General features: G+C 44.9%; 8 protein-coding genes and 1 pseudogene across 8 annotated transcripts in view; 6 read left to right on the forward strand and 3 right to left on the reverse strand.

The window, feature by feature from the left end:
• Window positions 1–414: 414 nt before the first annotated feature.
• Window positions 415–5,258, forward strand: LOC127753274 (uncharacterized). Its single transcript, XM_052278755.1, has 15 exons — window positions 415–745; window positions 1,014–1,135; window positions 1,234–1,322; window positions 1,414–1,449; window positions 1,840–1,939; window positions 2,096–2,138; window positions 2,217–2,311; window positions 2,614–2,672; window positions 2,750–3,249; window positions 3,327–3,408; window positions 3,500–4,065; window positions 4,156–4,291; window positions 4,386–4,448; window positions 4,578–4,808; window positions 4,918–5,258. Exons 1-15 carry the CDS (start codon window positions 534–536, stop codon window positions 5,110–5,112), a joined length of 2,529 nt encoding a protein of 842 aa, XP_052134715.1. The 5' UTR covers window positions 415–533; the 3' UTR covers window positions 5,113–5,258.
• Window positions 5,259–5,361: 103 nt separating this feature from the next.
• LOC127753283 (polygalacturonase-like) lies at window positions 5,362–7,518 on the reverse strand. Its single transcript, XM_052278767.1, has 3 exons — window positions 7,015–7,518; window positions 6,371–6,901; window positions 5,362–5,815 (listed from the first exon to the last, which is right to left on the reverse strand). The coding sequence occupies exons 1-3, from the start codon at window positions 7,516–7,518 to the stop codon at window positions 5,594–5,596; spliced, it is 1,257 nt and encodes a 418-aa protein (XP_052134727.1). The 3' UTR covers window positions 5,362–5,593.
• A 6,583-nt stretch (window positions 7,519–14,101) lies between these two features.
• On the forward strand, window positions 14,102–15,704 carry LOC127768313 (uncharacterized). The gene is made up of 2 exons (XM_052293871.1): window positions 14,102–15,341; window positions 15,448–15,704. The coding sequence occupies exons 1-2, from the start codon at window positions 14,552–14,554 to the stop codon at window positions 15,504–15,506; spliced, it is 849 nt and encodes a 282-aa protein (XP_052149831.1). The 5' UTR covers window positions 14,102–14,551; the 3' UTR covers window positions 15,507–15,704.
• Window positions 15,705–18,648: 2,944 nt separating this feature from the next.
• Window positions 18,649–19,258, forward strand: LOC127781367 (uncharacterized; annotated as a pseudogene).
• A 3,735-nt stretch (window positions 19,259–22,993) lies between these two features.
• LOC127777869 (neutral ceramidase) lies at window positions 22,994–33,454 on the reverse strand. The gene is made up of 10 exons (XM_052304489.1): window positions 33,050–33,454; window positions 31,863–32,272; window positions 30,828–31,036; window positions 29,740–30,108; window positions 29,386–29,641; window positions 29,027–29,297; window positions 28,826–28,951; window positions 28,269–28,332; window positions 27,973–28,139; window positions 22,994–23,804 (listed from the first exon to the last, which is right to left on the reverse strand). Exons 2-10 carry the CDS (start codon window positions 32,207–32,209, stop codon window positions 23,256–23,258), a joined length of 2,358 nt encoding a protein of 785 aa, XP_052160449.1. The 5' UTR covers window positions 32,210–32,272; window positions 33,050–33,454; the 3' UTR covers window positions 22,994–23,255.
• A 9,114-nt stretch (window positions 33,455–42,568) lies between these two features.
• Window positions 42,569–43,648, forward strand: LOC127760078 (late embryogenesis abundant protein Lea14-A-like). Its single transcript, XM_052284288.1, has 2 exons — window positions 42,569–42,951; window positions 43,076–43,648. Exons 1-2 carry the CDS (start codon window positions 42,662–42,664, stop codon window positions 43,326–43,328), a joined length of 543 nt encoding a protein of 180 aa, XP_052140248.1. The 5' UTR covers window positions 42,569–42,661; the 3' UTR covers window positions 43,329–43,648.
• Window positions 43,649–47,906: 4,258 nt separating this feature from the next.
• On the forward strand, window positions 47,907–53,096 carry LOC127754322 (protein SGT1 homolog). The gene is made up of 10 exons (XM_052279806.1): window positions 47,907–48,174; window positions 50,179–50,248; window positions 50,336–50,460; window positions 50,683–50,821; window positions 51,070–51,166; window positions 51,249–51,314; window positions 51,622–51,760; window positions 52,339–52,421; window positions 52,518–52,622; window positions 52,742–53,096. Exons 1-10 carry the CDS (start codon window positions 48,003–48,005, stop codon window positions 52,847–52,849), a joined length of 1,104 nt encoding a protein of 367 aa, XP_052135766.1. The 5' UTR covers window positions 47,907–48,002; the 3' UTR covers window positions 52,850–53,096.
• A 2,126-nt stretch (window positions 53,097–55,222) lies between these two features.
• LOC127770388 (WRKY transcription factor 22-like) lies at window positions 55,223–57,157 on the reverse strand. Its single transcript, XM_052296089.1, has 3 exons — window positions 56,574–57,157; window positions 56,325–56,447; window positions 55,223–55,901 (listed from the first exon to the last, which is right to left on the reverse strand). The coding sequence occupies exons 1-3, from the start codon at window positions 57,038–57,040 to the stop codon at window positions 55,445–55,447; spliced, it is 1,047 nt and encodes a 348-aa protein (XP_052152049.1). The 5' UTR covers window positions 57,041–57,157; the 3' UTR covers window positions 55,223–55,444.
• Window positions 57,158–68,549: 11,392 nt separating this feature from the next.
• The window catches only part of LOC127756792 (kinesin-like protein KIN-13B), a 4,362-nt gene continuing 3,577 nt past the window's right edge, over window positions 68,550–69,334 (forward strand). Inside the window, exons 1-2 of the mRNA XM_052282168.1 lie at window positions 68,550–68,743; window positions 68,857–69,036. Coding sequence (XP_052138128.1) covers window positions 68,651–68,743; window positions 68,857–69,036 — 273 coding nt within the window. The 5' untranslated portion in view covers window positions 68,550–68,650. The remainder of the gene's footprint in view (window positions 68,744–68,856; window positions 69,037–69,334) is intronic.

Consider the following 69,334-nt stretch of genomic DNA (forward strand, 5'->3'; position numbering starts at 1 on the left):
AGTTACAAGGCGGAGAAAAAAAGGTGCTACTTTTACCCTAGTGATGAAAGGAGAATTTTACATAGACTTGAGTTTTACACATAGACCAAGTCTATCTAGTATAGCGAAATAATAGAAATAAACAATAGGAATCGGCCACTCGATCCGCGACAACGAGATTCCGCCGCCGAGAGGTGTTTGTGCACCGGAAATTTCACCCCTCTTTTTTTCGGGCCAAATCCGCGTCGGCATCGGCATCCGCGAGGCGTCCCAATCCCAATCGGCACCACCCCCTCCTGCCCCGTGACGCCGCCGTGCCCCGTGCCGTGGGCTCGCTCGGCTCGATCCTGGCCGCGACGCGACGGGACCGACCCGAACTCTCTCCAACCCTCCTCTCTATAAATACCGCCCCTCCGTGTCTGTGCCGTTCGATCGCACCCGTACCGAATCCGCGCCCCTGAAAGTTTTGCATGCCGCTGTCGAAGTCGGCTTCCGCGTAGGTGTGGTCGTCGTGTCGGCGGCGGCGGCGGCGGGAGGAGGAACGAGGAGGACACATGGAGCACGGGAGCATCATCGCGTCGGCCGTGGGGGTGGGCGTCGGGGTGGGGGTCGGCATCGGCCTCGTCTCGTCGCGGCTGACCGGGTTGGCGACTGGCGGCGGCGGCGGCGGCGCCACGGCGGCGGAGGTGGAGGCGGAGCTGCGGTGTCTGGTGGTGGACGGCCGCGACGTCGGCGTCTCCTTCGACGACTTCCCGTACTACCTCAGGTTCGTCCCGTCGTCGATGCGAATCCTCAGAGCCAAAAACCCCCCAATCCAATGTGGGAGAAGGAAAAAAAAAACCAAACCTTTTTTTTCCCTTATTTTGACCGGTAGCTTTATCGATTAGTTTATGACTTTGCTGGTATATTTCGGGTAGGATCACATGATTTAATTACTGATCCCATGGATACGCGTTGCGTCGTCAGTAGAAATCAATGCGGTGTTTGGTGAAGGGCGGCTAATTGAGCATGTGTTTCCCATGGTTTTCTTGCAGCGAGCAGTCGAAGCTGGCCCTCACCAGCACGGCGTTCGTGCATCTGAGCCCGACGATCCTGCCCAATCACATCCGCGTCCTCTCCGCGTCCAGCCGCACCATACTGCTCTGCGGCCCATCAGGTTCGCCCTCCGCTTCCTGAACCGCAATGTGCGTTGTTCGTTTTCGCCAAAAGCGCGATCTTTTTTTTTTTCTCACAGCCGCTGTTTCTCTGTTGCAGAGGCGTACCTTCAGTCGCTCGCGAAGGCTCTCGCAAACCAGTTCAGTGCTCGCCTGATGCTGCTCGATGTCATCGACTTCGCGTGCAAGGTCAGTTAGATGCAATTTGAGAAATTTTAGCTTTGTTGTCGCCCTGGCCTCTTATGATCCTAAACTGTTCTTTTCCCGATTGCCATTGCAGCTCCATCATAAGTACGGCGGTCCAAGCAATACACAGGTCTGTATCCTATTTCTGCCTTCTTGTTCTAGGTGGTAACTGGTAGTTCCATCTTGTATAGCACATTTGGTTGATATACCAAGCGACATGGGAAATTCAGGATTTTCTTTTCTGTTTATCAGTTTGGCCTTTTTTTTTCCTTCATGAGTCAAATCGGTACTTTTCTTTAGATTATGGAATAGTGTTTTACGATTCCGGCCTCTGCACAACTTAAACGGGGTACTTGAGGAGGATAGAACCTAGTCTACTCTGTCCACACTGAACAATTTAGCTAGTAGAGTTGCTGAATGTGCAGTTTTTTTCGAACAGGAGCATTCGTTACAATTTTGTGAAGTGGCGTGGATTTGTCTGATGATTTACCTAATCAATTCTGATATGTTCATAACACAGACCCGTGAGAGATCCATGACAGAGGCAGCCTTCGATAGAGTGTCTAGTTTGGTTGGAGCTTTCAATCTGTTTCGCAAGAAGGAAGAACCAACTGGAACAGGTACCCTGTTTCTTCCTGTTGTGCACTCACCGTTTCTTTGCCTGTTTACTTTCTGCAATGCTTTATCCTTCTTTCTCTCAATCATGATTTTGAAGCGATGCCCATGCTCCAACTTTTCTGATGTTCTGACTGTGTCTTCATGAAACACTAATGTAGGACCATTGAGCCGTGAAACAGGCATCCTTGATCTCAGGACTAGGTAATATCTCTGCCTGGATATGCAACTAGAGGTATTAGATATTGATTTTCTGAGCATTTTATGCTATTGCTTTTGCAGCACTTGTTGTCCTCATAACACACCTTCAGTACGGGTTCAGTTATCCTTGGTACCTCCCGAGAAGGACCATGATCCCGAATCTTCTAAATACCTTGGTGAGTGAAATCCATTTTTTTATGCTCTCTTGTTTATTTATGCCCCAATTGCACATGTGCACATTAGATGTATAATGCATATGTTGCCAGCTTCAACTAGTTTCAGACAACCCAACATCCTCATTTACCTGTATATTCAAATGTGCCTGCCCATGAGGGTTCCTCCAACTGAAATCTGCAGTTATCCTAACCTGCCTAGTTTTTAGCTATCTGTAGATCACCCTCTCTTTTGCATTTGAAGTACAGTGCAATATGAGTCATAATTTGAAACCACGAGTCTTACAGTCCCTCTTCTGATGCAGCATCAGTTAAACCATGCTGGAGTTTGAATGAGAAGGTTCTCATACAATCCCTTTACAAGGTAACTCAGTTATTCAGCAGTATAGTCCAAATTTACGTGCCCTATTTGTACAAGCTGATATTGGATGGCTTTTGCAGATTATAGTTTCTGCTTCTGAAATCAGTCCAGTCATTCTTTACATAAGGGATGTTGATGACTTGCTTGGAAGTTCAGAAAAAGCATACTGTATGTTTCAGAAAATGTTGAAAAAACTATCTGGACGGGTAATCGTGATTGGTTCACAATTCCTCGATGATGATGAGGATAGAGAAGATATTGAAGAATCTGTGTGTGCTCTTTTCCCTTGTATTCTGGAGACAAAGCCTCCCAAAGACAAGGCCCTTCTTGAGAAATGGAAGACCCAGATGGAGGAAGATTCGAATAATAACAATAATCAAGTCGTTCAAAACTACATCGCGGAAGTGCTCGCAGAAAACAATCTTGAGTGTGAAGATTTGAGCTCGATCAATGCAGATGATGATTGTAAAATCATTGTGGCTTACTTAGAAGAAATTATAACCCCAGCTGTCTCTTACCATCTGATGAATGACAAGAACCCTAAATACAGAAACGGGAATCTTGTCATATCTTCGGAGAGGTTAGCTAAATTTACTTTGAGTTTGAGGTGGTCCATTGTTGCTTTATCTCGCTTTTGCTAACATGGCACTTTCACAGCTTATCCCATGGATTACGCATATTCCAAGAGAGCAACGACCTTGGGAAAGATACAGTGGAAGCAAAGGATGAGACAGAGATGGTAATACATTGTTTCAACTACAATAAGTTATAATTAAGTAATTTTCCTAGTTTAATTACATGTTTAAAATTTTGCTATTCTTAACTTACAGGTCGTTCCAGACAATGAGTATGAAAAGAAGATCCGACCAACGGTTATACCAGCCAATGAAATAGGAGTGACATTTGATGACATTGGAGCACTGGCTGATATCAAAGAATGCCTTCACGAGCTTGTCATGCTTCCTCTTCAACGACCTGATTTCTTCAAAGGTGGTCTCTTGAAGCCATGCAAGGGCGTTCTGCTGTTTGGGCCACCTGGTACGGGGAAAACAATGCTCGCCAAGGCCCTAGCAAACGCAGCAGGAGCTAGCTTCTTGAACATCTCTATGGCTAGTATGACATCAAAATGGTACGGGGAGTCTGAGAAGTGCATCCAAGCCTTATTCAGCCTTGCTGCTAAACTTGCACCAGCAATCATTTTCATCGATGAGGTAGACAGCATGCTAGGGAAACGAGATAACCATAGCGAAAATGAGGCATCCCGCAGAGTAAAAAATGAGTTCATGGCTCACTGGGATGGACTCTTGTCTAAGTCCAATGAAAGGATATTAGTCCTTGCTGCGACGAACAGGCCCTTTGACCTTGATGATGCGGTGATAAGGAGATTTGAGCACAGGTATGTTTCGTTTATGTGTATCTAAACTTCTATTTGATTAAATTCAGCTTCTCTAGATGAGTTTTTTTATGAGTCATTTGTGTTAAATAGAATCATGGTCGGCCTCCCAACGTTGGAGAGTAGAGAGCTGATTCTGAAGACATTGTTGTCGAAAGAGACGGTTGAAAATATTGATTTCAAGGAGCTTGCCAAAATGACTGAAGGATACACCAGCAGTGACTTGAAGGTCTGTACACTGCTTTTGGACTTTTGGTATTATAAAGAAGATTTATTCAGTCGTCACTCTCTGAAATATTAAATCTGTACTTTTTTTTCTTCAGAATATTTGCGTGACGGCAGCTTATCATCCTGTCAGAGAGCTACTTCAGAAAGAAAAGAACAAGGTAAGACCCAAGAGGAACGGATAACTATAATTTAACTTTTCCCTGATGAAACCTGCAAACTCCATTACCGGGTGCTTGATAAAGCGAATCATCATCTCACAGTGACTAATGGCAATTTTGATTCTCCAGGTCAAGAAGGAAACTGCACCAGAAACGAAGCAAGAACCAAAAGAAAAGACCAAAATTCAAGAAAACGGGACAAAAAGTTCGGATAGTAAGACTGAAAAGGACAAGCTTGACAACAAGGAAGGTAAGAAAGACAAGCCTGCTGACAAGAAAGATAAATCAGACAAAGGCGATGCTGGAGAGACTACCCTGAGACCGCTAAACATGGAGGACTTGAGAAAGGCAAAGGATGAAGTAAGTCACTGACGGATTCTTCATGATACACACGCAATGTACTTATCTTAGCTATCCTTTTCACAGCAAGAACATATTGCTAAGCTGTTGCGCATTGAACACTATGCAGGTCGCCGCTAGCTTCGCTAGCGAAGGCGTTGTGATGAATCAGATCAAGGAATGGAATGAGCTCTACGGCAAAGGCGGGTCGAGGAAGCGGGAGCAACTGACATACTTCTTGTACGTAGTGAAGAATTCATTACTTGTATATACATTTGTAGTGTTTGTGGTTGGCATCTGGCCCCCGGATGACTGGATGTACTGAAGCAGAGAAGAACATAAGGAAAAAAGAGGCATTTAGGAGTAGTAGTCGTCAGACCCGATAATTTGATTGTCATTCCCTAGTTGATTTATTGAATAATAATGCTGAACCTTCTTGATTCGGGAATACAATTGGTCGATTACTGATTAGAGCTGGAATCGTTGAAGTTTCTTAATAGAGATTTGCTCCGGTCCAACAAAAAGTACCTCGAGGTACAGGAACTCACGGTACCAAATTATTTCCGATCGTTGGATCTAGCACTGTGAGTTACCGGACTACCGGTACGTCGAGGTACTTTTTATTGGACCGAATCAAATATCTTGTTAATATCACTAATTCACTATACTATCCGTTTTTTGTTGGACCGAATCAAACATCTTGTTAATATCACTAATTCACTATACTATCCGTTGTATCTTCGTCCATGTGTAAATAGTGAGTACTCGGTTTACAAGAATTGTTTCTCCAATTTGGCGGTAAAGCGTTACAGGCAACTGGGAGGCATGAGGACACCGGAGGCCGTGCCGTCGGCGTGTTGGCAGGTCGCCTCCGCCGGCTTGCCGCCGTCGAACGTGAGCTTGATGTCCTGCAGGCCGAGCCCGCTGCAGGGTTTGCTCGCGCTGCAGTCGAACTTGACCGCCACTTGCGACGCCGACGAACCCTGGATGTCGGTGTACGTCACCCCGCTGATCTGCACGTCGGAGCTCTGCAAGAAAAAAAACAACTCATGCCCTTGTTTAGTTCCCACACAAAAATTTTATATTCTGTCACAACGAACGTTTAAACACCTGTATGAAATATTAAATATAGGCTAAAAATAACTAATTACACAGATTGCGATTAATTTACGAGACGATTCTTTTAAACCTAATTGCTCTATGATTTGAGAATATGGTGCTACAATTAACATTTGCTAATGATAAATTAATTAGGCTTAATAAATTCGTTTCACGGTTTACTGTTGGATTCTGTAATTAGTTCTTTTATACTAGCCCGAACATCCTATGTGACATCCTATATAATTTTGTTTTATATTTTTTTAGAGAAGGGTATTTTTTACCCGGCCTCTACATCCAACTGATATATACGGCCATTGAAATAGAGAACTTAGCCCCGCAAACAACCCAATCTGAAATTCGCTCCATAGGAGATTTGAACTCAGGACCTTGGGTACTACTCAGATGTGACATCCTATATAATAACTCCTCATTAGACGCGACGGCGATGGGATACGATGTGTTGGCGGCGGCGCGTACGGTACCTGATGGGGGCAGCCTTGGCCGCCGTCGTTGGGGCAGTAGCTCTGGTCGATGATGATGGGGTTGCTCACGTCGCGCATGAGCGCGTGCTCGAAGACGACGCCGCGCACGTACGCCCCCGAGCGCGCCGCCCGCCCCCACGTCTTGATCCGCAGCCCGTTCTCCGTGCCCACGAACGCCGCGCCGCTCACCGTCACGTTCTCCACCCCGCCCTCCTCGCTCTCCTTCCCCAGGCTCCCGATGCTTATGCCGTGGCCGGGGCCGCAGCTGACGTGCTCGACGCGGAGGTTGGAGGTGCCGGGGCCGACGGAGATGCAGTCGTCGCCGGTCTGGATGCTGGCGCCGGTGATGGTGACCGCGGACGACGACTGCACGTGGATGCCGTCCGTGTTGGGGCTGCTCCCGGGCGCCACGATCCGGGCGTCCTGCACCGCCACGCCCTCGCACCCGTCGATCACGACGTGGTACAGCTCGCTGTTCACCGACTTGACCCCGCTTATCACCACGTCCCTCGAGTTCAGCACCTTCATCGACTGCACGCCACGCACCACGTCGACATCAACACACGTCGGTTTAACACAAAAATGGTTTTTTAAGTTTCCGTGCGATTAAGCTCATCAGTACACTGTGCACTGTATGTACGTACTGTTGCGCCGTCCGGGCAGCCGCCGTGGCCGGCCGCCTTGCACGCCCACAGCGACTCGCCGCGGCCGTCGAGGGTGCCGCCGGACACGGTGAGGCCGTCGACGTGGTCGAACACAATCCACTCCCCGCCAGAGCTGGCACTGCCGGTGTAACCGGACGGTGCGACCAGCGTGCCGTCGATCTGGACCGTCATCCTGCCGCCGGAACACGGGCCAGCGAAGGCCGAGTGGCTGACAAAGAACTCGCCGTCTGGCACGTACACGGTGGCCGGCTCCGGCGACCGGCATGCGGCGGACCAGGCGGACGCCAATGCCCTGGACGCGTCCGTCCGGCCGTCAGGTCTCGCGTCGTAACTCTCGACGTTGTACACTGCTGCTCCTGCAGCTGCAGCCGACAGATGCATGCAACACAAGAGCAACAAGACAACACGGGAGACGCTGCACCGAGCCATGCGTGAAAACACCACTAAATTATCACTTATCGGATCGCTGCTAGCTACTGACATATTTCGCTTCGCTGCATCACGCCATTTATAGAGCTCGAGGTGCAACTGAATGTGAACTGTGCGTGCTAGGTTGCGGTGCGTGTCAACTGTCACGTAACGGATTTCCCCAGAATCCTGGCGAGATTGCAGTAACGAAGTCCAAAGTCGCAGCCACTAGCTCCCATCGCGAACGTGACACCATGTTACTACTAGCTAGCCGGGGCGGTTTGCGGCGAAGTCGGCATGTGGTAGTGTTGGTCAGGAGATTGCTTGCGGCAGTCGGGCTCGATCCATGCAGTGCAGCCGAAACCTGGGCTTGACTGGCGGCTGCAACTCACATGCGTGGCTGGCCCTGGCCTGATGAGTTCAGGAGAACGGGAGGAGTAGCATCGCGTTAGCAGATAGAGATTTGGGCGTGTCGTCGCGTTGATGCAGGGGACAAGAGGCGAGAAACAGGGTGGAATGTAGCGAAGCTTCAAATTCCCATCCACGTCCCGGACGTATGCGCTGATGAAGTGATGATTGATGATCAGCAACCGGGAAATATGGCAAGTTTGGAACTCTACTTGTGGTATGTGTGTGTGGACGTATCGCTGGGGAGTCATGCCGGGGGTTGTTTCACGGAGAAGCAAGGCGCAGCGGCATCTCGTCACTCGTGCGGGGGAGTTTAATAAACGGAATTGCTATTCCTAATAAAACTGCAGGACTAGGCGGCCGCACCAATAGCCAAATGGATTAGGAAATTACTAGGATCATTTTGGGAGGTGACGTAGTGATGTGCAACTGCCTCTGAGCTCAGTCGCCCGGATTGGGGAAGAATATAGGGGAGATGGGATTGAGGGTAGACTGGGGGAAATTATTCTAAATTCTCGAGAGGATATTCGCTCGTTGTTTGTATATCACTTAAACAATTATGAAAAAATTTGAAAAAAAATTAAGTAGGCGTACTGATATGTGATATATCTTCACAAACATGCAACTTAAAATTCAACTTCTACATGTTGTAACGAAAAAAATAAATTAAATAACAACTAGTTAACGTATATTAATAGTCAAATTTGTTTTTTTAATATGTAGAAATTGAATTTTAAGTTACATGTTGGTATAGTAATATATCACATGTTAATACATCTTAATTTATTGTGTAAATTACACCCACCGTATAATAACTTGGCATGTGGGTGCGATAAAGTGCAAGAACTTGAGATTTGAACGTCCGAGTGCAACAACTTGACAAATGGATGCGTTCTAGTACAAAAACTTGACAATTTAGTATTTTTGTGCATCAACTTGGCTAAACATATGCTAGGTGAGTTTTCTTTACGATGTCAATATGCCATTACATAGCAATCCTACGGATATTACTTTATCATATTGAATTTAATCTTTAAGAATTATACCGCACATCTAATTACCTTTAAGAATTTCTGTTTCCTTCGCCTTTCCAAATCTCAATTGAAATATAATAATTAGATGTTTAATTCACTTTTAGTCATTAGTTATGAGGATAAAAAATATGAATGTGTTTATACAAATCCACGCTAGTATATCGTCAAAATAAGTACTTAAAAATTGAATATGTATAAAAAAAGTGCTCCAAATAATTAAGTTGTCGCATAACTTCTTAATTTATTATATCAAAATTGCACCTATCTTGCAAGTTGCTGTATTTTATGCGATCACTTATAAAAACTCTTATACTAAATTGCACATACGTGCCAAGTTATTACATTAGAACGCTTATTTCTCAAGTTCTTGCATCAAATTGCACACCCACCTGACAATTGATGCACCGTGGTGCAATTTACTCTAATTTATTTTTAAATTTTTTTATAACTATTTAAGTGATATACAAACAACGAAAAACGTTACTTTGAGAGCTTAAAATCCGCTATCGGTAGACTGGTTGGAAAAAGAAAGATGTTAGAGCAAAGAACACTACTGAACAATCAGAGTTACCGTTTTGAACTGTGGACTTGTGGAGTGGTAAAACTTGTTGCTACCACACCAAAATAGTGGCACTTTGCAGCAGTGAGCAAAAATAATAGCCCAACGAAAAGATGCAACTTATGGGCTTTTATACAGTTGCGTGCACTGAATAAGTTCACTTGCCGTCCCTCAATTTTACACCGAGTTTGTTTGATATCCCTAATTCACAATATAAGAAATCTTCACCACTAAACTATACAAAACCATGCAATTTAGGTCCCATAGCAGTATAGATGTCTGGTTTCGCTGATGTGACATCCTAGTCAGAAAAAAAAAAGTATGTGGGACTCACATGTAAGTGAGAGAAAATGATGTGGGCCCAAGTCTATTCTTTTTTTTTTCTTTCTTCTCCTTTTCTTCTCTCCTTGCTTCTGTTCTCGGCCGGCGGCGGATGGGGGAGGCGGAGTCCTCCTGCGGTTGCCACGGGGGAGGAGGCCCCCGCCGCCGCCGCGGAGGAGGAGACCGCAGCGCCTGGCTGTGCCAGCGGGAGAGGGCGAAAGAGGAGGACGGCAAGCCGTTTGCCGCCGAGTCACAGCCCTCCGCCGTCGATGACGCGTCTGAGGACTCGCCCTCCGCCTCTGCTCCTATGGCGTAGGGGCCTCGGCGAACGCCGTGGCGGAGGTGGTGGCATCATGGTCGGGGAAGCATGGGTGCCGCGAGTGCGGCGGCAAGATGAGGATGTTGATGAAGCCCCTCACGGCGGCCGGCTGCGCTGGCGGGAGAGGGGGAAGAGGAGGCCTGCGAGCCGGTTGCCACCGAGTCGCAGCCGCACGTGGGCAAGAACACAACGCCGCACCCCGCCGACGACGACACGTCCGACGGCCCCTAGAACACGCGGCTCGGGCGGTCACAGGGCGGGTGGCCGACGCGAGCACGGACAGCTTGGCGTCCCTTGCCCTCCGCCTCTGCTCCTGTGGCGTGGGGGCCTTGGTGGACGCCGTGGCGGAGGCGGCGGCATTGTGGTCGACCTCCGAAGAGGTTGCTGTGGAAAGGTCCCTCCATGGCGGAGACACACGGTGGTGGGAGGCGCATCACGCGCGGCATAGACGGGAAGGGAGAGGGACGTCACCAGAAGAGCAGGAGGAGGAGGGTCGACAACCCCGCCGGCCCTTGCGACCGGGTGATAGACAAACTGAGGGAGGGAGAGGTGGTGGTGTGGAGGCGGGGATGGCTTGTTGGAGGGGAGACTGTGGTGGCTAGAGTCGCTGAGGTCGGAGTCGGGGCAGCTCCCGGGGGCACCAACAGCGGCAGCAGATAGCGCCGGGTGGCCGTTGCTACTGGCCCACTTGAGCGGCCGGCGAACGGAAGGTTTGGGAAGAAAAGAGAAGGAATAAGAGGGCGGCTGACATGTGGGTCCCATATACATTTTTTTTTCTGACTAGGATGCCATGCCAGCGAAACCGGACATCTATAGTGCTATAGGACCTAAATTGCACGGTTTTGTATAGTTTCCGGATGACGATTTCTGGTATTAAGGATTAGGGATGTCAAACAAACTCGGTGTAAAGTTGAGGGACGGCAGGTGAACTTATTCCTGGCGTGCAACGAGTGTGTCCATTATGGGCTTTTTATACAGGGCCGCAGAAAAGTGTACATAAGCCCAACACTCGCGGTTGGACCTCAAGATATCTAACAAACAGGGGACCTTTCCCCTTGGCGCCCAACCTGATCAAACTCCGAGGGCCGTTCATGGAATCAGAACTGAAGTACTGAAGTTTTGCGGGGAAAAGTACTGAACTGAAGTTAATGAGGTCATGTTTAGTTGACACCAAACTTCCCCCAAACTCCTAACTTTCCATCACATCACATCACATCTAAAACTTGCATACTCACATAAACTTCTAACTTTTTTTCCAAACTACCAATTTTCCCCAAATTTTTCCTTAATTTCAAGAACTAAACACAGCGAAAGTTGGAATATGGAATCCAATGGTGGATAAATCCACAAGCGAAAATGATAAATTCTGTAGCGAAGAAGATACATGAACCCGAAGACGTCGTGATGCTGAAACCTCAAAGCCTGTACTGCCCAGTCTACTGAACTGAAACCCTGTTCAGTTGTCCACTGACTTGTAGACTTCAGTGCACAAATACAACACCAGTACAGCACGCGTCTGACTGGATTGCAAGACTCATAAACCGAAATTTTGCCCTTCGTGTGGACTGGCCAACGTCAGCAAGAGCACTAAGTCCAGCTCCAAAATACATAAGAGAACAATTGTTGGAGTTGCTTAATCCCAACTATTCTGCGGGTCCAACGGATACAGTAGTCAGCAGTAATAGTTCATGGCTTCATGGGATTGTGAAGACGTTTCTTTCTTCTCTGGTTCGGGAGGTGGTAGGAACTTAGGATCCTTGTACGATGGTCACCGTTTGGAGCAGGACCCGCAATATTGTCACTTGCCATTATCGTTGCCTTTGACTGAACAGGTTCAGTCAGGCGATCGCAGGATGACCTTGACTCGTCGAAGCAAAACTTCCGGATGCAGCTTCCCGGAATTAAGCACACATTCTATGTGAGTAGTAGACTGCAATAGTTTGGGTAGTTTTGTAGAGGATAGATGTAAGGTTAAATTATAAAGGACATACTTTATCTGTAATCGTATACATGCAATTTCCAATTTCCAATTAGGGCCAAAGTAAAACTTTTCCTTGGTAAAACATCGTATACATGCAATCATTTGAATCGTTACTCTGATATGTTAAGAAAACATTGATGTTGTGTGTTTATTTTCTGTGTTATGTGAACTCCTTGCGTTGAAATTTTCTTCTGGACTTCACTCTGCAAATAGCCATAGACAAACCCCTTTTCAGTTCCTCACGTTTTTCCTTTCACATTCAAAACAGGATTGGCAGGAATTCAGGAACTAATGTTACACAGTATGAATGACGGGATTTACTGCTAGTATCACCCATTCACCATGTAAGAACCTTTTGGTGGACTGTGGATGACGAGCTTTTGAACCATCAATATTTCATCTGAACTTGGTCCTTTGATCTAGTATTTATTGCTCTGCTTTGCAGTCCAGGGAAATGATCCATCAGAATTCAGACGTGGTACGTGCCGTTGGCGCTGCTGTTCCTGCAGTACTCGGCTTTAAGAAACAGAAATTTATGAAACTCTGTTCAAACTTTTGTGGTAGTCTCGCCGACGCATTCTCTGAACTCTCATGGACAGACGGGCAAACACTTGTTCGAGATCTGCAGGAAAGAAAGGGTAAGACGCTTTAAGCCTTTTATGCTCTGAATCGATGATGAGACTAGTTAGTCAAGCACATGCACACCATTGGATCCATTTTGGATTATTTTTCTTGTAAGCACACTTCACTGATTATAACTCTGCTGCTTCTATTTCGAATGGCGACATGTGTTCTCGCACGGGCAGGTCTCCTGACCTGACCTACCTGGCACAGGGTGCCAAAATCTAGCTCTGAAAGTCATCGTCCATGATCCATCACGTCACATCTTTCTTGAGAAAACGGCAAATGTAGCGGCCATTAACACGGAATGGTAGAGCTTAAATAAATCTGGCAAAAGCATTTTCAGATAACAGTATAAATGTACTGCAACTCCAGTATATAGTACACTATGGTAACAGTTTACAGAATCTATTCGTCACATATGACAAGTGCAGGCCATTCTCAAGACTGGTCCGGTCAAGCCGAATAATGGCGGTTTTTGACCTGAAACTACTGTAGATGGGTTGGACCAGACGAGGAGAGGGAAGAGTAGAAGACGAAGACCACCGGTGAAAAAGGCTGTGAAAACAGTGAAAGCTCGCGCCATGGAGTTGGACTCATCGAGTGCTGCTGCTGCCTCTGCTGCAGCTACTAGCTGCAACGGCGCTGCACTGCATTGCACTTGAGCGACGCTGTTGTTCACAGCCGTCAGTTCCCATCTGGCAGCTCCCTTCCCTTGCTGCCCACACTCCACAGTCTCTTTGAAAGCAAAGCTAGCTAGTGGATGGTTTTTGCAGACTTTTGTGAAGCTTCTGTTAGTGAGGCCATGAAATTTTTTTGGCTCAGGAATGAATGATTCCTGATTTCATGTTTCTTTTCCCAGGCTTGGTGTTCATCGAATAGTCCCAGGGGCTGGGCACCATGATTGTCAGCATGACAGTATGTAAGTGCCCCTGGAGAGGGTAATATGCTGTTTTCATTTGTACGGGAGAGTAGTTGACATTAGTCATTAGTATCGATCATGAAGTGATGAGTTATAACCATCAGCTGTTCTCTGAAAAGGAAAATTCATCTTGTGCGAGAGAAGCTCAGAAATGTTGACAGGAGAGCGCCCGTGACTGATTGGACACGTGCACGAAGATACTAGTAGTACATAGAAGTATTATTCACTCTGCTTAATTTGTTGGTAATAAGTTGTTAGCGCTCACTATACTTTACATAGACACTAGGCACAACAACGTCATTAACAACGCGAAAATGGTACGGGGTAGCCATCCTTCTGGATATCGGGTTGGTAAGCAAGAGACAAAAGTAAAAATCCGGAATTCTTGACGAAACCTACCCACCGATACTACCACTAATTCACAGATTTCAGGGCAACAGCGCGCCCGCACGCACGCACGCCGGCGACACCACGGAGCCGAGCGGCATCGCGCTCGAAACTGGCCGCTACTGCCACGCACCGCGCCGCGCGCGCGCACGCACGCTCCCCTTGCCATCCACGGCCCGTGCGGCGCACGCCAACAACCACGGCAACGCAACGGCCGCGCCACGCCACGCCACGCCACGCGACCCACACCGCGCCGAGCCACCCAACCCAAGTGGCCTGGCGAAACCGCGAAACGCCGCGGATGCCATCGGCTTCAACACTTCGCACCGCAAACACCGCCGAAACATGGAAAAACTCCCCAAGAAAACCCAGTAGGGCCTTTCTTAAATCTCGCGCACGTCCTCCACCGCCGCTGCGGCCTTTGCCGCTCCCGTTTAAAAGCGAGCCACCGCCCCGCCTCCTGCCTCCCCCCACCAACACCACTACCCCTCCACATCTCCCACTAATAACACCGACCTGACGAGCACCACCGTCCCGAACACCAGCAGCTGCGCACATGAAGGTCCTACGGCTGCTCGCGGCGCGGCGGTTCCGGCGCCGCGCGGTGTCCACGATCACGGCGACGGCGCCGGCCACGCCGTGCGGTGGCGGCGGCTGGTATGGCGAGGACGAGGGCCCGTTCTTTGACCTCGACCTGTCGTGCTGCTCGGCCTCGGCGCCGGCGTCGAGCGCCGAGTCGGGGTCCGAGTCGGAGGACTACTCGTCGTGCGCCGGCGAGTCAGACTTCGTCATCTCGCTGCAGCGGAGCCGCTCCGCGTCGCCGTCGTACGAGGAGCGGGTCTTCTACGTTGGCGGCGGTAGTGGGTGGGCGCGCGCGGCGGCGGCGGCGGCGCCCGCGCACCTCAAGTTCTGCGCGTCCGAGCCGAGCGACGCCGCCTCGCGGTACGGCTCCGGCAGGCGCGGCAAGCTGCGCACGCTCAGCTTCGGGTCCGCCAAGGCCGCGTTCTACGGCGGCCGCGCCAGCTTCTCCAGGAGCTCCAACAGCGCGCGCTCGGCCAGGCTCTTCTCCGCGTTCGGCTACGGCTCGCCGGACCAGGGGGACGAGGCCAACAGGAGGACGCCCTCGCGGGACGTGATCAGGCGGTACCTCAGCAAGATCTCGAGGCAACTGCGCCGGGTAGCCCCCAGCGCCGGCGCGGACCTCCGGCTACGGAAGAGCCGGTCGGCGTCCGCGGCGCAGACGGCGGCGTGCCAGTCGCCGCCGCCTCGCCGCGACGACTCGCTCCTCGAGCAGCAGGACGGCATCGCGAGCGCCATCGCGCACTGCAAGGAGTCGCTCCACCGTGGTACGCGCCCCGCGCCACATTGTCACTTGTGATCCTCCATTTCGTGATCTCGTCTCGAAGTGCACTGAATCCTGACGCCCCGTGTTCATTCACTTGCGTCGTGCAGCGTCCGTGTCAGAGTTCGACTCGCCATTGCTGCGGTCACGGAGCGATCCACGAAGCTAGCTGTACCAATTGGCTTCGAATTCTCTCGACGAAGCAGAGGCCTCCGAAGAAGCTTCGCGCTGAATTTCGCGGAGGAAGGCGAGATGAAGAAAAAAAAGAAGAAGACGAGGGAACCTTCAAGTACGAATTGCTTGTTAAAAGCCTCAAGAAAAGAAAACGCGGTGGTTCAGCGAGCGAGAGAATTCTCTTTTATTAACCTTTCTTCTTCTTTGGTGCGAGTGAGTGAGTTGAGTTCGTTCTTTTGTGTAGTTTTAGGCGCGGGGAAAGAGCTCCTTTTAGGCTCCTTTAGCCACTCCCCTCCTCACGTACAAGCGTGGAGTTGTCAGCTCTGTATGTCACTTGTTGTTACTCCTCTTTTTCATATTTTGTTACTCGCAACACGACCTGTAATTAGGCGCTTGAAATCCACTGCATTCTTCTCTCTGACTCGATCGAACCGTGTCCCACATGCCCGTTTTCTCAGAACATGACCAGTTATCTCAGAAACATGATACGATACACCAAAATGTAGCATTGCAAGATGTGTTTAGGAGGAAGCAGGGGCCTATGAAGCACTGATACGGCAAAGCAGGCGCGTGTCTGTGTCCGACATGCGATCGGATACGGACACGTATCGGACACGGCCGGATACGTGTCCGGGACGTATCGGTATTTATCTTGATTTTAAAATAAATAAAATAATTCCTGATACGTTTCCGATACGTTCTGATACGGTCCCGATACGTTTAACCCTAATATTCCGCCGGTACCAAAACCCGCGCGCGCGTGGGGAGCATATCCACCCAGCCTGCGTCGCCTCTCAACTCTCACTCTCGCCTCTCTTCCCCAACGCTCCAGCGCCGCCGCCGCCCCATCAGCCATTGCCGCCGACGGGCTGCACCGGCGCCGCCACGCTGCTCTCCACCTCCGACGCTGGCCCAACACTGTCACCACCAACGCCCCTCACGCGCTCCAGTGCCGTCGCTACTGCCGGGCTGCCTCGTCAACCGTCGCCGCCGCCGAGCTACGCCGGCGCCGCGCACTGGGCTGCGCCTCGCCGCCTCCTACTGTGACGTCGGCACAACACTGTCGTCGCCGATCTGTTTTCCTGTTCGTTCCCTTGTTGAGGTGAATAATAAATCCCCTCTTTTAGCATTCTATGCACTGCAGCAGAGCAATTCTGCAATGCTCTTCTTATTTCTTTTAGAGTTTTAGTGGATCTGCAAGAATGCAATGCCCTTCATCTTTTCTTAGTATAAGTACTATCTTTTTTTTTGTTAGATCCCATGGATTATCGAACTGGAAGCTCAAGTGCTAGTGCTAGTGCATCTAGCCATCCTAGTGGTAGTCCGGCTCCTAATTCTGCTACTGATTTATCAAGAGGAACTAGTGGTCCAGCAAGGGCAAGCAACCTCTTGAATGCTTGCCGTGTGATTCCTCCCAATGACAATGAAAACAAGCCATTGTGGAGGTATGTTGAGTTAATGGAGAAAACAGGTAAAGGCCAGGGAGGGAATGTAAGGTTTAGATGCAGGCTTTGTGGTAATATTATGCATGGGAGCTACTCAAGAGTTAAAGCACATCTCTTGAAGGTGGGATCTAATGGTGTAGCTCCTTGTCCAAAGGTAACAATCGATGTTCTTAGTCAACTTCACGATGAAATGGCTAGAGCTGTAGTAGTTGCTGAAAGGAACTTGCCTAAGGACATCCCACTGCCAGCAGAGGGCGCGAGTAGGGGGAAGAGAAGGGCTGTTTCAGTTATTGAGTCTAGCTTCAATTCAGATACTCGTTCCAACCTTGATGCTTTGATTGCGAGAATGTTCTACATAGCAGGTTAGACTAGAGTTTAGTACGTTTTATTAACTCATACATTCTCATATTTGTGTTAAAAATGTGACTAATATTTGGACATTTGGTTTGGTCTGTAGGCATTCCTTTCAATGTTGCAAGAAACCCATATTTCAGGAAGGCTTTTATGTTTGCTTGCAACAATGCGCTTGGGGGCTATTCCACTCCAAGTTACAACAAGCTACGAACTACTCTTCTTGTTCAAGAGAAGACACATGTTGAGCGGTTGTTAAATCCCCTTAAGTCGACATGGCCTGTAAAAGGTGTGAGCATTGTGTCCGATGGGTGGTCTGATGCTCAAAGGCGTCCACTCTTGAATTTTCTAGCAGTGACAGAAGATGGGCCAATGTTTTTAAGAGCAATCAACACTGAAGGAGAAATTAAGAGGAAGGAATATATTGCTGAGAAGATGATTGCAGTCATTGAGGATGTTGGACCAAAGAATGTGGTATAGGTTATCACTGACAATGCAGCTAATTGCAGGGCTGCTGGGTTGATAGTTGAACAGAGGTACAGCCACATTTTTTGGACGCCGTGTGTTGTCCATACCTTGAACCTGGCCTTGAAGAACATATGTGCAGCCAAGAGTTCAAGTGGGGATGCTTATGAAGAATTTCAGTGGATCACTGAGGTAGCAGCAGATGCTTCTTTCATAAAAAACTTCATCATGAACCACTCAATGAGGCTCTCCATGTTCAATGAGTTCAGTAAGCTAAAATTTCTTGCCATTGCTGATACAAGATTTGCTTCTACCATTGTAATGTTAAAGAGGTTCCGTGCTATCAAAGAATCTCTAATCTTGATGGTAGTGAGTGAAAAATGGAATTCTTATAGGGAAGACAATCAAGTTCAAGCACAGCAAGTCAAAGAGAAGGTTCTAAATGATGTGTGGTGGGATAAGGTGCAGTATATCCTAGATTTCACTGATCCTATCTATTCCATGATTCGTGCAGCTGACACCGACAAACCTTGCCTCCATTTGGTTTATGAGATGTGGGATTCAATGATAGATAAGGTGAAAAAAATAGTTTATCGTCATGAAGGGAAAGAACTAGATGAGCATTCCTCCTTTTTCTTTCATGTGCAAGAGATCTTGTACTCTCGATGGGCAAAAAGTAATACCCCCTTGCATTGCTTGGCACACTCACTGAACCCCAAGTAATGTTCTGCTTCTACTTTTAAATGTTTGTTTCCATAATTTGTAGTCGTTGTTAGCCTATTAATTGTTTTTATAAAATGTAGGTACTACTGCGAAAGCTGGTTGGCTGAGGTTCCAACCCGTGAAGCTCCTCACATGGATGCAGAAATTTCAGAAATGAGAAACAAATGCTTCAGAAGGTATTTTGCTGGTGATGAATTAAGGAAGATCAAGCAGCAGTTTGCAGATTTCTCGCTGTTTGGAAATGGGTTTAATTCCTTTGACTCAATCGAGGATAGAGCTCATTTGGATGCAAAGCAATGGTGGGGAATTTATGGTAACTCTACCCCTGAGTTAAAAAAGTTGGCGCTAAAATTACTTGGACAACCAACATCATCATCTTGTGCTGAAAGAAATTGGAGCACCTATGGTTTGATCCATAATTCAATGAGAAACAAGTTCTGTTCCTTCTCTTACTTAGTAAATTTCTTGTATGTTTGAAATGCATGGAACTGATCAGTGACTACAATTGCTTTATTGTAAGCTAAACCCTGGACGTGCTGAAGATTTGGTGTTTGTGCACCAGAATTTGCGTCTTCTTTCCAGGAAATCTGAAGAGTGTGGGATGTTGGAGGAGACAGCTTTGAGATGTTCGAGGGTGGTGCTGATTTTCTTCAAGAAGCTGCTCTTTCACTTGATGAGCCTGGCCTTGAGAGGGTGCTAGAAGATCTTGGTGCATTGGATCTGTCTGCTGATGCTGGACCTTCAGCCACTTCAGTTACCATGATTGATACAAGCAGCAATTAAATTGATCTACCTATCTAGTTATTATTGAATTGAACTTAGAGTCCTGAACAAGTCTATCGGTCTATCCTAATTATTCTATTTGTGGCTGTGAACTTGTTATTTATAAACTAGTTGTGTGCCCGTGCCCTGTGGGCTGGATGTGAACTTCTATGGTCATTGCGAGTTTGGATGTACCGTTGAACTATTAATTTGTGGTTTATGCACTATTTGTGGTCTAGCACTTATTCACAATCTATTTTTGCCCTGTTCAATTTACTACTTTTCTGTATTTTTAATTTTTTTATATATATATTAGCGTATCCCCGTATCCTCAATTTTTGGAAAATGTCGTATCCCCGTGTCGCCGTGTCGTGTATCCGTGTCCGTATCCCCGTATCGGGGTAACATAGGCAGGGGCGGCCATGATCAGGACGGTGGCGAGAGACGATACGTACGATTTGTGGGCTGTGTGGGGGTGGGTGGGCATTTGGGCGGGACAAAGATCTGCGCATGATTCGCTCCTCTCGAGCCGCGCCGCGAGAGCCCATTTCTTTCGGCTTTGTTTATCCCCAGCACGCACTGCCGTTCCACGGCAACTCGCTGCAGCCTTTCTCTTTCCTCTTCTTTTGCTGCTCTGCCGCTGCTGTTCCTCCCGTTTTACCACTACCAGTTTACTGTGCAACCACACTACTGCTAGTTACCGCCCCTCCCATCACCTTCAGTACCTTCTCATCTGAGTTCACCTGTGTGCGAGGCAGCAAAGGTGAGAAAAAAAGGCCACGAGAATGGCCCAAAGCTTTGACGACGCCCAGAGAGAGATAGAGCATTGTTTAGTCTGACCTTTGCTTGGCTTTAGGACTTTAATCTCGTTCGGGTTAGGAAAGCCATGGCATAACTAACGCAAAAGCTTGGCAAAAGCTACGCTGATAACGTGAGTTACGCCGTGCATCGTCGTCGTCAGCATTAGCAGCGAATCCGAGGAGGCCTAGCGTGCATCTAATGTGGGGGCCATGGCCATGATGCCCAATGGAAAAAAAATTGTCTCTAATCTTATATTCTGCGAAAGGAGGCTTCTTTTGTTCTTGGCTGGCCTTTGTACTGATGACAAAACTGCATCCCCCTCTCTGCAGAAACTTGCGGGTGCAATGATGAAACGCGATGTGCAGGATTTCGCGGATCTTGACTGCTTGGAGAGGAGGGGAGAGATGCTTCGTTTGCGGTAGATAGATAGGGCCTTCATTGTGCTTGTGCATAGCAGTAGTAGTCTGAACTTCAGTAGAGTTGGGGCAAGGCAATCGATTCAGTCTTCCTAGTGAGCATAGAGTTGGGCTATCATGACAAATGGCATATGCAACTGAGATTGCTACTACGGACACTCATTCACAATCGTGCGCTATTTGAGCAGCAACGGGAAATGGTTTGTTTTAGTAGTTTAGTAGTAGTACTCGTACTGCTTTGGATCATAGCAACACACATCTTTCCCATGAAAAAAATATGAGTTCTTCAGATTGTGGATATCTAGCTTAATTATGTGACTGCACCACGTTTGCTACCTTTGGATTTGGATGCATGAATCCCGTTTTGCTCGTTCTCGACAGGAGCCGTAAGACACGATGGTTTAGAGAGATTTTAATTAGAGGGAGATCTATCACCTCTTCACCTTGTTGCAGAACAACAAGCAGCCTCCTTGGATATGCCTCTTGCTGTTGCCTGAACTATTCGGGTTCTTTTTTTAGATAACGAACTGTTTGGGTTCTACGTTTTCTGTTCATGTTTTGAGGGTCCAGAGGTGCATGAACACATGTCACATCGGGCAAGAACATCACTATTCGGTTTCGTGGTTCTAGGGTATCAAACGTGCCTCTAAATCACGGACAAGGATGGGACCGAGATGATAAGGGGATCTAGTATTCCCAATGCCAAGAAATTGCACACAGGTTCTTTGGAGTGAGATTACATGGCGCCTTCCTACACTGTATGGCTTGCAAAGGCAGCAACCGTACATATGCTCTCCACATGGAAGAACAAGAAGCAGCATTTCACCTTCGGCCTAGGAAAAGGAACATATTTTTTAGTTCTTTTCTTTTTTATGCTTTTGCTTTCCCAAAGTGTCTTCTAATTTTTTTTCCATGGTTCCTTTGGCAGAGGCTACTCTTTACTCTTTCAAGAGGTAAACATGAACGCTTTACAGTGCTATAGTTTTTGTCCTTTGCAAGGGGTCAACTGCTGGACTCAAATTCCTTGAATGTTGGTCAGTTGGTCACAGCCGATGCATTACCGAGTTACCGACCATAAAATTGTATTGTATGAATTTTTTTGGTTGTGTAAGATACGGTTTCCTCGCTAGACAGAAGTGTAGGATGGCATTGCTAGTCAAATGATCCTAGTAAAGGATAACACGAAGGCTCTGGGAAATTTGTACTTACATCTTGTTTAGAGCAAGTTTAATAGTATAGTCAACTACTAGCTCTAATTTATCTATAGCCAATTTAATAGCTCATTCATACAATAGTTACATACTACACTATTAATATCTGGTCCTACCTGTCATACACACTGTGTCTTGGAGTCTATGCTACAGCTGGCTACAAATCTATAACCCGCTGCCCTTTTATCTCCTCATTTATCAGCTTAAAATATATTTGCAGCTGGCTTATAGCCTGCTATTGTACCTGCTCTTAGTCGTTGCATAATGAAGAATGATTGCCGTTCCAGTGGACCATGCTGAATTAGTCTTGTTTAGAACTGAAAGGATGGAATATGATTTCATTTTTAGTCCTACCAACACATCTCCTTTCTCATAAAAAAAATGTCTTCGTATTCCTTTTTGACATAGTTCGTTGACATCAGTGCATTGCTAGTTTGCTGGCTTGCCGCCTCTTCGAGTGTGAAATGATAAAGGTATGCTAGGCTTCACGGAGATGAAGTTTGCCAAGACGATAATTCATAAAGGCTGTGTTTAAATCTAGGGGTAAAAATTTTTATCATGTCACATCAGATATACGGACATACATTTAAAGTATTAAACATAGTCTAATAACAAAACAAATTGGAGAATCCGCCTGGACAAATTTATTATTAAACCTAATAAATCCGTTATTAGCAAATATTTACTGTAGCACCACATTGTTAAATCATGAAGCAATTAGGCTTAAAAGATTCGTCTCGCAATTTACACAGTCTGTGTAATTAGTTTTTTTTCTATATTTAATACTTCATGCATGTATCAAACATTTGATGATACATTCGATTGACAAGGTAAAAAAACTTGTCAGGGATCTGTAAACAGGCCCCAAGTAACTGGCCCATAGCCCGTAACGAAAGCTTTCATGAGCCCATCCAATCTGTAGACCTGTGCCGTGTGCAGCTCCACGCACAACTTTGCACGGACCGTTCTGATGATTAGACAGAGTTCAGTTCAGAGAAATATATGTATATTTCCCATTCTTAGTTCATGCACTGGGACAGCAGTTTCACACTTTCATAAGATTGAACAGTGTTATTACCCTCAATTACATGTAAATAAGAACCAGATAAGCCCTATGGATATAATGGCAGGGTTTCCATGTATGAAGTCAGTGTAAAAAAAATTGCACTCAATCACCGCCAATTGTAACTCCCTCTGATAAAGTAGATCTGTATCAGTTTAAGGATGTTCTATAAAAACCACGCATATATCAATCCACAACAGATCGGGGATGCGTATAGAAAGGAAGATCAATGGATGCAAGATCTCTTGGCCAAAATCCCACGGGAAATCACAAGAAGCATGCATGTTTACATAAAAAGAGCACCTATGTACATTCTGTATATTTCCCATTCTTAGTTCATGCACTGGGACAGCAGTTTCACACTTTCATAAGATTGAACAGTGTTATTACCCTCAAATACAAGTAAATAAGAAGCAGATAAGCCCTATGGATATAATGGCAGGGTTTCCATGTATGAAGTTGGTGCTGTAAACCTTCATAAGCCATAAAAAGCTCAAGGTGTATCAACTAACGCACCGCGAAAGCACGAGAGGTTCCTGTAAAATGCCTGACCGAACCAAACATTGGTTTGGAGGCACCAAAATGCCTCAATCTGTAAACACCAGCAGCAGCGTCTTCAGGAACTGTCCACTCTAGAGTTGCAAAACTTCTTGAACTCAATCTTGCGGGCCTTGACCACTTGAAACGCAATGACCAATCATCATCATCGTAGACAGGAACCCAATTATTGTTACCATCTAGCTTCTCGACGAGTGCAAAGGTACCATCCGTAAGAAGGTCATTCCTTGGGCATGCTGAATAAAATGTAGCATTCACAGTACTACCCTTGTTGAATGTTGAGTTACCAGGAACATCCGAGCTGACATCCCCAAACTTGACACCAAGAGGAGTTGAGTCAAAAACAACACCAGGAAGTAGTCCAATTTGCTTGTCCAACATATCAGGAGGTTGGAAATTTGTTGGGACCTCTTTGTTTGCAATCATGGCCATAGCAAGTTTCTGAAATTCTTGGATATAGGCACTCAAGGTGTGGGGACCATACAACGTTGATGCTCCCTGTGAAAAAGGTATTCATTTGAACGAATGATTCATGAGACAACATGTATCCAAAATTCATTCAAGCGATCCTACAGTACACTATGTATCCATAATTCATTCAAGCGATCCTACAGTACACTATCTGCCAGAAGGATTATGAAAATTTTGGGTAAAACAAAAATTGCATATTCAGCTTCAGAACATCAATAACTGCCAACTGATATAATTGTCCAGAGTCTAATATATAAAAAAGTTACATAATTTTTACCCTTTTTCTGGCACCAAACAGAACAGATCGCCTTAAGAAACTTCATATATTGCACCATAAGGGGCATGATCAAGATATGATAATTTAAGTGCCGACATGCAAACAAGCAGTAGAGTACCTGACAGGCTGACACATAGGCCTATCTATCTATCTATCTATTATATTATTAAAACAGCTTTGAAAGGAGGCACTACGTTTGTTGTGGGGGCTAAAAATTCCCACATTAATCGGAGAAAAAAAAAGTAGAGTCCAAGTAGAAGTACAATATAAAAATAGCTGAAATTCGGAATTAAAAATAAGCAATATTGGAAGAAGTTTCCATATAAGAACCCAATACGAAATTAATCAAAATTCGAAATAAAAATAAAATAAAATCCAAAATTAGAAAAGAAAAGGAGAGTCCAAGTAGAAATACGATTTAAAAATAGCAGATATTCGGAATTAAAAATAAGGAATATTGAAATAAGTTTCCATATAAGAACCCAATACGAGATTAATCAAAATTCGAAATAAAAATAAAATAAAATCCAAAATTAGAAAAGGAAATGAGAGTCCAAGTAGGAATACAATTCAAAAATAGCTGAAATTCGGAATTAAAAAGTAAGGAATATTAAAATAAGAATCCATATAAGAACCCAATACGAGATTAATCAAAATTCAGAATAAAAATAAATAAATCCGAAATTAGCAAAAGAAAATAAAAGAAGAGTTCAAGTAGGAATACAATTTAAAATAGCTGAAATTCGGAATTAAAAATAAGCAATATTGAAAGAAAAATCGATATAAGAACCCAATACGAGATTAATTAAAATTTAGAATAAAAATAAAATAATATCCAAAATCAGAAAAACTAAAAGAGAGTTCAAGTAGGAATACAATTTTGAAACAACTGAAATTGAAAATAAAAAATAAGAATATTAAAAGAACACACTACGATATTAATTAAAATTTGAAAAAATAAATTCTGAAATTAGAAAAAGAAAAATAAGATTTCAATTAGGAATACAATTTATAAATAACTAAAATTTGTGATAAAAATAAAGACTATTGAAAGAAAAGACCATCTAAAACACATGACGAGATAAATTAAGTAACTAGACTATAAAGGAGTAGAGTGGTGGCGGTTGATACGACATATAAAAACTATTAATAAAACACCAAATAGAATCCTAATGACGATTAAAAGGAGGGACGATAAGCAGGCCGTGAAGCAGACGAGCAAGGCGGTTGCCGGGACTTCTAGAAAGTAAAAAAAAATAAACCCCATTGATAAGCATATTCAATTTTTAAAATCTCAATGACAATAAAAAGGAGAAGCATCGGACGAGGTGTATAGGAGTATAGTTGCAGAGCCGCCGACGGTTGACGGGACTTCTAGAAAATAAAAAATGAATTCCAACGATAGCTATGTTCGATTTTTAGAATCACAATGACCATAAATAGTAGACGGCGGACGGGCCATAGAGGAGCATAGTGGCATCGTTTGATGAGACTTCTAAAAATTATAAAAAATGAAACCCAACAAGACAATAAACTCTAAAAACTACAAGATCCAATTTTTAAAGGTTCGGAATTTCTAAAAAGTAAAAAAATAACGATAATCATGTTCGATTTTAAAATCTCAATGACAATAAAGAAGGGAGGCAGCAGGCGAGCCGTAGAGAAGTACAATGGCAAAGTCGTTGATGGTTTGGCGGGACTTTTAAAAAGTAAAAATGAAGCCAAACGATAATTTTGTTCGATTTTTAAAATCTCAATGACAATAAAGAAAAGAGACAATGGACAGGCCATAGAGGAGTATAATGGCAACGTTTGACGGGACATCTAGAAATTATAAAAACAAAACCCAACGTGACAATAAACTCTAAAAACTATAAGATCCAATTTTTAAAGGTTCTAAGGAGAATGATTAGAAATAGTGGTAGATCGAGCAAGCAAATAAAGAAGGAAATGACATAATGGGTAGCAACTGGTGTGACTTTTAAAAAACTATATAATTAAAAACACGACGATGATAAGATTTGGTCTTTCAAAGTCTTAAGACAATGAGATAGCTATTTAATAAATTTTAATTAAAATCATACTAAAAATATATGATTTTATTTGGGTGCTAGCCGCGCAATTGCGCGGGCCACCTAGCTAGTTATATTATTAAGACAGCTCGAAAAGAAGGCACCACGTTCGCTGTGGAGGCTAGAAATTCCCACATTAATCGGAGAAAAAGAAAAAAAAGAGTCCAAGTAGAAATACAATCTGAAAAATAACTGAAATTCGGAATTAAAAATAAGCAATATTGAAAGAGGAGTCCATATAAGAACCCAATACGTGATTAATTAAAATTCAGAATAATAAATAAATAAATTGCTGAAATTATAAGAAAAGAAAAAAGAGAGTTCGAGTAGGAATACAAATTTAAAATTACTAAATAGATTTACTGTACAAAAGATAATCATATCAATCTAATTATGGATCATACCATCTGTACTAGGGAGTCCTTGTCCGTTTAGAAAAATCAATTGCAGAACTGTACAGTATAGTATAGAGTTCTAAACCAACATACATTCCCGCACATATATAGGGTGGAGATACCAAGCCAGCATGCTTAGGCTGCAGCAGCAGAAAAATAATACAGTGCCCTCATTTCATACAAGTCCATATATAAGAACCCAATACGAGATTAATTAAAATTTAAAATAAAAAATAAAACAAAATCCGAAATTAGAAATAAGAAAATAAAAGAAGAGTTCAACTTGGAATGCAATTTAAAAGTAACTGAAATTCGTAATAAAAAATAAAGACTATTTAAAGAATACACCATCTAGAATACATAACGAGATTAATTAAAATTCCAAATAATTAATAAAATAAATTCTGAAAATAGAGTAAAACAACTAGGAATATAATTTATAAATAAAATCTATCGGAACGAAAAATATGGAAATTTCAAAAAAAATCATCTAGAACACAACGATGATAAATGATAATAAATATCGAAGAAGTAACAGGGTTGTAAAGGAGTAGAGTGGTGACAGTTGATGAGACATCTAAGAACTATTAACAAAACCCCATATAGAATCCCAATGACAATTAAAAGGAGTGACGACGGACATGCCGTTAAGCAGAATGGTCACGACGGTTGGTGGGATTTCAAAAAATTAAAAAATAAACCTCAATGATAATCACATTCGATTTTAAAATCTCAAATATAATAAAGAGTAGGAAGAAGCGGGCGAGCCGTAGAGGAGTACAAACGGTTTGGTGGGACTCTAGAAAGTAAAAATTGAACTCAAACGATAATTATGTTCGATTTTTAAAATCCCAATGACAATAAAGAGAGGAAGCAGCAGATGGGCCGTAGAGAAGTATATTGGCAGCTTTTAACGGGACTTCTTAAAATAAAAAAATGAAACCCAATGAGACAATAAACTCAAAAAAACTATAAGATCCAATTTTTAAAGGTTAAAAGGAGAATGAATATAAGCCATGGTAGATCGAACAAGCAAATAAAGAAAGGGTGACAAAAAAAGTAAGGGGTAACAACTGATGTGACTTTTATAAAAGTTACAACATTAGAAATACGGGGATGATATGGTTTGGTCTTTCAAAGTCTTAAGACAATGAAATATCTATTGAATAAATTATAAGTAAAATCATATTAAAAATAGATAATTTTGTATGGGTGCCAGCCGCGCAATTGCGCGGGCCATCCAGCTAGTTGTTCTAAGGCTTCTAGTTGAGCAGGGACATATGTAAGCATGGCAGATTAAGTACAAACTGAACGTAGCAAAGAAGCTAAATTAATAAACACACCACATGCACATAGATAGCTATAAATGAATTGGTCTATGAGATGAGTCTATTTTGCCTGATTCAATACTGTTGTCAATGTATAGACCAGATGGCCAAGTTTATACACACCTCATATCTTTGGATCTGGTATTCTTCAAAAGTTGTAATGTACTGAGAGTAGCTGTTTGTTAGCCCCGCAAGAACAACATGAATATTTTTATCAAATTCACTGTTTCCACTTGTAAGAACAGTTTTCACAGCATCACGTAGACGCCTGCCAGCCATTGTTGTGAATTCTGTACCCAAACATGACAGTAATTATTGTACCGTGAGTATCAGATAACATATTACAATCCACTGGAATAAGACATCATATGCACTTTTAGCTTGGTAGAAATTCTAGGGGCGAGGAGTTGGGAATATACCTCCAGGAACACACAAGATAACCAGCTGACCAATTCTAATCATTTGAACTGGAAGTATTGCAGGCTGCATAAAACTACAGAAGTCAGTACAGGACCAGCAAACAGATTTTTTTTTTTTTTTTGTAAATTCACTAAGTAGTTTAATTGTAGATTTTGCTTCTGAGTCCACATGTCATGGAGCTCACTCATGACTGGGTTTGGAAGTGACAACTCATTTGATGTCATTGCTTTGCCTCTAGCACAACAAATCATGCTGGTCATAAATATCATGATACTGGCTATGGTTTAAGCTTTGAAACTATCTGAATATTCCAGAAAAGGTCAAACAAACCGAATCATTGAATTAGAGCATTTGCCAGTCATCAGTGTTACTAAGAATTATATGTTATATCAGTACCTGCAGTACTGATTTCATGCAGCAACATTTGCTCTATAATAATGGCCACCTTCGACCTTTGCTATCAAAACTCAAAGAGTAAATGAACTAGGTGTTTCAAATATAAAGGTACCACATGTGCCTGCCTACTATTATTAAAAGAGAGAGAGAGAAGCCATACCGCCCAATCATATGGTTCCTTCATTTCACCAGTGTCTAGCAATATTGGTTTTGGAGAATGACATTCAACTTGGTCCTTCCCTGGTGTCTTTAACAAGTTCCTTACTAACTTCCAGAAAGGGTTTCCCTGGTAAGAGATATATAAACCAGTGAGTAGCATGTTACCCAAATTTTGAAGCTACTATGTATTGACATGCTAAACCTTGACATCTCCTTGTCTGAAATCAAAAGCTCCAGGGCCATCTGTGGTTCCAGCAGCAAAAGCAAAACCCATTGCTGCTGGGCATGTTTTCACGGTCTGCTGACCGCCTGCACTTGTAGAAACTTTAACTTCAAGTTTTGAGAAATCTAAATAAGTGTGCCTATAGTCAATTTTGCCTTGTATTTCTTCAGAAGCTGAATCAAAGAGATCTCTAGCCTTTAGAAATTGCCTATTCCCAATAACACGGGTACTTTCAAACTCATCAGGGTATCTGCAAAGCAGCAAAGAAGAACCTCATTTATAACAGTTTCTAGCAGATGTACAGGAAGGTTATTAAACTTTTCAGGCATGGTGGATACCCTGGGCCTCGTCCATAGCAAAGTTCATTTTTCCCATTACATGTGCTGTGATTGAAGTCACAGGGAAGATTGGTGTCTATGCAAAATGTTCCAAGGACATTTGGACTAACATCTCCACAATTGGACTGACAAAATGCAGAAACAAATTTAGGTTTGTTTTGTTGAGTACTTCTAATGCGCCTAGTGATACTTGAACCTGCCAACCGCCTGCCACCTGAGGCCTCATAGGATGATGCCAATTGTATCAAGTCATCAGCTGAACAGCAATTGAAGAAAATAAAAGTTCAGGCATGACCCAACATGTTTCACCGATATATGTGAACAGATCAAGGGGCATATGGTTCAGGTTCATACTTATCTCATTTGGTTCAGGAATTATAGTAGAAACTCTCCGAGGAAGTACAGATGTCTTGTGCAAAGATCTCAAATCATCAGAATTTGCATGAGCTGACTGTTTGGGCAAGCCCATTTGTTCAGCCCAGTCTTCCATGAAGCGTGCAGCGGCTCCCTTGTTATCACCACTTATCAAAGAATTTGTACGGCTCATTGATGTTCCATGAGTTGCAAACCAATTGAAACTTCCAACTGGACCCAGTTCATCGTCTACAAACTTGATGAGGGTCATTTCTTTATCAACATTATACTCGTACTTGCTTCTCTCTTCGGCAGGATTATTTAGGTATGCACTTGGGCTGCGATTCACACCAGCATCAAGGAGGTCACCTGAAATCAAGTACCCTTTTTTTTAAAAAAGAACCACTGCAGTAACAACGTATGCTCAGTAGGCATCATATGGGGAGCGTAAGTGCACAACATACATCTAAAATCAGGCTTCAAGTCATCTATTGTTATAAAGCTTTCTGAATGATAAGAAAGAAATAACCAGAATTCAAGTAATGACATTTGAAGGCCTACTTGCAACTAAATGAAATGCATATATGTGAGATTAAAACCGTCACAAATAACAGAAAACAGGTGCATTGTAATTTACTCATTAAGAGTGAATTACGCTTTGGGCTACATTTTATGACCTAAGTTTCACTTTGGACCACCCTTAAACAAATCTTTTCACTTTGAACCAGATAAATTTGCCATTGTTGCGATTTGGACCACCACGAACGATTTTTTTTCAGTACAATCAACGACCTTAAACACATCAACTCTTGTATACGGGCGAACTCCTCTATGTATGGTTCATATGTTTGCCGAAAGGGAAGTTAGACATGACAAGAAAAGTTTTTCATGGTATTTCAAACCGCAACAATGGTAAATTTATCCGGTCCAAATTGAAAAGATAGATTTAAGGGTGGTCCAAAGTGAAACTTGGGTAATAAAAGGTGGACCAAACTGTAATTTACTCATTAATTAAACAGCAGCAAAAATTGGCTCCGGAGGCGGTTTTGGAAAACCTTGGCTAGTCCAAGCAAAAGCTAATTTTATACCTTTATTCACAAATATTTTCCCAGGACGGAGGTTGTTATGAGCTTCAACAATGCTTTGCTCGATGCCATCAACAATTACATCAAAGGATTGGTGAACAAACCCAAGAGACGTGACAATATAAACTACATACTGAAGATAACCTCCAGGCCCAGCATGAGTGTGGATGCCACTGATAGCCACGTTGTTCTCATTATAAAGATCACCATACCTGCAAATTTGAGGATCCCTGATGTTATGAAAAACTACTGAGCAGACTTTATTAGGTGCATGGCTGCATAAGGGTCTCAAGGCTGGCCAGAAGCACTGGGAAGAATCCTGATGCTGAAAGTCAAGGTTTTGAGGTTCAGTTGGACAAAATATAAACTAGAAATTTGGTTTATTTACCCATAGGAAATACAATACCATGTTGAGTAGGTAGTCGATTTAAGAGATAATGTTCCAACTTCCAACAAAGTGACTCGACTGAGACTCTAGGCGTGCTACAACAGACAAGCAACATGAGTACCTTAGCTACAGCATTGTCAGCACCAGCCTACATGATGGCGTGCTATAATGCCTCACTGAGCTTTGGGACATAACAGATTCAAACAAGATCATATCAGTGAACATGAGGGCATCTGGGTTCCTCAATGTTTCTGCAACATGCATTGCAAAATGGCCAATGATTTTGAGGCAGTGCCTCACTTGAACAATCTTTGAAAACAATAAGACAGCCATCAACAAATGATGGTGAGGAAGAGGATCCTATGACTTACTTACCTCTGACAGGGATCACCGACATGTTGGCCCTTTAGGTAGCGGGCCCACATGTCAGTGACTCCAAGTCAAAGGGAAGTAAGTCAGAGGATCTCAAATTCTCAATCCATGATGATGAGTAACTTGACAATGAGTTACGGGTCTGCTTTTTTGGGGAACATACCATGCATGTAGAAAGGTTGATGGATCATTTTATACACGATCTATAAGCGCATATCACATAAAGTTGCAACAAACATGCAAGCATTAATAAGGTCGCAAGAAATGTTAACTCTTACCTTGCTTTTAGCCTTTCAAGCACCTTTATAGTCACAATCTGTGATGCCATACAAGCATCGAGATTAACAAACACAACACGCTTTCCATTAGGCTCAGCCACAATAAATGCACGTGACTTCAGCCTGAAGTGAATTCCCGATGCAATCTGCTCAGTATTTGCATATCCCATCATGTTAACATCTGCTGCAGGTCCTGTTATGTCGAAGCTCCCCATACCGACCAGATACGGCGAGGCTGAGAGTACCAGGCTGCAATTCAGAAGAACAAGAGCTAGAAGAAGCCATAACCATACTCTGGATGAACCAAAACCACGAGCTCGGTAGCACAACCAAGATGAAGCCTCCATGAAGGACAATGGAATGGACTTGTTAATCAACTCATGTAGGTCCAAAATGTTGAATTTACTAAACTGCAAAAGAAAACAAAGTTTGTAAGAAAATTCACACATCATTACAGCATAATGGATTAATGATGTGATTAACTATGCGTATCATCCAAGCAGGTTAAGACAAAAGAAGGCGCCAAATTTTTTCAGAAAAAAACAGTAACAGTGGCAATACTATTAATTGTATCACTCTTCATGAACAAAATACAAGAAAGAAGAGATAATTTTCACCAACAGGGATACTGAAATGAAACTCCCGAAGTTTCATCAGAGCTATACCAATAAATTTGGGTTGCTGTGGACATATGGACGTTGCAAATCGTATTACAAATTTACAATTGCATCATCAGGTCCTAAACACGCCCCTAAACTTGAAAACCGCACCACTCCCCAACCACAGACGACACCACCTTCAGTACCTCAGAATCCCAGATCCGGAAAACGGTGAGCACCCAGTGACCCACCCACCCAACCATTTGCCGAAGAGCAGCCTCCTTCACCGGCAAGCGACCCCCCACAACGATCAGACCCCCATCAAATTCCACTACGAACACCACAAGGAATCAGGAAGGCCAGCCATTTTCTCACCAAACAGACCACGGTAGCAACAGCCTAAAAACAGTCTTGCACAGTCTACAAGCTAAGCCTAACGGCCATTCTCATCGAAACATGCCACCAATTACGCGAGAACCGTATGACAATCGCGTGACGAACTTCCCAGTCAAGCGAAACGCGCCGAATCAGCATCAATCGAGTGACCCAAGCCCTTACTGGAACTTGGAAGAGAGGAAGCGAACTCACCGGCGGGCGGCGAAGTGGCGAAGAACCCCAGAAACCCCCACTCGACCACACTCCCCCGGGAGGAATTAGGAAGCCCCGCGGCACCGACGACGGCTCGCCTCCGCGCACAAATTTAAGCCGGCCACCGGGCGGCGGGCGCAGAAGGCGACGCGGCTCGCTGGAGCTCCCGAGAGCGGCGGACCTCGTGGTTGCAGGAAGCAGCCACTTGGGAATGGGATGCGCCTCTATTTTAAGGCGAGCCCGCAGGGGTCAAATCTCCGCGAGGAGGAGGGAGGCTGCCGCAGATATGGGGCAAGTGGAGACGGGGGGAGAAGTGGCGAAGACGACCACGAAGGGGACAGTGACTGACAAGGCGAAGCGTCGAAGGCACGGCTTGGCAATGGGGAAAGCGGCCCGAGCGGCGGGGAAAGTGGAGGGCTCGGCTCCTGATGCGTGCGCGCGCCGGCGTGGGCTGTCTGTCAACCAGTTCGTGCTGCGGGATGGTAACGGGCTGCACCCGTCGGGTGTGACCACCCCGTACCCATCCCCGCAGAAGAAAAAATCGAACGTCACCATCCCCATCCCCGCATACGGGTGTAGCAGTAAAAGTGTAGATTTCCCCCGTCCAGGCCCGCAGAGTCTACACACCCACCCGACTGCAGCAACCACAACAGCAAGCCAACAACAAAAGAGGAGCAGCGCAGAACGGGAGGAAGCGGTGTGGTCGAGCACGCAGTGCGCCTGGGGCCGCCGGTCGTCGATCTATTGGCCAGCATCGAGGCGGCGGTGTAGCACGGAGGGCGGACAAAACGGGGTCGCGGTGGGCAGGCGGCGTGGTGCAGAGGCGGCGGCGGCGGCGTGTCCGCGTGTGAACTACAGCGAGTCAGCGAGAAGAGAGAGGAACGAGAGTAGGGTTCGTTGATTTTTACTGAAAAGCTCTTCTCCGCATGGGCCTTGGGCAAGTAAATGCATGTGAAAAATTCTGGTGGGCCACATATTAAACAAGCAGTGCATATCAGCCCCAAGGGTTAACAGGTACAGGGGCAAGATAATGGACCCGCACCCGCTCCACCCGACGGGTGACACTTTTGCCCATTAAGAGACCCACGTGGATAAAAACTAGGACCAGTCCTAACTCAAGGCACTAGAAATAGTTTTCATAAACTCCACATCATCAAGAAACTAGTACTAGACACTACTCTTCCAATATAAACATCACATTTTCATACCTAAATTTAATGCTACTTATCTCACATGATGTCTTGGATCACTACTATAATAACAGTCATTAGTGCCGGTTTTTAAAGCCCTATAGGTGCCGGTTTCAAGCCCAACACCTTTTGGTCGGCACCTATTATCAAAGTCATTAGTGCCGGTTCTATAACCAGCGCCTATAATAATATAGTTGTCGGTTCTACTATTATAGGTGCCTATAATAGTGAGAATATATAGGTGCCAGTTCGGATAAAAAAACGGCACATATTTCCCTCGCCGGCCTATATGAAGGTGTCAGTTTGGTTAAATAACCACCACCTTTCGTATAGGTACTGGTTTTGTCCACGGCCGCCACCTATGCGATTTTCGGGCCGTTGGCGGGAGTATTTTTAGTGTCGGCACCAGTGATCTTCCCAACAAAACTGACACCTATTAATCGTTATAGGTGCCCGTTTTTTGCTAAATTGGCAGGAAATGACTTATAGGTGTCGGTTTTTGGCTAACCGGCATCTTTGTGGCCGACACCTATGGGTGTGTTTTTACTAGTGGGTGTTGTGTAGAAACCATGTCTCATACAAACACCTGGTTTTCTTCTCTTTCCTCATTTATTTATTTGCCACATCATCTTTCATCTTATGTGGTAGTTTATTTAATGCTATAGACATCATCCTAATTATTGGATTGGGAATGACCTAATGGAGTAATTACCTGTCAGGTTTCGGGGCCATTGCCATCTCTAGTGTGGGTGTTGTTAATGATGCCCATCTCTGAAGAGGGAGAGCATCTTTAATGAAGTGTTCTATAGTTTCAGATGGCAATGACGATATCTTTAGAGCAGGTACAATAGCAAACTACCCCCTCCATCCCAAAAAAGATCTAATCCTAGCTACGTGTGTCCAGGTTCATAGCCAGAGTTTGGCTTTTTTTGGAACAGACTAGTATAAGCCAACTATAAATATATTTTAAGAAGATAAAAGAATAGAGAGAAGAGGAGTGGGCTATCGATTTGTAGCTAGCTATAAGACGTATGTATATGATATGTTGGATCAGATATTAATAGTGTAGTATATGTTTATAGGTAAATATTGTATGGATTATTGAACTTGCTCTTAGATTTTCGATGCGGTGGCCTGTGGGTAGGCCCTTTTATTTCGGACAAACTGGAGGGGGTTCGGCGACGTGTGCAGCAACGTGTAGAGTGAAGCGGGAGCGGACTGATTCTGGCATCATGTCGTCGTGACTAACTGGATTGCCTAATGATCGTATCGGTTGTCCTAATAAGTTAAAGAAAAATTAAAAGTTTGATTTTAAGATTGGTTTTAAGATTTTTTAACCTATTTTTTTTTAGCGTTGGCTTTTAAATCATTATATAACACATAAAATTTTTATCTATGAATCATTTTTTATCTAATAAGTCGTTTTGATTTATTAGAGAATATAGACAACCGATGAAACTCTTATACTGTGCATTAGGGAGGAAGTACAACGAAAGCGAGAGCTAAAGCGAGAGCTGCATTGTCACTTGACGCATCCTTCCGTCAGCACCGCGGTCGATTTGCAACTATATACTATATTAACTTATATATATCCCCTCCAGCTTTTAAGTATAGTGTCAAGTCGACTATTTTTAATTTTAACTATTAATAGCAAAAAAAAATCAATCATGTAAAATTGGTGTTACTAGATTTATCATTAATCAAAATTATAATATGTAACTATTTTTATTTAAAACATTTATATTTTTAATAATATTGATCAAAGTAGCATCTCAAAGATTGTGTCGGAGTCTAAAAATATTTATATTTTTGGAGGGAGGGAGTAACCGATTTGCAAACATGCCGGATAAGAGTACTTAAGTTAAGGGTCCCTTAATATCGTTGAATTTTCTAGCACCAGTTGCCCTTTCGCGTCTTGGCAGCAGGCGTACCAATCATCCAGAGCAAGCAACATGTGATGAAGGTTTTTGGCCGATCCAGATCTTGGATTATTTTCGTTCGCGATCGCCATCAGCCCATCAGTGTGATCACACACTTCCACACGAAGCCGCCATATACCCTCGCAATATATTGCGTGCACTGCAGCGTACACATCTCGTAGTCCTCACTCCTCAGTCCACACTCCACATACCACACTCTGTCACCTATTCCAACTTACAATAAAGACAATGGTTATGTTTGAATCCAAGGGTTAGAGTTAATTTGAGCTAGTTGGGGCTCAAATAGCCCTAAAGGATCCAAACATGAGGAGTTAGATTGGGGCTAGTTACATCTAACCCAACAAAAAAACTAGCCCCTCCGAGAGGTGCTTATTGGAGCTAGTTTGAGTGGGGCCCACCGTAGAAGCCACTTTTCTCTCTCTCTGCCCGCACCGGATCCCCATCTCTTCCCGATCCCACACGGGATCCTCTCGCTGGACGCCGCCGCCTCACAGATCCGCGCCGCCGCCACCACAGATCCGCGCCGCCGTCCCCGATCCGTGCCTCCGCCGTCGATCCTCGTGGTGCGGCCTCCCCCACTACCCGCGCCGCGCCCTCCCTCCAACCGCGCCGCCGCCTCCACCGTTCCGCGCTGCCGGCCAACCTCAGCGCCGCCGCCAGCCCCGAGCCGCGCTGCCTCCGACCATCCGCGTCGCCGCCTCCACCGATCTGCGCCGCCGGCCACGCATGGACGAAGACGGCTTCGACGACCTCAGCGCGTGGGCTTCGCAGCCGTCGGCGAGCGGCCCTGCCACCGCTTCCTCTGCCGGCGCCGGCTTCGACCTCAACTCACAGGCGCCGGCGGCGGAGGGGTTGAAATATAATTTGTTTGTGTCATTTGTGAGAGGGAGGAGGCCACACATGAGTCTGCCACACCAAATCCGGTTGGAAAGGAGCCAAATGATTGGAAAAGCATATTTATTGTCAATCTAACCCTTCCATCCAAACATCTCTAGGGCTAGAGTTAGTTCAGAGTTAGTTGAGAGCTAAAACTAACTTTAACCCTTGATCAAAACAGGGCCAATGGCAAATCCTCAACGTGGCCCTGCAAGCACAAGAAACCTCTCCGGAGTCCGGAGGTTGAGACGCTCTCTGTCTCCGTGTTCTCCTAGAAAAAAAAAAGCAGTGTGTTTGTCCCTTTCATTCATAGAGGTAGGAGTAGGAACATGATCATTTTTTTTTCAAAAAAAATAATATCCAAATGGTCAGGTGATGTGATTTTACATCAAACATGGTTATGTTCTTTCTTTTTCTTTTTTAGAAACATCAAACATGGTTATCTAGTACTCCCTCCGATTCACACTATAAGATGCTCGTCTAAATTCGCTGATATGCATATAAATTCAAACTCATACATATATTTATACATGAATATATTAAAAACCCCAGACGTTTTATAACGTGAAACAGAGAAATTATTTATGTTCACTGTTTCTGAGAGAGATGAACATGCATAATTGCGTATGTCTGGGTATGCATGCATCCTTGGGGCGCTCACATAGGATTTGGTGTCTCGTAATTTTCGAACATGTGTACTAGATGCATGTGCATCAGTACATGAGTGAGTGTGCCTGCTTGGTACCGTGAATATGGTATTTGTTGAGTATGTCCCCCTAAAAAACAGTACTAGTATAAACAAGATTATATTTTACATTACAGGAATCGGCGGGGAGTTAGCGTCCCTATCCAGTTACGAAGTTAGCTGCTATTAGCAGCAAGAAACAGTATGGGGGTCCATGGGGACAATGGTGGATAGGGTTGGAGTTTGTTTTCGCGTCGTGTTATGTCCCACCGTTTTATTCTTCTACAATGATGGAAGCGACTGCATTAGTAGATGTTTAATATTTAATCCCTTCTGGAAAACCCCCTGCTGTTATCTTTCCAAACATGTATGCCCCCCCCCCTCCCCTTTTTTTTTAACGACTCGCACGATACGGTGTGAAATTCTATGGATAGAGCAAGAAAAAAAATTACAAGATTACAAACCTGAAAGGTCGTAACCAGGAAAAGAAAAAAGGTATACCACTACCTATACACTGACAGTGCCAACTCACAGATCCAGGAGAAGGCTAGCACCGGACCGGCCGCTGCTAAGCGTGAACGACCGCCGCTAGGCCAACAACGGAACACAGCCGAGATCGCCCAAAACCTAACCCATTACAACCAACACAAAGCCCCACTCTATCCAAGTCTTCAGGAGTTAGGGAGAGAGGGTGAGAGAGAAGAATGGAACTCCTCTCCCCCTAAGGCCCTCCGACGTGGCCAACTTATAGAAACTAGGACGTCACTACAAGAGCATGAAATTTAGAGCAAGCTTGCACCAATTGGTTGGGGGTTTCGGCAAGGAGGTGCCTAAACGACGTCGCCAAGGAGAGAAGTGACGAAAAACACCGCCGCCGCCGTCCGTCAAGGTCTCAAAGAGAGCCGAGACTGGGCTTTCGCCAGGCAACCACACTTGAGGGATGAGACAACACAACAACGCTCCCAGGAGGGGAATGACGCTCGAACATCATCGTTGCCAGCCCGGTCAAGACCGGGCTGGGTTTTCACATGCCATCCATCACCTGCCGATCTACCACAGGTGTACCATTGCTCCATCGTCATCTTAGCCTCCGTTGGCACGTGGGCACCATTGCACCGGTGCCCCCCGCCGGCCAATCTCCACGTGCTACCACCTCACCGGCTCCACCTCCACCAGCCTCACCTCCCGCTGCGGAGGCCCTCGCGCATTGGCCGTCCTCGGCGTGCCATGGCCGCACCTCCTCACTCCGTGGCCACCGGCCACTCCTCCTCGCGCTGCACCGCTACCGGCCACGCCTCCTTTGCCTAGCCGGCGCCGGCCGAGTCTCCTTCACCGTGTTGGCCGCCAGCCCCACCGGCCAGCACATTCACCGCGCCTGCTGCCGGCCAGGCGCCTGCTCCTTCGTGCGCCGCCGTCGCTCCTGCCGCCGCCTACCGCAATCTCCCACGCCTCCCCGCTGATGCCACCACCCGCAGCTTACCGCCGCAGTCAACGTCGTGGCCCAGATCTGACGGCCGCGACGCCAGACAGCCGCCGCAGCCACGGTTGCCGCCAGCGCCACTGGTCCTCTGTCGCCATCGCCACGGCCGGATCCGACGCGGGGGGTGCCAGATCCAGGTGCCCCACTAGCGTCGCTCCACCACTAACCCCACCACCATCGCCACCCCTGCCACCGTGAAGGAACCCGTCGTTGTCGCCCACCGTGTACGCAGCGTCCTCCACCTTCGCAGCTTCCTCTGGATCCGGCAGCGGCCGTCGCGAATCTGGCCTTGCCGCCGCCGTCCCCCACGCATTCACACCCCGCCGCCAACCTTCGTCCTTCCCCGCCTCCACCTTTGGATGCCGCCGCCGACGTCCGCGCGCCGGCACCCCGCCTCGACGCTGTCGTCTTTTCAGCCAGCTTCCACCATGGACTTGCCCGCGCTGGAACTATGGTGGTCGCAGCCGCAAGCCCTGCTGCCGCCGTCCTTGCAAGCCGTCGGCTGTGCCAGCCACTCGCTCATGCGGCGGTGAGGCAAGGGATGGGTTGGGGGAGGGGGGCGGCAGCGGCGGCGGCTAGGGTTTCCACCCGGGTCACCTGTGCGGGAGGCTACGCGGGCGAGCGAATGGCTGTATAGGCCCTCCTTGTCATTATCCTCTAAAATTTCCAATCTCTTTTAAATAGATAAATAGTACGAGAGCTTTCAACGAATTTTCGGTCGACATTTCTTTGTTCCAAACAACCTATTGAAAACATATTACACGAACCGAGTCTAAAATGGCTAATACTTGATGATGCCGATAAATCCGCAACAGAAATGCTAAACAGCGGGATCCCGTCGGGATGGGATAGGATCCACTTTTGTCCACCGTGTCGTCCACCCTGCAGCGCGAGACGAAGGGATTGGATTGGAGAGAGAATGGCGGCGTCGTCGTCCCTCGCGTCCTCCCACCTCACCGAACTCTGCCGCGCAGGCGGCGCGTCGCCGTTGCCTCTGCCCTGGTGCATCCGCAGCAGCTCTGCCTCGAGTGCTCTCGCCGCGCGCATAGCGTGTCCTCACCATGGCCGGATCAGGCAAGGTTGCCATCCTCCTTCCTGTTTAAACCAGCAATGCAAGCAAGCGATGCCGTCCTGGAAGCAGCGTCGGAAGCCGGGCTTCTTGGACATAGCGATGGCGGTGAAGCCGTCAACGATGTGCTTGTACAAGCGGACCAGTTGCGGCTTGTCGCCGGTAGTGCTATTGCCGGGGAGGAAAGGCATGTACTAGCTCCACTACGCGCCGTCATCGTCCATGCCGGTGGTGGCGGCGTCCGGCCACGGCCTCAGGAGGACGATGTACTCCTTGTACTCCAAGGGATCCTTCCTCCTGCTGCTGGGGCGCCGATGCATTGGTGGTGGTGGAGCGCCGCCGGGGGAAGGAATGGGCATGCGGTGCAGTGGAGACGACGAGGATCATCTGATACCTCGCAAGTATCACCTTATACGTGGTAGAATCGCATGATACCTTATAATAATCACCCTATACCGGTTAGGTATTAGGACCTGATACCTCGCAATTATCTCTTCTACGTGGTAAGAATCGTATTATACCTGATAGGTACTATATGATACCTCGCAAGTATCACATGATACCTGATAAGTATCACCCAATACCTCATCCCATTTTGGAATGGGATTTCGGTATATAGCAGCCCTCAATCCGCAAATGCGGCAAGTCGGTCGATTATCATTTATCAAGAGGGCAAGAACGTTTTGTTGATCAACGCTGAAAGCCTGTAATCATGAACGGGTTCTACTACATGAGAAAATGGAACAAAAAACGATCTATGAGTTTACAAGTCAGAAAGTCAGACGCCCATTTGCAGAAGGCCCATTTTAAGTATATGGAGGCTGATAACGCGATCCATTTTGAGCCCCATTCTGTATTGGGCCCGGAGCAGCGCAACGCTAGAAGATTTTCTTCATCCTATGCCATCGATTGGCCAATTACGGATAATACACCAAAGAGTGTATTAGCGAAAAAATAATTTATAATTAAAACTTTTACAAATAACTTAAACATCAATGCTGAAAAATGAAATATAATAAAATATCTCAAAATCAACTAGTAAGTTTTAAAATTTAAATTTTAACATTGGCATATACGTTATAGGCAAAAGATGTGATCCTTATGCTCTGTTTCTGTAGTTCAAACTCATCATGTTCTCGGCCATAATATGCAACATATGACAGTTCGGCCCACAATTCAGAGATCACTATTCTCTTCAGAAAATGACCAGCTATAATCACTTTAAACAGTAAACAATGAGATGCGCCAACACCAAAACAATGTGGACATCAGATGCATGTTTGCTTTTCTTTTTCTTATTAAAGGAAGTACACTCTTCAATTCATGTGAATCCATTTCTCCCTTGCAGATTTGATCACCTAGTTTGCTGCTGCACAATTAGGGATGAAAACGGTTGGAAAATATCTCGATTATTTCCATAGCCATGTTTTTTTTCCCCAAAAACTGAATAAAAAATGGTAAAAGCGGAAACAAAAACAATTAAAAAACCATAAATGAACTATACGAACGGAAACATATCAGTATCAATAGGAAGCCATAACAAATATTGGAAATATTGAACTATAAAATCACACATTTAACTTTGCATAACTATATAATATGTTAAAATAATTTCAAGGTTATGCTATGTAAATTATAAATTATCTTCTTTTAATCTTGTACTCGAGTTAAGGATTTGGTTGTGAAGTTGATGGACCTCTAAACTATGTCAAATAAGAAAATAGATCATAAATGCATATTTAGAAATACGATAATTATCATAATATGAAAAATGGTAATTACCATAAGAATAAAAGTCGGATATGGTTAGTTTGAAGCAAAATCATTTCCAATTTCATTTTTTTCTCATTTATATTTTTGTTTTCGTTTGTACCCACCCATGTACACAATAATATCACAAGCCCACAATCCCCCGGGCCCTGGTTTGCAGATTTGTTTCGATCTTACAAAGCGGCCGACCCAATCACCCAACACGAACAGTGGTCCCTCCCTCACGCGAGCTTGCCTTGGATCTCACGTCCAAAGATTCCAGCTCCCTGCGCCGCTTTATTCCCAGGTTTCGCGCAAGACAGCGTAAACAATCATTGCCCGATCTGCCGTACAGGCCGCGCGCAGTGCACGCTTCGCGGACCAAACGTTTCCGTGGTGGCTGTGCACCAGTGCGCGCGCGCGCATGCGTGCATCGATCCACACACACAGACACACTCCCCACGTGTCGCGCCTAGCCGCGAGCCCGCGACCCGTGCGCATGCACACGGCCGGAATGGTAACGCAGGCAGAACACGCCGCGCGTACGCGAGAGCGCAGCAGCCGCGACGAGCAACAGAGACGTGTACCGATCCGTCACGACGTGCGCGCGCGCGAGCGAGAGGATGAGCGCGGCGGAGGAGAGAGGAGATCGGCAGGAGCGGGACGATGGGGAAGGTGGAGAGGAGGAGCGGCGGGAGCGAGGCGGGGTGCGCGGGCTGGTGGACAGGGCCAAGGGGTTCGTGGCGGAGAAGATCGCGAAAATCCCCAAGCCCGACGCGACGCTGGACCGCGTCTCCTTCAAGGGCGTCAGCCGCGAGTGCATCACGCTCCACAGCCACCTCGACGTCAACAACCCCTACTCGCACCGCATCCCCATCTGCGAGCTCACCTACACCTTCAAGAGCGGCGACAAGTGCGTGCATTATTTGCATAATTGTTAGCCGGCGCATCCAGTTAGTTCGTGTTCAAATTATCCGAAGCAAATTAAAAAAGAGTCAGCTGGCTGGTTCTCGCGCGATTTGCGTCAATTTTTGCAGGGTGATAGCGTCCGGCACGATGCCTGACCCAGGGTGGATCGCGGCGAGCGGGACGACAAATCTGGAGCTGCCGGTGAAGGTGCCGTACGACTTCATCGTGTCGCTGATCAAGGACGTGAGCGGGGACTGGGACATCGACTACGTGCTGGAGGTCGGGATCACCATCGACCTCCCCGTCGTCGGCAGCTTCACCATCCCGCTCGCCACCGAGGGTGAGGTGAAGCTCCCCACCTTCCGGGACCTCCTCTTCTGAAAACCTTTCTGATTCATCGGGGCATAGCCCAAGTGGTTTGTTAATTTAACTTGCGTGTAATAACGAATGTACGTACGGTGAAAATCTTGTTGCAGCATTGTCAGTTGTTTGCTGTTTGCTCCATTTAATTGGCGTTAGGATTGCTCAGATTATACTAGCTAGTTGGTGCCAATCTTCGATATGTGTACTCCGGCCCTGTATTTTCTTGGCAGGCTCTGGTGATGCTGCCCATCAGCCCATGCAACCGTGTTTCTTATCTGCTCACAAATTGTGGTTGTGACGATTTGTCTAATCTTAGGCATTGGAAGGAACAATAACATCTATAAACCCATTATACCCATTATATTAGTTTGCAAAACATCCCCATAAAAGTTCACAGGAACAATCATTCGATAGATTGCATACCCATCGGACTTCTCATCCATTGGACTTATCGGCTCTGTTCGGTGCAGCTTGCTGCTGCAGTAGTTGCAACTACATCAACAGTACCAATGTGTATAAACAATATAGTCACTGTAACGGTTGCAGCTGCTGAAAAGTTGTAGCGAACAGACCCATCATCCATCGGACTATCTTATAAATTGTTACCAGTTTAGAAAATGTGTACACAGAAAATAAGAGGTGAGTTATGAACTTAGACTAAATAACACAACCTTCGCTCACTAAGAGCAAGTTTAATTGTATACTAGTCAACCACTAGCTCCAAATTATCTACAACCAATTTAATAGTTAATTCATGCAATAGTTACCTATAAATATATAGTATATTATTAATATCTGGTCCCACCTGTCATACACATATTATCTGGTCCCACCTGTCATACACACATTGTGTATTATAGTCCATGTTGCAGTTGGCTACAGATTTATAGCCTGCTGCTTATCTCTCTCTTCTTTTATCTCCTCAATATGTGTTTATAGCTGGCTTATAGTCTGTTATTGTATCTGTTCTAAAGGGTTTGTTTGATAGAACATGAAAAGAAAAAAATGATAAGATACGTAAGACGAGATGAACACATGATTAATTGAGTGTTGGTTATTTCAAACTCCAAAAATGAATTAATGCAAATTCAAGTGCAAATGGTTGTATAAAAAATTAATGATGTGCAGTGTAATGACTTATTTAATTCACAAAAATTAAGTTTAAATTTGACCTACATATTAAGAAAAGAAAAGATAAATCTGAGCATAAATATTACAGTAAATGCGTAATGCTAGACTTCTTTTAGAAAATAATATTGATATGTGAGTGAAGTTTAGACTCAACATTTTTGTGAAGTGGTATATATATTTTAAGTTTGTTTTATGCAAATACAAACACAGTTCGTGACCACGGTTTGGGAAACGCCGGCACAGCTAAAGCAACGCTTCATGGGCTGGCTGATCCTGCACCAAAAGACCCTAATAGAAGAAAACTTGTTAATTAGGCATTGGCCTGTGATTGGATTTTCTCCCTTTGCAGAGAAGCTTTTGAGGATGTAGACCACCTGTACCGTGACTGCGCATACACAAGACAAGTCTGGAATACACTCACTAAAAAGAAGGAATCCTCTCGCCAGGGGCGGATCTAGCATGGGATGGCGGGTCTCGAACCCTCACTATTGGCATGAAAACTATAAGAGTCTCAAAAAAAATCCTACTAAAATTTTTACCATATGTAGATGGAAGGGGAAACTGTAACTCTATCTAGTTTATTGAGACTCCATTGCTACCTAGTTTGCTCATACTCTATTGTTATTTCTTTCTAGATCCACCACTGCCCGTGGCTGCACAAGCCCAAAATATCATAGATTGGGTGATTCAAATAACAAACAGCGCCACAAAGGCACAATCCCGGCAGACGACGGGGGCACTACTCACAACCTGGTGGCATATCTAGTTGCAACGAAATAGTAGAATTTTTCAGGGAGAATTCAAGGAAGCTGACAATAAACTTAATCATAGAAGACCTAGAACAAAGAGTACTTGCGTTTACGCTTCCAGTCAGCTACTAGCCTCTTTTACTCTGTGTCTAAGGGGTTGTATAGCTTTAGAGATGTAAAGTTTTAGTGTGTCACATCAGATATTATATAGAGTATCGCATAGGGTGTTCGGACACTAATAAAAAAAACTAATTACAGAATCCATCAGTAAGCCGCAGACGAATTTATTAAGCCTAATTAATTCATCATTAGCAAAACTAGCATGGTGGCCCGCGTAGATTGCGCGGCTAGCATCTTTATATTTTCTCATATAAAAGCATATATGTTTTCTCATTATATTATTATAAAATATATTACAATGACAACATAATTATAAATTTTGCAATAACTTTTCAAAACTACTAATGTGTAATAACTACTCTAGTCTCCTCTTCTAATATTCCTTATTTTTTAATTATGAATTTCAGTTATTTCTAAATTGTATTTCTATATGGACTCTGCTTTTTCTTTTTCTCTGATTAATGTGAGAATTTCTAAGCCATGAGAGCGAACGTGGAGGCTCCTTTTTATTCTGAATTTTAGTTGGTTTTAAATTCCAATATGAACTCTATACTCTACTTTTAATATTCCTTATTTTTTAATTCCAAATTTCTATTTTTTTTTCTTAATTGTATTTCTATATGGACTCTATACTCTACTTCTAATATTTCTTATTTTTAATTCCGAATTTCGGTTATTTCCTAATTGTATTTCTATATGGACTCTATACTCTACTTCTAATATTCCTTATTTTTGATTCCAAATTTCAGTTATTTCCTAATTGTATTTCTATATGGACTCTAATCTCCTCTTCCAATATTCCTTATTTTTTAATTCCGAATTTCAATTATTTCTAAATTGTATTTCTATATGGGCTCTAGTCTCCTATTCTAATATTCCTTATTTTTTAATTCCGAATTCCAACTATTTCTAAATTGTATTTCTATATGGACTCTAGTCTCCTCTTTTAATATTCCTTATTTTTTAATTCCGAATTTCAGCTATTTCTAAATTGTATTTCTATATGGACTCTACTTTTTCTTTTTCTCCGATTAATATCATCAGAGCGAACGTGGAGGCTCTTTTTTTCTGAATTTTAGTTAGTTTTAAATTCCTATATGGACTCTATACTCTACTTCTAATATTTCTTATTTTTTAATTTCAAATTTCTATTTTTTTTCTTAATTGTATTTCTATATGGACTCTATACTCTACTGCTAATATTCCTTATTTTTAATTCAGAAATTCTATTATTTCCTAATTGTATTTCTACATGGACTCTATACTCCTCTTCTAATATTCCTTATTTTTAATTCCGAATTTATATTATTTCCTAATTGTATTTCTATATGGACTCTATACTCCTCTTATAATATTTCTTATTTTTTAATTCCGAATTTCAACTATTTCTAAAGTGTATTTCTATATGGACTCTAGTCTCCTCTTTTAATATTCTTTATTTTTTAATTCCGAATTTCAGCTATTTCTAAATTGTATTTCTATATGGACTCTGTTTTTTCTTTTTCTCCGATTAATGTGAGAATTTCTAGGCCATGAGAGCGAACGTGGATGCTCCTTTTTCTATTCCTTTAATTATATTTACTGTAGCACCACATTCTCAAATCATGGAGCAATTAGGCTTAAAAGATTCGTCTCGCAAATTAGTCACAATCTGTGCAATTAGTTAATTTTTTAGCCACTTTATGTATGTGTTCAAACGTTCAATGTGACAAGGTAAAAAATTTTAAGGTGAGAAGTAAACATGGCCTAAAGTTATTAATTTCTGCTTTGTAATGTTTATGTAATATATACTCTCGGACCTGTTTATTTGTTTTCTGTTTTACTTCTTCTAATATAGTCGCCAGAGCTCCTGCCACCTTAATCTTTAAAAAAAAGTTTGCTCTATGCAAATAGATACTCCCTCCGTTCTAAAATATAAGAATATAGAATTGGATGGGACATTTCCTAGTACTACTAATCTGGACTTGTAAATGTCACATCCAATCCTAGGTTCTTATATTTTGAGACGGAGGGAGTAGTACTCACTAGTGGCTCCTACCGAAAAGTGTGCTACCTTTTGATACAAGTCCTCTGAAATTGAGTTCCACAATCGTGGTAACTTCTACGAATTCAGACACTCCGATCGACACGCTGAATTTTGGCATGGCTTGTGGCTGTGATCGGGAGACGGGAATTATCCATATCACCGACTTGATCACCAGCCACCAGGAAAACCCGCTTAGAACTTTGGATATTGATCTCAAATTCTCAATGCCACATGAGAGTATGAGACCATGATGACAAGGGAGGATGGTCTGCCAGCTAGTAGTCGCTTCCTAATCACAATCCGAATAAGTGCACTAACACACAACTTGCAACGCTTAAACATCAATGAAACCCAAATGATTCCGGAAACTTCCTGGCTTCCGGATAACAAAAAACAAACCACCAGAGAGACGACTTGACCCACACGAAAGAAAAAAAAAGATAAAGAGAAAAAAAAAGGCAAAGAAAAAAAAGAGAGAGAAGAAAAATGAAATTCCAAGCGTCGGCCCGGCCTCTCCCGCGTCGAACTCTCTAGAAACTCGCCACACGGGCCCTTAAAAAGGCCTTTCACCGTGATCTTATTCTACCCCTCCGCGAAGTCTTCGTCTGGTCTTCCCCCACCCGCATCCCCCAGCCTCCTCACCGCAGCCGCAAAAGCCAAGCCGCCATGGCAACCGCCGCCGCGTCGGATCTGGAGAGCAAGGCCAAGGCGGCCTTCGTCGACGACGACTTCGAGCTCGCCGCCGAGCTCTACACGCAGGCAATCGAGGCCAGCCCCGCCACCGCCGAGCTCTACGCCGACCGCGCCCAGGCCCATATCAAGCTAGGCAACTACACTGGTAATCCATCTCTCGCAATCTCCCCCTTCCTCCCCTTCCTTCGATTAGATTGGTTTGCCGTGTGTGCGGTGGTGGTGGTGGTGGTCTGGGGAGTCTGTGTGGATGTAGATGAGATCGTGAGGCGTGGGGTGTGTGGTTTTGTGCGTTTTTGATTCGTGGTTTGTTTCGCCTATTTGCGGGAGTTACGTCAAACCGGTGTTTGTTTTGCGTGTTCAAGCAATTCGTGTGCGTGTGTGTGATCGCGCTTCGTGATTTGGAGAAGGATCTAGGGTGAAGGTCATGGGATGGGCCAAAATAAGTTTTATTAGTGACAGTTGACTTGCTGATAGGAGGAGATATTGAGCGCAAGGAGGGCATAGCTGCATTGTGGCAGGTACCATCCTAGTCGAAAGAAGCAGCATAGTTGTTTGTGGGGGATATGAGGACGCCACAAATACCATGTTTCGAATTCGAACCATTCCGTTCGCGTGCCGTACTGTGTGATTTGGATTTGGTCTAGGTCGGGGGTTATTGGACTGGGGAAATCTGTTCGATAGGTGAGAGTTGACTTGCTATACTCCATTTTCTAAACACTTGACACTTCTGACCAGAATCCTAGGCACAATTCAGAGGGCTTTTAAATGATTTACGTCAAGCATGAATGATGATGGTGCGCAGTAGTGAATTGGTAGGGGGTAAATTGAGTTTGGAAGCGTGAGAGATATTTGGAGTAGTTAAAAATCATAGGATGAGAAAGTATTGTTCAACTGTTAAAGTATACTTGATTGAACCCACTAACCATTTTGTATGGAAGTCAGACTTCATTAAGTGAACCATACTTAGTTGCTTGTATATTTCTAGTTATTGTACTCCCTCTGGTTTCATTTTAATTGACGTTTTGGACAATGACACGGTCTATAAGATATATATTTGATCTTATTTTTCTATTATAATATATATAATAAATAAATGCATGTTTACTTTTATTATAGTGCTTTAAAAGACAAATCTATATATGTTGTTCTAGTTCCTTTAAACTAAATATTTTTAAAGTTATTGATGGTCAAAGTTATAAAAGTTTGACATCAATCTTGTTCAAAACGTCAATTAATATAGAACCGGAGGGAGTATATGACAAAGCTGGTATGCGCTGGAGAAAAAATTGACAACTAATGATCCAAGATGATGCATGTTAATGATTGTTTAAATTTTCCCTTGTTCTATATATCCAAATTTCATCTGCACCGCATATCATGCCTAATGATTGCATATATCAAACAAAAACAGATATTTAAAATTTGATGAAACAATCAAATTTAACTCCTTAGTGTGCTGATCTTGCCTGTTCCTTTTGATTTACAAAGTAAGATAAAACAAGAAATTTATAAAGATATGTGTGCTTGACTGTTTAGCTAGCTATGTAGGAGAGTAGGTCTACTCTTATTTTAGAGCAATAGTTAGCCGTGGCAGATTTTGATGGGTCTACCTGTTGTTATTGTTCAGCTATTACTTACTGAGAATTCCCAGCTAAATTTGCCAATTCAAGGAAATGCTATACTCCTGCATGTTTGCTGATTACTGTTTTCTGTCTGTTATCATAGTATTGAATTAGTATAAGAGTGCCGGTGCTAAAATGATATCTGGTGACAACTTGCTGCTTGCCAGCAGAAAACCCCTTGGTTCTGATCTTTGTAAAAAAAAAGTCAGGTTGGACTAGTGTTTGATCATTCCCCTTGGTTCTGATCTTTGTAAAAATTTTTCAGGTTGCACATATCTTTGACAATTCTGTCCGAAATGTTGCAAAATTTTATTGCCAAACAAGGCATTAATCATCCTTATCAGTAATAGCTGTAAGTTGTTTTGTAGCCTGTAGCCCTAAATTATCAGCACTGCTATATCTTAAAATACCTCAGTATAAGGGTGCTGGTGCTAAAATGACTTAGCTGCATGTTTATTTTGTTTTGTTTGCAAAGACATTATCATGCTGTTTCATATTAAAGCAACAAATTGCACTTTGTCTTGCAGAGGCTGTAGCTGATGCTAACAAGGCCATTGAACTTGACCCATCAATGCACAAGGCTTATCTTCGTAAAGGGTCAGTCTTGACTAAATTATTTAATGTTATGAAAAAAGACTAGGCACATTAATTTATTATGATGGCTGATAAGCAAATGATCTTTAGCGCTGCATGTATACGACTGGAGGAGTATCAAACTGCAAAAGCGGCTCTTGAATTGGGTTACTCGTTCGCATCTGGTGACTCAAGGTTTACTCGCCTAATGAAGGAGTGTGATGAGCGCATTGCTGGTAAGCTGTCCCTTTGAGCCCATTGCTTGGTTAATACATTTGCAGTATTGTGTTATATTTTTACCTGGGGCATACCATTACGTGAGACTACCATATTATAGTATGCATTTTCACACATATTTGTCCTCTGGGATGAATATCCACAGCAGTCCTGTAAGTTGAAGTGAAATGTATGCACGAGACATCTTTCTCATACTTTGATGCTGTGCATTTTCTTTTCAGAGGAGCTTAGTGAAGTCCCTGTTAAGAAGGCTGAAGATGGAGCAGCTGCCCCCTCTGTTGCTTCTTTTGTTGAGGAAAAGGATGATGCTGCAAACATGGATAATACACCACCAATGGTAGAAGTGAAGCCAAAATACAGGTAACCAGTTCATGGATCCTTTAACACTGTGCTTCTTTTCCCAATACAGTTCTTTAGTCAAGTATCAAGTTATTCTGAATTGAGGGGTCCACTTTATATTTTGGAAACCACTTGACAGAATCCACATGAATATATGGGATAATGTCCCACACCCTTTCTCAGACACTAAACCAAGTGCTTCTTAGGGCTGGATTTTAACCCCAATGATTTGGTACTGACATTTTCTGGAAATGCACCTGGTGTTGCAGGCACGACTTCTACAACAGTGCTACAGAAGTTGTATTGACAATTTTTGCAAAGGGTGTTCCTGCTGAGAATGTTGTTGTTGATTTTGGTGAACAAATGGTGTGTACCTTAACAATAAATTGTTGCAAATCATCTATATTTACTAATTTACTGTGCTCACTAATTAAGCCTTCCATTTTAGTTAAGTGTGTCGATTGAAGTCCCTGGAGAGGAGCCGTACCATTTTCAGCCTCGTCTGTTTTCTAAGGTATGCAATCCCTGCAATACCAGGATTATTTCTCTTCTTAATGCATTGGAAATGGAAACAGTGCATATTGTTATGACCTGAATATGTTTGTGCATTTCCTCTAATTTGTAAGGTATTTACCTGAAATATGCTTCCAAACCTAATAAAGCTGGGTGTACTGCTTTGCCTATTTTCTTTGGTTGCATTGCTGTTGATCCATACATACAGTTCTTTTTGAAAACCAATACTCAGCATCTGTTTATTATGATTTCTATGCACAGTACCAATCATCTCACCTCTTAACTTTTGCTAATCTCTTGACTATCAGATCATCCCTGAGAAAAGCAGATACCAAGTGCTATCCACGAAGGTTGAAATAAGACTGGCTAAAGCTGAACAGATTACATGGACCTCACTTGATTATGATAAAAAACCAAAGGCTGTTCCACAAAAGATAATCCCTCCAGGTAACAAACTAAGCAAAACTATTGCAGTTGATTTCCAGAAAACTGTTGAACCTACTATTGTGTTGCTTCTTGTGGTTAGTTGAAAGTTGCACTGTTCAATCTTATTATAAGAGGTTCCCCTTAAATATCTGTACTTTGCTGGGTATAATTATTTACTGCTTTATGTTAGTAACTGGTGAGCTGATTTATAGCCATGGAAAGAAATGACTTCCTGTCAATTGATGGCTATGTTTTCCATTCATGTGGTAGTTATCAATAAGGTCTGCCGTTCTATGCACTTGCTGATCGCTGGCTCACATGTCAGGCTAGTCATTTCCATTTTGCTGGTTCCTGTGCTTGTTGAACACATTAATGTCACAAAAAATTGGTAATCGAATTTAAATGAAAATGGAAGAGGGTTCTGAGTGTTATCTTGCTAATACCTTGTTGAGGCTGATGGTTTACTGCCAGATCGGCTTAAGCATGAACTGTACATGACTGGAATACAACCAAGATCAAGTCTGGCTTTTTTTTGGGGTTCAATTGTTATTCTTTCCCCATCTCTCCTACAGTTTTACTGATAGCCCTTCTTTTATCAGCTGAATCGGCCCAGAGGCCATCATATCCTTCCTCAAAATCCAAGAAAGACTGGGATAAACTGGAAGCTGAAGTTAAAAAGGAGGTTAGTACGATGCACATGGTTCAACGTTTCACTGCCTGTGGACATTCCTTGAACTCTGGTAATTATTGAATTGCCATGACTTTGAATTTCCAACAGGAGAAGGAGGAGAAGCTTGAAGGCGATGCTGCATTGAACAAATTTTTCCGTGACATCTACAGTGATGCTGATGAAGACATGCGACGAGCAATGATGAAATCTTTTGTATGTCTTTCTTTAGCACAATTGATGAAATGTTTATAACTAGTGACCTTGCTGACAGAAGTGCGTTTAGTAAGTTTGAACTTTGTATACTTATACATCAACGATGTGCTTGTTTGCAGGTTGAATCTAACGGTACTGTTCTGTCGACCAATTGGAAAGATGTTGGCTCGAAGAAGGTAGAGGGAAGCCCACCTGATGGGATGGAGCTTAAGAAATGGGAGTACTAAGATCTCGGTTCGTGCATGCTGTAAATTCGTTATCATTGTGAGTCATCACTTGGCTGGAGATTTCGCGCATCATGGTCAAGTTGGATTTTGTGTGATGCTCTTCGTTGCGTTTCCATATTGTAAGCTCTCTGTGTGACAGGCTAGCTTGTCTAAGACTTTATCCTAGTTTTGGAAGATACATCTGGACACAAGAATACGTTATCTGAATCTTTGCTCTGAAGTGCAGAATGCTCTGTCGTTTTACTAATATTGCAAAGTAGTGCTGTATCTCCTATCATCCCTGAAATGCGATGTTCGTCTTAATTGTAGCCTCTACAATGCTCACAGTTAGTTTGTTATCTGTTTACTCTCCCATCTGAAAGTCTAGAGTATTTTTTTTTATCTCCAATATAAAAAAAACTCATCTTATTGTAACATAGACAAAGACTTAGATTAAAAAACGTACATATGCATACAACAAAAATAAAATAACTTTAACACAAATATATGCAACCAATGAGTATTAGAATAATTGCTTGAGTTTCGATCGAAAAATATTTGCTCAGTTTCCATCGAAAAATAATCAATTCCGCAGGCTAGGCTGTGTTTAGTTTCACGCTAAAATTGGTTTAGTTTCACGTCAAAATTGGAAGTTTGAAGAAAATGGTTAAAAATTTATGTGTATAGAAAAGTTTTAATGTGATGAAAAAGTTAAAAGTTTAAAGAAAAAGTTAGAAACAAGCACCTAATGTATCTTACGTACAGCATGCAGGTTCTTCCGTACTCTTTCCTCGATTGTTCCCCTTTAATAATCTATGCTCCGCTAGCCATATTTCCCTCTCCCCTGTTCTCTCTTCGATCCTGCAGCACTGGTGGTTGGAGACCCGTGCATTCCCCTTGTATCTATGCAACTGATTCAAAAAAGATGTGCTCGTTTAATGTATTTGTTGATATCATCGGATATTTGTAGACGTGGATCAGTAGATGACAACTAGCGAAGCACAAAGAAGATAATAGCTTAATGTCTACTATCTTCGTTCTAAAAATATAATAGATATGTCATATCTATATAAGTGTATGGACAAAATCTTTTATATTTTAGAACAAAGATAGTAGATGCTTCATGAGAAATGGTGAGGAGTAATGAACCCACTTGATAGTTTTGGAGTATATATTCTTTACTGCAATTCTTGCAGACTTGTAAGGTGTGCAATTTTATACGTCTTTTGCTTTGCAAACATTTGTTCCGATGTTTAGAGTGCAAAGATACATTGAATTCATTTGATTTTGTTCAGAAATAAGAGATCAAGAAGTTTCTGTATTTTTTAATCGAATCCTTCTTTTATAGTAACATATATTACTAGTGGATATTGCGGTGTTGTGCCATTCAAAACTTCAAATATAATATTCGGTAGGAGGAAGCTTAGAGCATCCCCAACAGCTCATCTAAATTTTATCCTCCATACTCCCATTTAGATAGTCATAAAAAAGATACCTACTCCATATTACTTTTCACTCTAACAGATCATCTATATTACATCCTCCATATACCAACATCCTATATTTTACTAATATTTTACAACTACCACATACTTATCACCACTCTAAAAAAAAACTCCCCATATGTATGTCTTCTCTACCGCCGATCTCCCCACCTTTCTTTCTTCTCTACCACCAGCTCCGAGAGGACGGGGAGGATGAGGGCCAACCGGAGGGGCGGCGCAGTCGGAGAAGTGGCTGGGCAAAGGGGCGGCGTGGTCGGAGGAGCGATGCGGGTGGCGCAAGGGGCGGAGGAGCGGCGCAAGGGACGGCCGGCGGGTCCATCTCCCTCCTCCTCCCGCCAATGGCCCACCGCCACCACCACCACCCAGTCTCTGCGAAGGGGCGGCGCGGGCGGCGGAGGAGCGGCGGGGCAGAGGGGCGGTGGGGTCAGAGGAGCGGCAGAGACCCCAAGCGGCGGGGACGGCAGCGACCTCACTACCAGATCTGCTGCCTCTCCACCTCTACTCCGGCGATCTCCACCTCCAAATCCGGTATGCACCTCCTCTCTCCCACGGTATGCAGTCCATATGGTGGCGCGAAGTCGGCAGTTGAGGATGGCATGAGGAGAGAGAACCGCTATTTTTTGCTTGTAAAAGGCTCGGTTTGGAGGACCTATAAAAATGGCGTGTGTGATGGAGATTCTGCTGGAGTGCAATTTTTTACCTCCATACACCAAACACAGTATCGATGTCCGGATAGAGGAGCCACTGGGATGCTCTTATCTGCACTGTCCCTTGGATGTTACAATAGCAATCTGGCAAGCAGGCAAACTGCACTGAAGCTGTCACTTCCCTTTGAGCCCGGTCCACGTGTTGGGACAAAGTCACCAACCACGAGAATTATGTACAGGAATGCAAAAGTGTCAATGCGCACTGACATCCCTGCGAATATTACAGGTATATACACTCGTGCAAACTTGAAACTTGGAACCTTGACTTGAGAGAGATCATGCCACAAATACGCACGAATAAAAACCGCCTATACATGGCTTGGATCTCCTGAAGAGGTTGGAGCTGACAGTCAACTGTCCTAAAAGGCTCGTCAAAGCTAGCTAGTACAGCTTTTCTCTTGCAGCTATAGCGAGAGCCGTCGCCCCAGCACGCCGTCGTCCTCCAAGACATGGTCGAACTCGAACACGTCGTCATCCATGGGACCCAAGAACTCGTCCAGCTCCAGCCCCATCCCCTCCGGCCACAACTCACCGTCGTCATCCGCCGCCGCCGCCGTGTCCTCTGCGCCGCCATCCGCGGCCATCGCCGACAGCTCGTTGCCGTCGACGTCCTCGCACTTGACCACTCCCTCGCCGGCGGCCGCTCTGCCGGCTGCAGGGCCCGGCGACGTCGGCTTGTCGTCGTCGCCGGTAGGGGCGGACTTGTGGCGGGTGGTGCCGGCGAGCGCGTTGAGCTGGGTCGGCACGGGGTGGCAGTGCTCGGCCATGTAGGTGACGACGAGCATCCCGGGCTTGGCCGGGCTGCGCTCCACCATCTTCCTGGCCATGCACCCCTTCATGCTGCTGCACTTGTAGTATCCCCTGTATCCATCACAACCACCCAACGAACCATCGTATCGCCAAGTTAGTTGAGCCGAGCGCACAGGTCATTAGGTCAACTGCAAAGTATACATGCTTACAGCCGATTGTACTGCTAAGTACAGGGAATTGCCTTGTACTACACCGGAAGTACATGTCACGTGGAACGTGACCAAAGCCATGATGTCCAATTGGAAACGCAAGGCATTGCATTCGATTGTTGTGGCCATAATCTCAAGATCTCAATGTGCAGCAGGTTATTTATATGCCATTATGTAATAAAAATATCAAATTTATGTGCTCATTTCCTTAAATTTTAGGTTTCCCAACGCTATGATTATGGTGATATGCAGGAGTAGCTAGTGAGTAGTGACGCGTGGAAAGGGGACGGCAGGGTCAAAGAAAGTGTTGGTAATAATTAGTTACCGTGGATAAGGCGAGCCCTTGATGGGCTTTTGGCCGTACTTGCGCCACGCCCACAGGTCGGAGGAGACGCCGCCGTCCGCCACCGGCACCTCGTACACCACCTTCTTCAGCTGGCTCTTCTTGCTGCTCCTCACACCATGGAAATCACAATAATCGATCACTTCGAAATAAGCTGAGAATTTTCTTGGAGCGATCAGGCTGCCAATGCGCTGGTACGTAAAACGGTTGCAAACTAGTAGTGTGTACTACCTTCTCTTAGGCCGCGGGGTGCGTATGCCCGGCTTCCGACCGGACGGCGACCGCGGCTGCGCACCGGACGTGGAGGCCGCCGCCGCCGCGGGGAAAGAGATCATCACCTCGTGTCTGCCTTTGCCGTCATCCTCCCCTCGCGCCCGCGCCACCGCTCGGGACGACGACGACGAAGACGACGACCCGGGCAGCAAGAACGGCTTATGATCCAAATCCAGGTACTCGAGGTCGTACAGCGCCGACGCCGACGCCCGCGCCATCTGATCCGGACCATCCGGTGCGCGCGCGGGCGGCGCCACCACCACCGGAGCCCCGCCCGCTCCCGGCGCCGCGGGGACGCCGACGCCGACGCGAGGAGGCTCCGATTGCGGGAAGCTGCAGCTCCGCACGACGGCCTGCAGGTCCCAGTCGTTGAAGTGCTCCATGGCGACGACGACGACGGCGCGCAGCAGCAGCGGGCCGCGCATGAACGCCGACGTCGGCAAGCTCTCGCGTTGTGGGGGGAGAGGCGAGAGTTTGACGAGGTGAGCTAGCAGCTAAAAGGACGCGTGCTGCTGCGAGCTCGCGCCGGAGGCGGGGGGTTGACTTTTGGCCGGGCCGCGCCATATATACACGCGTATCCCTGTACATAGACGCGTATTCCGAGAGGATTCAGAAGTGTCACTAGCTAGCTACTAGTACCACTGGCTTAGCTAGCGACTAGCGGGAGTAGAGTCAAACGCCACGCTACTAGTGGTGGGCACGGCGGGAGCAAGCGATTAGGAAAAAAGAGATATGCCGATAATTGGCGATAAACAAGTCGTAATTGGTGATAAACTAGTCGCCAAATGGGACAGCAGCTTGCTGGTGTTTGGAAAGGGATTCTTCTATCAGTTGTTGCTATGTACACTTGTCAAGAGGGACCCCATCGATCGTCGTCGCCTCGCCTCTTTTGCTTGCTAGGCTAGGGCGATAGGCTCCCGTATTGTTTTCTTTGACTTGTCCAAATGTCAAAAGGGAGAGAGAGAGAGAGAGAGGAGAACCAAAAGGGCTGGAATCTTCGAGCTCTCTCTCGCCTCTCGCGCCATAAAAGACGCGAGTGTGGGGGGAATTAAACTTTTACATTTGGCCCTTTTGTTTTAATACTACCGCCCCTATTATTGCCTGCACCTTGACTGCTAGAGCCATCAGGCGCCGGCTATTATTCCCTCCCGTGTCCATTGTCCTCCCCTTTTCATCTCACTGACTTTGTGCAAATGTCAAAGGGCAGAGAGAGCGACATCCCCCCCGTGGTACGATCGAGCACGTATATATGTTGTCAGCACGAGATCTTGGCCATATGCATCATATCTCCAGATGCCTCGTAGTTTATGGCGTGGGGCCGCCGAGCCCCGGCCAACCGGCGCCCCGGTACGTGCCAAAGCGACGGTGGAGTGCGCCGCTTTTGGCCGCGAAAACGACACGACAGGATCGCAGCACCCGGCCGCGCGCGCGGCCCCTGCTGCTGACCTGCTTGCCGTTGCCGGGCGCCGGGCGCCGCGCGCGTGGTGGCTGCGGATCACGGATTCACGGGGGGGATTTCGATCGCTGCAGGAGCGATACGTGCGCGGGCGCGGCGCACGGGGAGTGCAATGCTAGCGATGTCTCGTGTACGTGGTGGTGCGGGCTTGGTGAGTGCGATTGATTTGGATAAGAGAGGACGTGGGTGTTTAGGTTTCGGTGAGCGATGACACGGAGCGCGCGGTTTGACGTTATCTCCGCTACCGGCTGGTCGGCCGGTCGCCACTACGTGCTACAGTGGTTAGGTTTGTGATTTGGGGTGCTTTTTTTTTTTCTCGTTGATGGCCAACACGTGAATGTGTTTAAGTACTTTCACTGCCATCATCCTTTACTAATATAAAAAAAATACCCATGCATTGCCACGGAAGAATGTTATTTTAATTTTATTATTGTTATTATACGTTTTAGTTAAGATAAAATCTACTCTGAGAACTTGTTTGGATATATATATTTTTTAGAAAATTATGAGCTACAATTAGGAGTCCGGTCGTCTCATGTTAGCACGTGAGTTTTTTAAAAATATTTCTTATATGATTCCTTCTGTATTTTCAAAAGCGAACGAACTTAGAAACCGACTCAAACACATATTTGTATTTCTAAAAGCGAACAAACTTAAAAACTGACTCATACACGGACAATGTATCAAAGTACTGGTAAAAACATTTTCAATTTTATAACAGCAGAAAGTAGAGATAAGGTTGGAGTGGTACGTCGTCCTGCCGTTCTGCTCGTGCTTGTTTGTTAGGATTTTGCAATGCGCAGCTAAAGCTAAAGATTGACCAGTACTATCTCCGTTTTTAATATATAACGGTATTACTTTTTAATAAATATTTTACCATTTATATTATTTAAAAAAATTATATAAATATAAAAAATTATGACGTGTTTAAAAATTATTTAACGATAAATTAAGTCACAATAAAATAAATGACTATTGCATTTTTTAAAAAAAAATAAGATTAATTATCAAACATATCTAAAAAATCACGCATTAAAATAAGGAGGTTCACTACTCCGTAATAAGCAATATGGGTTATTTCGGATTGATGCCAAATGTGTCGGACCAATTCATTGGTAGTTTGGATAGTACTAGTGAATGTTTTGTATCAAAACCAAATTGTTGGCAATGCCTTTGAACAGTTTAGCATTATTCTAAAACTTTCTTCACTATATCATCAAATTTTGGCTTCACATTGGTAACAATCCAAATATATGTATCATAACTTTACCCTACCAAAAAAATTGGTAGTGTTAAACCTTACTAAATTTTGGCACCAAAGATTTAGCAAAGTAGAGAACCAAACATACCCTATAACATTAATACATGTTACTAATGAGTAAAAAGGGTCAACCTAGTCTCTGCCCCGCTTTAGCCAGAGGCACAGAGCATCAAAGGTGGCTAGTGTTTCAGGGTTGCTAATCCAGTCACCCTCCCCTGAGATTATAGAACAGAAATTCGTCTTAATAGGTTAGATCAGCATTGCATATTCTAACCTAATATCTATACTTTTTGAAAAAAGATAGTGGTGACAGTAAATCTTTCACCCCACCTATTCCCATTATATATTTTTCAAAGATTAAATTTCATAAAAACAAAGGTTTTGATATATAATTATCACAACAGGGAATCAAAATGAAAAATATGTAGGGGATAAGCTAAAGTTCATAGGCATGGAATGGAAGGATCGAGTGAAAATTCGGGAGGATGTAAGAAATTTCTCAACATAAATATTAGACCACTGAGATAGATGTCAAAGTTAGCGCATATAAAACGAGAAGACATTAGCGTATAATTAATTAAGTTTTAATTGTTACAAACTTAAAAAAATATTTTATATTTTAAATCAACTTCTATATAAAAAGATTTTGTAAAAGTGTACCGTTTAGCAGTTTGAAAAACATATATACTAACGGAAACCTAGGTAAAATCTGCATCTTAAAAAAAAGGGGGCACAATCTATTAGATTTAAAGTACTATTTCACAAGTATATTTCAGGTTTTTCACATAAACAAAACGAAATGCAATCTCACATGAATCAGGACAATTCCCACCCTGAAATATTTGCTTTATATCGCCACTCAAAGTGTGGGCTCTTGAGCCGACGGCTGTCAGCTGTCTCTTTGCAACGAAGCCGAAATATATACAGATACCTGAGCACCTAACGAGTAATCAATGACTAATGACTATCCTTGCAAGTTGGTCAGATCAATTAGATGCGGCCCTTGCAGGAGGGGAATAACGAACGGAGGAGCCATCCCTGTTGCCGGACGGCCTGAACCTCGTGGATTTTGGAGCGGAAGAAGCGCCCGATCGAGCTTGCCAAGGGTCCTCTCCTCCACTCCCTCCGCATGCCTTGCCCTGCTCGATCGGCCGTTGCTCGCGGCGACGAGTTCGCTTGTGAGATAGCAACTCGTATTCCTATTGCCCATCATCATCATCATCATCATCATCATGTACCCCTCCCTCTTTTCAGGGAATCCACACGTCATTACCGTCATCATCTGGACTTAAGAAAAAGTTTCAGAAAGGTAATGAGAGGGTGCAGCGAATTGAACGGATGAATCTCTCCTGCTGCAAAACTGTTTTGCCGGCCATGTGCTGCTAGCTGCCTACCCTCGAAGCGAAAAGGAATCGGTCGTGTACACGCCACACCTTTTACTCTCTCTCTCTCTCTCTCTCTCTCTCTCTCTCTCTCTCTCTAAATCTCATTATCTCGGCTAAAACAACCAACTAGGACTAGCAGTTAATAAGCATAAGACCGCGTAGTGTTTATTGTTAGTTTAGAGAACAAGTGTGGGTCTTAGAATTTGATAATTCGAGAATATAGCCGATGCCTGCCTTTCGAGGAGAATATATAGCTGATGTGTGACAGTGTGAGCACGCACGAATGCACGATCATGCCAGAAAACAATAAAAGAGAAACCCACTTGTATTTGTACCAGTACTCTTTTCACTTCCGTAGACCGGGCAATAGATCAAACCTAAAAACTCCGTCTTTATTCGATGAGCACTACTGCGTAGTACAGTATATGCATGGATCAACAGGCCTGTGATGCTGCCATGAAAAAACGGCAGCTCTTATCATTTGGTCGGGTTAGTGAACTTTCGCCGTTCTGCACTTGTGCCTGCTGCGTGCGTCCGTCTTCGGCTTGTCCTGGGCCAGTACACTGGGCCGTTTCTGGGCCTCCGTTTCGTCGAAACCTTGAAAACAACAGGTAGGCCAATATTTTGGAATAAATTCACCTACCGGTCCTCAACTTTACACCGAGTTGGTTTTATCATCCATAATGCCCAATATCAGAAATTTTCACCCCCTAACTATATAAAGCCGTGTAATTTAAGTTCCGTAGAAGTATAGATGTCCAGTTTCGCTGATGTGATATCCTAGTCAAAAAAAAATAAAAATAAAATATGTGAGACCCACATGTAAGTAAGAGAAAATGACGTGAGCCCCACATCTATTATTTTTTTCGTTCTTTCTTTCTTCTCTCTTCTCTCCTTGCTTCTTTTCTCAACCTGCGGTTGCCACAGCGGAGGAGGCCTCCGCCGCCGCCACGGAAGAGGAGAAGGAGATCACGGCAGCCGGCTGTGCTGGCGGGAGGAGGGAAGAGGAGGCCAGCGAGCCGGTTGTCGCCGAGTCACAGCCGCACATGGATGGGAGCTCGATGCCGCCCCCTGCCGCCACCGCGGAGGAGGAGGAGGATACCACGATGGCCGGCTGTGCCGGCGGGAGGGGGGAAAAGGAGGTCGGCGAGCCGGTTGTCGCCGAGTCGCAGCCGCACGCGGACGGGAGCTCGACGCCGGCCCCCCGCCGCCGACTACGCGTCCGACGACTTACCTTCCTCCTCTGCTCCTGCGGCGCGGGGGCCTCGGAGGACACCGTGGCGGAGGTGGCGGCATCGTGGTCGGGGGAAGCATGGGTGCGGCAACTACGGCGGCGGGAGAGGGGGAAGAGGAGGCCGGCGAGCCAGTGGCCGCCGAGTTGCAGCCGCACACGAGCGGGAACTCGGCGCCGCACCCAGCCGACGACGACACGTCCGACGGCTCCGAGAACATGGTAGCATGGGCGGTCACGGGGTGCGCTTCTCCGCAAGCTGGAACTACGGCCGTCTCTCCTCCCTCTCCCGCCGCCGGCGCGGCTGGCCACCTCTTCCCCTCTCCCGCCAGCTGCACCGACCACCTCCCCCTCCCTTTCCCGCGTCGGCCACCCCTTCTCCCGCCGGCGTCAGGCTGCCTCCCACTCTCTCCCAGGCTGGGGAAGAAAAGAGAAGAAGGATGACATGTGGACCCCACGCACTTGTTTTATTATTATTTTTTTGCTGATTATGATGCCACGTCAGTGAAACCACACATATATACTGCTATAGAACCTTGAGTGCACGGTTTATGTGAGTTTAAGGGTACACATTTCTGATTCTGTGGTTAAGGGACCTTGAAAAATCTCGCTATTAAGTTGAGGGACCTCCAGTGAACTTAATCCCAATATTTTCGTCGGCCTTGGCCCGTCGTAGTTTATTTTCATAGACCTAGACTACCGCATGGGCCTGAAACGAGGAAATCCCGAACGTTTTCGGCCCCTCTCAGGTTTGAGCTCTGGAATGCGTGCAATGCGCCAATGCCCATGCTCATACAGGATACACGCCCGGCGTGGCTGCTTGCAAAATTTTTAGCTAAATTGCTTCTCCTGTCACGTGTTCTCGTGTTTTCACGTACTCCTCCTGCGTCCCCTTGCCCAAACATGGTGGTACTAATCTATATGCTTTGCTTTCGGGGCTCGCTAATATTAAACGTCGGGGAGAGATATTAGCGTATCGTCTTGAAACTGAGGCAGAACGAAGAAAGCGTCGAGATTAGGGATACCCAGGCGTGTACGTACCGGGGGCGCTGATGAGCGACCAGTCGCGCGCGGCGCGCGATCAGTTGCCCCCTGTAGTATATACTAGAGTATATATACTATTATATCCTCTAGTCTATAATATTATATGTATACGCAAGTGTATATACTATCTATATATACGTATAAACTTTGTATATATACATGTATATAAAGTTTGGGTGCATATGAATAAAGAACTTTAAAAAATACGTGTATATAAATTTTATATATATGTATACAAACTTTGTATATGTGTATACAAAATTGATATACGTATGTAAAAAGCCTAAAAAATACATATATACAAACTTTATATATGTGTATGCAAACTTTGTATACGTGTATACGTTTGTATACATGCATATAAAGTTTGTATACGTATATACAAAATTTGTATATGTACATATAAAAAACCGAAAAAACTAAAAAACATATGGAAAGAAATAAAACAGAAAAAACAAACGTGCGTAACAAAAAAAAAACCGCACGGCAAAGATACAGAAAGAAAATAAACAGAAAAAACAAAAAGAAAGAAAACCGTCCGAAAACAAAAGAAAGAAAAATCGTTCGGAAAAAATAAAAACCGCGCCGCCATGCCACCTCTCCGCGCGCGACACGCGTCCAGTCGCGCGGGGGAGGTTGCGCGCGACTGGTCGCCGATTAGCGTTCTCGTGTACGTACGCCATATACCCGTCTCGCTTGCTGCGTTCAAACTCGAGCACAGCTGCTTTGCAGACCTACCTTGGTATTGTTTGAATCGGGAAACCAGGCCCACCTGTGAGTCTGTGACACGCACCACAGCCGCGGTGCATGGCTCCGGCGCTAGGGTTCAAGCAATTTTTGACCTTTTCGCGAGCAAAGCGCCACAAACATGGGCCGCAACGCTATCAGCCGCGTTGATTTGTTTAGTAGTCCTTGCTAATAAATAATCCCGCCCACTAAGAGTACGTACAATAGCAGGTTATAAGCTAACTATAAATATATTTTAAAAAGATAAAAAAAAGAGAAAGAAAAGCAGCAGGCTACAGATATGTAGCCAGCTGCAGCACGGACTCTAAAATGTAATATATGTATGACAGGTGAAACCAGATATTAATAAACAACTATTATATGAATTAGCTATTACATTGGCTATAGATAATTTAGAGCTAGCAGTGGTCTATACTATTAAACTTGCTCTAACCCGCAAAACACTCGTGTTTTAATTAAACGTCTAAATCAGCCAGGGACGCTGTGCGGGGTGGGGCCCGCTTGACAGGGAGAGGGTCCTGCGTCGTGGGCCCCACGTCCGGCGCCTGGGCAGGACCGGCGGGTGGCCTGCGGGGGGAGCGCCGTCCGCGCCGGGCCGCTTTCGGTCGCGTTCGACGCGTCACCGGCCGAGCCCGGCGCGGAGGAGGGCCGCCACGTGCCGGTGAAAGGCGATCGCCTACCCGAGGGGGGCGCTATTCAAAACCGAAGTGGCCTGTGTGGCCCTCGCTCATTTTGCGGGAGTTTCTTGCCGTCGAGTCCTTGTGCTTTTTGAAAATTTTCCTGGCGAGAAAGGTTTATCACGCCAGCTGTTTAAACTTTGAGGACAGAGATGATACTTCTCTTTTCCTGCATGAAATACTCCCTTCGTCCCATACTACAAGAGATTTTGACATTTTACTTTGTACTATTTGATCACTTGTCTTATTTAAAAAATTTGTGCAAATATAAAAAATGAAAAGTTATGCTTAAAGTACATTGGATAATAAAGTAAGTCAAAAAAATAATAATTCTAAATTTTTTAATAAGACGAATGGTCAAACAGTGCAAGTAAAAAGTCAAAATCCCTTATATTACGGGACTGAGGAAGTATTTCCTCTGTCCCAAAATGTTGCTACCTAGGATAGAATTTGACCCATCCTAGAACAACGAATCTGGGCATAATGGGTCAAATCAAATCCTAGATAGCAACATTTTATAACGGAGGAAGTATTTACTTAGCGTGCAGTCGTGCGCCACTTATCACGGTATCACTTCATGTTCATTTCTTCGGGGGGAACCGTGACTGTACGTGCGGGCAGTAAATCTGGCATGATAATTTTCGTGGTAGTACTGCACTAATTAGCTCTAGCTTTAGGATTACTAAAGGTACTTGCTTTTAAGGTGCATGGCTTTTACTCCCTCTATTTCACAATATAAGTCATTCTAGTATTTCTTATATTCATATTGATGCTAATGAATCTAGACACACATATATATATATATATATATATATATATATATATATATATATATATATATATATATATATATATATATATATATATATATATATATATATATATATATATATATATTCATTGATATCAATATGAATGTGCGAAATGCTAGAATGACTTACATTGTGAAACGGAGGAAGTATAAGATAAACACAATTCAAGAGAAATCAAACATGTTCTCATCCGTTATAACATCTCTAAGAGCATCACCAACAGTCTATCTATTCCATTCCCAATCCTATTTTTTTGAGATTTTGGTTAAAAAAAACTGGTCTAACAGATTCCCAAAAGAGCTCTGAATGTTTTGGAGTTCCCATCTCCAATTTTCTCGGGACGTGTATTTGAGGGAGAGAGAACGACTCCCAATCCACTCCTTTTGCGCGTTTCTCCCCTCCTTCTGCGTTTCTCCTCTCCTTCCCGCGTTGGGGCGATCTCCTTCTACGCACGAGAAAGGAAAAAAAACTAGAATTTCTGTTGATAGTTTAACAGAAGGGCCCACTTTTAGTTTTTGGGGATTAAATTTAGGCTATCTTTTGGAGGAAGAGGTTTTTTCACCACCTATTTTCAGCTTAGGAAACCCAAAAATTAATTTCTGGGGATAGATTATTGGTGAACTGTTGGTGATGCTATAACAACCTCTCTATTAGCCTCTCCAAACCAGTTTTTAGCCATTCGAGCAAAAAAAAAAACGATGTGGCTTGAATTGCCAGCCAATATGCCTCACCAAACGATGGGCCCACATGCTATTCCTCCTCCCCACGAATGTCCCCCTCATCTCTTGTGCTCCAGCGTCGGCCATCAACCGCTGCTCACTCTCCACAGTGCCGGCCACTCGCCTCCCTCGACCGTTGCCTTTCCTTCTCGGCGTTGGCCATCAACCGCCTTCCTTTTTCCGGCGCCACAAGCTCCTCCGCGCCGTCGACCTCTTCCATTGTGCCATTGAGTTCTTCTAGATTGGTGGCGGCAGCCATGAAGGCGACTTCCTCCTGTGCGGCGGCCCTCCTTACTCTTGCTGCTACACTTCGCCCCTCCCTGCCACAGCCACCATCCGTCGAGGGAGGAGTGTCGCCGCCGGATCCGCTGTCTTGAGCTCCGGCTGCCGCCTTTGTCGCTATATCGACCAACACCCTCCTTGTCTCTGCTCTCTTGTCTCCTTTTATCTCCCCCACATCTCTAGCGGCGGCGGAACCTTGTCATCTCCTCCTCGCCGCCATCACCGCATCCTCCGCCGCCGCCAGGATTCGACTGTGGAGAAGACAAGATAGCGGAGAAAAAGGAATAACAAGAAGAGAAAGAGAAGAAGAGGATAAGAAGGGGTGAAAAATAAATAAGGAGGCTGACATGTGGGACCCACTGACAGATTGGAGAACTGTAATAGAGAGTCTGTTGGAGTGAAAGGCAAATTCAACTATCCAAATTTTTGGCAAGCTAGCCAAATGGATGTTTGGAGAGTCAAATTTAGATATGTTGTTAGAGATGCTCTTACATGGGAAATATGGAGTGAGTGCAATAGACGAGTCTACAAGAATGAAGAACTCAGGTTCAGGAGTTCGTAAACAAGACAATTGATGAAATAAAATTGTTGAGCTTTGGACTTGGTGGAGCTAAAGACATAGTGAGAATGTAACTTTTTGTTGAATAGTATAAGGATAAGAGAATACTACGAATATTAGACACACTGTATTGAGGCTCAAGGGCCAGTATATATAGGAGCATGGGGGTAGAGATAAGAAAAAAGTTATAGATGGAAAGAGTCAACACAAATCAATCTCATCTTAATATGACTCTAACTACCATACAATATAACACACATGTGTAGATAGATAGAAGCTAGAGACGAGCATCCGGAGATCAATGGCAAGGCTGCTCTAGCAAAGGTCGATGACGAGCGACGACCAAGCGAGCGTCCACGAGCTCCATGATGTCGGCGGTGGTAAAGGCCCATGGGGCGCCGACCTGGGATGGGGTAGTTAGATAGAGGCAGCGGAGGAGTGGTCCTTGTCAACGGTAGACCGGTGGGGTGGTGGAAAGGTGGTGGAGAGGTGGTTGTCACCCCGGAGCGGTGCCAGCGGTAGAGGAGGTCGACGAAGGCAGAGGGGGTGCGATCGGGAGCGGCGTGGTAGTGGGACTCGGTGGCCGAAGACAGTGAGGCTCTAGCACACAGTGAGGAGGCAAACATACAGAGGTGGGGAAGCCGTCGCGTGCTTCGGATGGGGCACGCCAAGACCGACGGCTAGCCGTCAGCAGGAAGAGCGCGGTAGACCGAGGATGGTGGCATGGAGGGAGTTGTTGCTGTGCTTGACTTGACGACACGAAGACTAGAATTCAACGATGAAGACTCCGATGAAGCAGGAGACATGCCGAGGAGATCAAGATCGATCTCTGCGTCGAAGCATGACGACGAAGAAAAACACCCGGGGAGATCGATTTCTCCTAGGCTAATGACTTGGCGTCTTGGTGACAACTAGAATGAAACGGTGGCCGCCCCCGGGAGATCCTTACTCCCGGGTGTGAGTGTGACGACGCAAAAGCCTGAGAAGGGTGGCCCTAGTTCGTCCGCTCTATTATCATGTTGAATAATATAGGGAGATAAGAATATAGTGAATATTAGACATATTTTTATTGGGGCTCATGAGCCAGTATATATATAGGAGATACATAGAGTAGAGATAAGGAATAATTACAAATATGGAAGGAGTCCAACACAAATCAAGCATATCCTAATATATCTCTAACTATAATATATACTCTAGCACTTTTTCTATGATCGCATTCTCACAGATTTATCCTTAACGTATACTCCTACTACTAAACTTATCGAAGAAACATGGTTACAAGCTTTACTTGTACAAATTATTCATCGCAAATGAAAAACAAAACCCACATTTGCCTATAAGTAGTAAATAAAAAATCATTTCGACAATGACTTAGTAGAAAAACAATGATAATCGAATGCCCCTATCGACCTAACTCTCTATTTAAACCGGCTTAAGGACAGGGCAACAAATCCTGACTGAAAAGGATGAAAACGAAATCCGCACTAACCCCCTCCGCGGGTTTTAGACGGCGTCCACCTAACACAAACCCCCCCAAAAAGCAAAGGGAGCAGAGCTCATACGAAAAAAGGTCCCCCTCCGCTTCAAAACGCGCCCCACTTTTCGAGTTTTTTCCCCCCTTCCTACCTGCACCCCTGCTTGCTGCGTGCTGCCTTGAACTCCACTCCAAAATTCAAACCGGAGGGCGTCTCCGCAACGGCACGCGAGTCCCAGGGTGGAAGCCGCAAAAACGGGTGGCCTTTACTCTACTCCACCACCACGCCTCCCCTTGTCGCCCCCCTCTCTCCCCCCTCCACTCTCTCTTCCTCCCTCTCCTCGGAAGGAGCCCCTGAATCCCCGCCCCAGCCTCGCCGGCGACGATGAACGGGGGCGGTCGCCGGCGATACTCCTCGGAGCAGCTCATGTTCGACGTCCCCGCCAATGCCGGGGGCGGCGCCGGCAAGTGGGGCCAGGTACGGCGTGCGGGGTTCTTCGAGATCTACGCGTGGGGGTGCGGCCGTGCGGGATCACCGGGATGAGCTAATGGGTGTGTCTCGTTTGTGTTTGTGTGTGCGTGTGTGTGCAGCGCGGTGGGGTGCGGCGCGGGGATGGGGAGATCTTCGTGTCGGTGGAGCCGACGACGCCGGCGCGGCTGCGGGGAGGGGAGGCGGCGGCTGCGGCGGCGGGGGAGTCGCCGGGGCAGAGGCAGCAGCTCAGCCCCGGGCTGCTCGATCTCCACGCCTTCGACACCGAGCTTATCAGCGATGTAAGACCAGCTGCATTTCTAGTTAGTGCCCACCCTTCTGTTTCGATTGTCTCGCATGGTTGGGGGTTAAATCGCCGCGTTTCCAAATTGACGCCGACGTTGTGGATCTGATGCTCTGAATCCCAATGCGATGGCATGGCCGCTTGGGCAGTCAGAACTGTCGCTTTTTTAAGGGTGTTTTTTTTTCTTTTCAGTTAATCAGTGAGTTGGAATTTGGAAAGGAAATGGAGAAGTGCACTGCTTTGGTGCTTTTGGTCTTCTTTTAGGAATGCTAGGTTGGATGCGCAATTCTTTTGGG

This window comes from Oryza glaberrima, chromosome 1 (assembly GCF_000147395.1).
Source record: "Oryza glaberrima chromosome 1, OglaRS2, whole genome shotgun sequence".
Taxonomy (NCBI): Eukaryota; Viridiplantae; Streptophyta; class Magnoliopsida; order Poales; family Poaceae; genus Oryza; species Oryza glaberrima.

Coding starts and splice junctions, on each gene's coding strand:
- LOC127753274 (XM_052278755.1), top strand. CDS start 534: ATGGAGCACGGGAGCATCATCGCGTCGGCCGTGGGGGTGGGCGTCGGG. Junction 1,136..1,233: donor ACTGCTCTGCGGCCCATCAG/GTTCGCCCTCCG, acceptor TCTCTGTTGCAG/AGGCGTACCTTCAGTCGCTC. Junction 4,809..4,917: donor TGAGAAAGGCAAAGGATGAA/GTAAGTCACTGA, acceptor AACACTATGCAG/GTCGCCGCTAGCTTCGCTAG.
- LOC127753283 (XM_052278767.1), bottom strand. CDS start 7,518: ATGTCAGTAGCTAGCAGCGATCCGATAAGTGATAATTTAGTGGTGTTT. Junction 6,902..7,014: donor GCTGCCCGGACGGCGCAACA/GTACGTACATAC, acceptor CGTGGCGTGCAG/TCGATGAAGGTGCTGAACTC. Junction 5,816..6,370: donor GCCAAGGCTGCCCCCATCAG/GTACCGTACGCG, acceptor TTTTTCTTGCAG/AGCTCCGACGTGCAGATCAG.
- LOC127768313 (XM_052293871.1), top strand. CDS start 14,552: ATGAAGGTCCTACGGCTGCTCGCGGCGCGGCGGTTCCGGCGCCGCGCG. Junction 15,342..15,447: donor CAAGGAGTCGCTCCACCGTG/GTACGCGCCCCG, acceptor TGCGTCGTGCAG/CGTCCGTGTCAGAGTTCGAC.
- LOC127777869 (XM_052304489.1), bottom strand. CDS start 32,209: ATGGAGGCTTCATCTTGGTTGTGCTACCGAGCTCGTGGTTTTGGTTCA. Junction 30,109..30,827: donor GAAAATATTTGTGAATAAAG/GTATAAAATTAG, acceptor ACTTGATTTCAG/GTGACCTCCTTGATGCTGGT. Junction 28,140..28,268: donor TATCTTGTGTGTTCCTGGAG/GTATATTCCCAA, acceptor GTTTGGGTACAG/AATTCACAACAATGGCTGGC.
- LOC127760078 (XM_052284288.1), top strand. CDS start 42,662: ATGAGCGCGGCGGAGGAGAGAGGAGATCGGCAGGAGCGGGACGATGGG. Junction 42,952..43,075: donor ACCTTCAAGAGCGGCGACAA/GTGCGTGCATTA, acceptor CAATTTTTGCAG/GGTGATAGCGTCCGGCACGA.
- LOC127754322 (XM_052279806.1), top strand. CDS start 48,003: ATGGCAACCGCCGCCGCGTCGGATCTGGAGAGCAAGGCCAAGGCGGCC. Junction 50,822..51,069: donor GAAGTGAAGCCAAAATACAG/GTAACCAGTTCA, acceptor CTGGTGTTGCAG/GCACGACTTCTACAACAGTG. Junction 52,422..52,517: donor AAGCTGAAGTTAAAAAGGAG/GTTAGTACGATG, acceptor AATTTCCAACAG/GAGAAGGAGGAGAAGCTTGA.
- LOC127770388 (XM_052296089.1), bottom strand. CDS start 57,040: ATGCGCGGCCCGCTGCTGCTGCGCGCCGTCGTCGTCGTCGCCATGGAG. Junction 56,448..56,573: donor ACCCCGCGGCCTAAGAGAAG/GTAGTACACACT, acceptor TGTGAGGAGCAG/CAAGAAGAGCCAGCTGAAGA. Junction 55,902..56,324: donor AAGGGCTCGCCTTATCCACG/GTAACTAATTAT, acceptor TGATGGATACAG/GGGATACTACAAGTGCAGCA.